Source organism: Lithobates pipiens, unplaced genomic scaffold (assembly GCF_037356315.1).
Source record: "Lithobates pipiens isolate NorthernLeopardFrog02 unplaced genomic scaffold, aLitPip1_a1.2 Scaffold_3, whole genome shotgun sequence".
In the NCBI taxonomy this organism is placed as follows: Eukaryota; Metazoa; Chordata; class Amphibia; order Anura; family Ranidae; genus Lithobates; species Lithobates pipiens.
Window position 1 is genome coordinate 38347315 of NW_027507790.1, and position 72089 is coordinate 38419403.

Sequence of the window (72089 nt, forward strand, 5' to 3'; positions counted from 1 at the left end):
AATCACCCTTGTGGCGCATCCCACCCACATTGCAAGGGTTAAATGCCAGATAATTCTAGAATTAGAGGAATAAGGTATAATGCTTGCCTTATATCTCGCTCCAGCAGGCTCTCTTCATCTGTGCAACTGACGTTAAACATCTTTTATAAGGTGCTCTGACTGGCAGTTGTACAATGATATCATCAAGTACAATGCAGGGCCAATAGCAGTGTAGTATACATGAGGACAACAAGGGGCAGCTCTGAGCTTCAGGGAGATGATGGGGGGGGGGGGGCGCACCAAAGCCTGCTAAAGTGAGATATAAGGTAAATATTTCTCCCTCTTACCCCTTAGACGTAACAAGGAATTAAACCTTGCAGTGTGGGGGGCCCTTTGCAAGGTTGGGTTTTGTGCAATTCCTCAAATTTGATAGGAGGAGAGAACTTTGCCCTCCATCACCACATTCTGAAAGCCCTCCATCCAATTTTGTGCAGAGCACCTGAGAGTAAGACAGCACCTTGTTTCTCCCCCTAGTGAGTGCAAGCATTTCAGCATCTTTAACAGCCACTAACAATATTTGCATGTAAAATCCGACAGGCTGATTTTACTCAAGTTGATCAATCAACTTGGGTACATTCAACCTGACAATACAGGATTTGAATCACAGATTGTAGGGTGCTAGGTACAGGTGGGGAAATAATTGATTGTAAGGTGCCAGGTACGGGGGAAATCACAGATTTCAGGGTGCAGGTGTGGGCGCACGATCAGATTGTAGGGGGGAGGCAGAATGTAGAGATGAAAGGTCCCAACAGCAGTATTGGTAGAAGGAAGACTCCGACTGCAGTTTCCAGAATAGGTGGATGAAGATAAGGTTTCAGATTGTCAGATGACTTCCTTGTCAGCCTTCCTTTCCTGAACTGGTAGATACAATGTGTTAGGTGTGACCTCAACAAGTCACCTATTTGTCAGGTTATGTTACCGTTTCCCAATTGTTAGTTAGAGTTCTTATCCAAGCAAAGAGACACGGAGGTATTATTCAGTATTTCTGCTCAGAAGTCCGTCGTTAACTCTGACTGTCTCTGACTGACTCTGGCTCTGAGGCTTCTTTATTACATCTTTTATAGACAGAAAAGAGCAAACATCAGCAAATGTAAAAAAACAACATTTTTGCAAAGGAAAGACAATTCTCCGGGTGTTATCAGCTGATAAGACAATCTTCTGGGCGTAGACTGCTTTTTAGGGCTGATGCGGCCTCTCCTTATGCGTACGTGACTAAAGATGATGAGTCCTTATTTTACTAAGAAGGATAGAAAAATACATGTATTTAGTAAGACATACGGTCAACCATTTTGTTTCAACATATACCTTAATCCTTACATTTCCCCCTTTGACATCACCCCTCCCTCTTGCCCTGGGTCCACCTGAACAAGTTCTAGTCGGCCTATATCCAGAGTACTCTCCCTGACCGCGAGTTGTCAGAGGGGTATACACCCATCCCCCTGGACAGTACCAACATCTAAAATTCAGGAAGAGTGGCTTTTCTGACAGATGGGTGATGTCAAGAAACTAAATCTACCTATCTTCACAAAAGTTCCATCTTTTCCGCATCATTTACCTTGGCTTTCTTGCAAAAGCACATGAGCAACTTAAAGCATGCATAAAAGAAAAATACGAATAAGAGCACCACTATAATCGTCATTGCTGCCTTCTTAACCCAAGAGAATAACCCTGAGAAACTTAAAGTTCCACCAAACGGATCCCAGTCGCGACCAATATTTCGGGCCTTCTCTTGTAAATTCTTTACTTCCGTACGGTGTTGTGCAATGATGTCATAATAGTCAGGTACCTCAATGCTGGTGTTATGTATCCAAGTACAGCACTCATAGTCCTCAGTAGTTTCACAGAGTCCTGTCAGTGCTGCACTCATACTTTCAATTGCTAATTCATGTAATTCTAATTGTTGTCTGATGGCTCTGGTCTCCAGATTTAACTTAGTAATGTCATCAGAGTTTTTCTCCAAAACATCATTAATAATTCCTGTATAGTTATTTAGTCTTTTCATTAAGTCTATACCCCATCCTGTCCAGGACGGGAACCAAGCCCATGCCATGTCCTTCTTCAGGAATATTTCTCTTTTACTACGATACCTGAGGGGATATCTAGGGTGCATGCTAGCTTCTAATAGGTGATCACCTCGTTCATCACCTACTACTCCCATTACTGGTACTAAACTTGCGAGGTAGCACCATCCCTGAGCTCTTCTAGGTATCCAAGTATAACATTTATCCTCACAACAGATGTATATATTGTTTCCTAGAGCTACTGATCTTGAACTGATATCATTTCTATAACGAGAGGTGTATCCATAGAGGGATAAGTTGGATACTAACCACCTAACATTATTATCCACAATGTTAATGAGGAAGTCAGATAATGTCTGGTGTGTGCTGGAATTACTGGGATAGAAGCTTCCATTTAATACGACAATGGACAAATTAAACTTGCTGTCTTGGCATTCTCCATTTCCTCCCGTTGTGTTCCCTAAGTTGAAACACCAATCAGGGAAAAAGGCGAGACCATTTGACTTAAACATTACTGTCTCATTGGTATTTGTTCTAATTATGTTAATGCTACTGTTAGCAAGATCAGTATAGTTTATAGGAACTGCCATCAGTGGTATACTTGCTGTGCTGGGGTGTAATTTGCTACAAATCCAACATTTCTCATATCCTGACTTCTGGGCATAAGCATATTTAAACTTCAGTAATAACATTTTTTAGAAAATCCTTCATCCTTGTGTATTTTATTCTGTGAGGTAACCAAACTATTAGCCAGAATTACTGAAACAATAAAAAGATACATGTTGTCATTTGCCAACTGGCTCCTTTTTACAATGAGAAGCGTGGATCCAGGTAGGTTTCCCTTCCAATTTCACTGAGGTTGCTGTAATCAATAGCACCTGGAAAGGACCTTCAAACCTTGGTTCCAGTGTCTTTCTGGTATGTTTCTTTACATACACATAGTCTCCTGGTTGTAGATCGTGTGTACCTGTGACAGAATTAGGGTCTGGAAGAGAAGAATACACACTCTTGTGGATTTTAGTCAGACGTTGTTGCAACTGTATTACATACGTAGTTAAACTATCACATTGTAATTGCATACTTTGAGGAAAATATAAACCTAATCTAGGTGCACTTCCAAACAGTATTTCATATGGGGATAACCCTGTTTTTCCTGTTGGGGTGTACCTAATAGAGAACAAAGCTAAAGCTAGGCACTCAGGCCATGGTTTGTTCAACTCCTGCATAGCTTTTTGTATTTTCAGCTTGATTGTACCATTTACTCTTTCTACTGATCCTGAACTCTGTGGGTGGTAAGGAGTATGAAAACTTTGTTGAACCCCTAACATTGCCATCACATTTTGCATTATTTCTCCCGTGAAATGTGTCCCCCTATCTGATTCTATTGTTTCTGGGAGACCAAACCTAGGTATCAGCTCAGTAATCAGTTTCTTGGCGGTGGCTTTTGCCGTAGCTGATTTCACAAGATAACTTTCGGACCAGCCTGAAAATAGGCAGATGCACACGAGAACAAATTCAAAGGGGCCGCTCTTAGGCATTTGTATGTAGTCAATCTGCAGTCTCTGAAAGGGATATTGGGCCCGGACCTGATGTTTACGTGGGGTTTTCACTCTCTGTCCTGGGTTATTAATCAGACAGATTTGGCATGCAGCACAGTAGTTCCTTGCAGTACTACTGAATCCAGGGGCTAGCCATCCTTGGCTTACAATCCTATACATAGAATTGGAGCTGACATGAGTGGGTAAGTGAACAGCCGCTGCCATTGCGGGGTATAGAGAAGCGGGTAGACATATTTTGTCTCTTTCTCTCCATACATTGTCAAGGCCTGGTGCAGCTCCCTCCTTAACCCAACGGTCCTTCTCAATAGCCCCTGCTTGTTCCTGTAGTTCGATTAGCTGCTGCCATGTGGTTTCGGGCATACTCACCTGTACCGTGGCTAAGGTCTCAGGGCTTACTTCCCCTAGAGCTGCCTTCTTTGCAGTTAAATCTGCAAATGCGTTTCCTTTTGCCTCAGTTGTTTTTGCGCTCGTGTGTGCCGCTATCTTCATGATGGCTACTCTTATAACCTTTTGAAGATTGTTCAGGACTCTTTTGATTCCTTCACCATGTTTAACAGGTGTGCCTGCTGCTGTAAGGTAACCTCTAGCTTTCCATATGTGGCCATAATCATGTGCAACACCGTAGGCGTATGCGGAATCAGTGTAAATGTTCCCTTCTTGTCCCTCCAAGTGTTCTAGGGCTTTCTCTAGAGCGGTTAGTTCCGCTTCTTGTGCCGACATGTGTGCTGGTAGTGACTTTGCCTCAATTACCTGTGTGTCCGTTACCACAGCATAACCTGTGTGATATTTACCTTTGTCATCGTGTTCATCAGATGTTATGTCATGAAATGAAAGTGTGTCAGAATCCTGAGTATCTTGTGCTGTGTCTACACCATTATCATCATTACTCCCCCCTGTCAAATCTGTCTGTAATGGTAAAAGCTGTGCTAAGTTAAAAGAAGTGCATCGCTGAAAGGTAACATTGGGGGGTAGGAGCAAAGTGCATTGTAGACGCAGCTGCCTTGCCATTGATATGTGTTTTGGTTGGACCTGTGACAAGATGGCGTGTATGTCATGTGTGGTATGTACCACTACAGGATTGTCTAAGACAATTTCTGAGGATTTGTCAATGATAATTGACACTGCTGCAACTGCTCGTACACAGGACGGTGATCCTCTAGAGACAGGATCGAGAGCCGCCGAGAAGTATGCTACCGGCCTTTGTTTGATGTGTTGTTGTGTCAACACCCCTGTTGCGTGTCCCGTGATTTCAGCAATGTACAAATGAAATGTTTTGGTATAATCAGGGATCCCGATCGCAGGTGCCGAAATTAGTAACCTTTTTAAGGTGCTAAAAGATTCATGACCTGCTTCTGTGAGTACATAGGGTACTATTTTCAAGCAATCATATAATGGCTGCATCAGAGAACTGGCATGTGGTATCCATTGTCTACAATATGACACCATTCCCAGAAACATACGAAGTTGCTTAAAATTGCGTGGGATATTCATTTGTCTTATGGCCTGGACTCGGTCTTCAGTGAGATGTCGAGTACCCTGGGATATACAGTGGCCCAAAAAGACAACCTTTTTCTGACATACCTGTAACTTAGTTCTATTCACCTTGCACCCTTTTTCAGCCAGGAATTGTAACAATGAGAGAGTGGCTTTTAAACAAGTATCGTTATCCGGACAACATAACAATAGGTCATCTACATATTGCAACAATACACAAGTGTCAGGCGGTTGCCATTCCCCCTATTTTTACTTTTTAAGGTTTAGTCAGTGGGGCATCGGACAAAAGACCGTCATAACCACTTATGGGTATGGTGTCACGGGACGTCATGTGTGGAGGGACTACTGAATCAGACAACAGACTGCGTGACGCTCCTGTGTCAACCAAACAAGGAATATGTTTACCTTCCACCTTCATCAACATGTGGAGCATTTTGTTCTCTGATTCAGCTAGGACTGGGGCAAGTCATGCGGTCGGATCGTCCCTATCATTGGTACGCCTCTGTCTGTAGTCCCTCGTGTCTCTGTCCGTGTTTCCTTCCTGTTCGTCTTTTATCCTTTTCCTACAGTCTCTTTTTATATGTCCCACCTTGTTGCAGTAATAACAGGTAAGAGGTTTACGGGAGGAATTCCCTCCTTCATTGACCCGGGCAACAGTGTTAACTCCCGGTGTCCTTCTGGGTTTAGTTTCTGCTAAATCAGCCTCTATGCCTTGTGCTTTCTGCAACAATGTTCCTCTGTCCCGTATGGCTCTCCATTCGGGAGTACATGCCTTCAGTTTGTCACCTATTTGGGGTACTAGTCCTTCCATAAACTGTCGATTGAAAGCCCTAATGGTGACGGGTAAGGCTAAATCTAGACCTTCGTCAGCCATCATGCTTTCCATGTTGAGGTAAAATTCTGTAACAGTCTGACCTGGGGCCTGTTTTATGGGCGCTGTCGAACCCCTTTCCTGCTGTTTCCCTTGGCAAAATTCTCGTAACTGAGCAATAAACAGGGGTCTAGAGTCTATATGACGAGGGTGTATTCCTGGTGGATCTGCCGCTGGATCCCCTTGTGGTCTAAGTGGGGTAAGTTTAGTCATGAATTGATTAAACATCGTTAGTGTCATTTTATGTCTACATATATCTTCCCCATCTTGCCAAGTTGCTTCATGTGTGTCTAGTAATTGTGTCACGAATCTACAGAATGCGGCAGGTTTTGCTACGGGATCAGGAGCATTCTGTATTAATGCCATAAGAGTGTCAGCCGACCAAGGTGTCCATGTCCTCAGAACGACTTGTCGGGTCACTGTAGGTGGCTGTCCTGCTTGACCCGCATTTGGATTATTTACTTGTATTACCCTAGTCCGACTATGGACTGGAGCTACGGGCTCTGGTCTTTGAGCTCCGCAATGCACACATTCCTGTGCCCAGTCTGGGTTCTGGATACCGCATACTCGGCATACCCATCCTCTTCCTCTTAAGGAAGGATAAAGTTTTGGTCTTTCATTACCTGGTGTGGTAGTGTTATAAGGAGGTGGAGTACCTCCCGTATTTACCCTATCGCCGGGAGCAGAAGGAAGACTTTTGTGTCGGACCTTCATATCCCATCCACCCTTTTCCTGACAATACTCCCATCCCTCCTCTTCAGCCCTGTTGGAAACCTTAATTAAACATTGTATTTGTGATACCCATCTGTTCTGCAATATCTCTCCCTGTCTGTCTTTCTTTATTTCTTCCCAACCTTCTACACTTAATCCATTTTCTCCATCCATCCCCAATTGCTTGAGAATCCTATTTGTGCCCTGTGCCTTATCCTTCCCATACAACATTGTAATTATGTCTTTAACAGCATAACATTTCTGAGATTCCTCCTGGGGTTTACCATGTGTCTGGCCCATTTTGACAGTCCTGCCTAGGTGGCGTTTGGATCACTTACTAAGTGTCTCGTTGCCTTCTCCTCCTAGGGTGCCAAAATACTAAAAACCCTCTCCTATATGAGATTTCTGAAATCGAATTACCTTATATGCTAGCCAACTGACAAATATTATGACCAGACTGACGGCTACAACATATACAAGCATTCCCTTTTGGTGGCCAAACACATATGACTAGGTCTCCGGGCTTTGTGGAGACCTTATTTCCGTCCCATTACCATGGAATCTCTCAGCATTCGTTTCTTATTCCTGCTTTATTGAGGCAGTCAGGACTTATACTTTCAACCCGTTTTTAGGCTCATGAATCAAAAAGCGTATATCAAACTTAAGTGTCGGACCCCCAAAGTACTCTTACGAGTTAAGGGCGCATTCCGTTACCCATTGGGATGATATATGTTTCAATTCACACCATACAAACAGGGCTTATCTCATTCACAACAGACAGATGACAAGTAGACAGACAAGAAACAACGGTAACATAAGCCAAAATATTAAGTTCAAGACCCGCTTACTACAGAGGTTGGTTTTTACCTGAAGAACAATTCAGACAGATCAGGTGGGCACAAATCTAAGAAGCACAGAGTTTATAAGAAAATAAAGCTTTTCTTACCTGCGCAGGATTTGTCTGTGGTTCTTGATGTGCCCGACCATTTTGTTCCGTCCTTATGTTCGTTCGCCTCTTGTAGTTTCTTCAGCGAGTCCCTGTTCGGGCGCCAGAAATGTTAGGTGTGACCTCAACAAGTCACCTATTTGTCAGGTTATGTTACCGTTTCCCAATTGTTAGTTAGAGTTCTTATCCAAGCAAAGAGACACGGAGGTATTATTCGAGGCAAACCCCTTTTTTTTCGGTCTGGATAGTGTGGAGAGGGATTAGAACACCTGTCAGTTTTTATTGCTGTCTGTAGACTGTTAGGGAGATTCACCCTCTCGATTTGTTCTGTTTTCCATTATCATTGAAAGTAAAAGAAAATCCCAAATTTTGGGTTATCCCCAAAAATAGAAGGGAAATCTTCCAATGCGGTCACTAATTATGATGACCTGGGGGTCCCCAATAAATTCCCTTAAAGGGGTTTAACATGTACACACATGTAAACTATGCCAGCCCCTCTACTAGAGGCTGGCATAGCACACTGTCACTAGTTTTACAAAATTAGTTTGGTAAATACCCAATATCAGACCGGCGATATGACTCGTGGCCGCCTTCCAGCTCTGATGAATGGCTTCTGACAGCCGGGGAGATCACGTGACCACTCGTCTCCTCCACAGAAGCCCTGTCTGAGCTGTATAGCGGCCGCGAGTCATGTGACCAGCCTGAAGACAGCTGATATTAGGTATTTACAGTGCTCATTTTGCAAAACAAATGAGCTAGTGTGCTATGCCAGCCTCTAAGAGGCTGGCAGTGAAAATTTTATGATTTGAATTTACAAGCAATAATGGTGAGGGTCTGGAGACAGACATTGAGGCAGAAGAAGGGGAGGAAAGAGGGGGGTGAGGGGGAGAGACGAGAGCAGGGGGGACAGTGTATGAAGAAGGAATGCTTAGACCACGGTGATCAGGGCTGAGCTACCCTTGATATTGTGGTCAATAGGGATGAGCTTCGTGTTCGAGTCGAACGTACGTTCGACTCGAACATTGGCTGTTCGTGCGTTCGGCGAATTCCGAACGTTTTGGCCGTTCCCGTCAAAATTCGAGTGACGCGCGCGCGGACCACAATGCACTGCGTTGGCGCAGTGCATTGCTGTCCGATGATTGGCCAAGCATGCACTGTGACCCCGCATGCTTGGCCAATCGCAGCGCCGGCAGCGAGGAGAGCCATGATTGGCCACAGGCATCCTGCCTGTGGCCAATCATAGCTCAGACTGTGTAGTGCACGCCCCACACTATAAAAGGCCGCCTTTAAGGCGGCCTCCTGTAGTGTGTTACTTTGCATCTGAAGCAGTGGGTGTTCTGTGTACCTTCAACACAGTACACACCAATCGTTTTTGGCTTATTTCCTATCTTGCTGCTGTGTAGTGGTTGTTGTCTGTGCCCTGACTGCAGTATACACCACTATATTCACCTCACCTATATAGCTAGTGATCTAGCTTTAACCACTTAACAACTGCCCATTGCCGATTAACGGCTTCAGGGCGGTTGTTTAACTCAGAGAGGCCGTTAATTAACGGCCTCCCAGAATTCTGCTCTCGCATGCCCCGAGGTGTGCGCACTCGAGAGCATCCGTGACCGCCGGGTCCATAGGACCCGGCGCATCACGGTAAACGGCCGCTCATAGCGGCCGTTTACCACGTGATTGCTCCGTCAAATGACGGAGTGATCACTTGGAAACAAACCGGCGTCATGTTATGACGCCTGTTCCTCCCTCCCCTTTCTGTACCGATCGGTACAGCGGAGGGGAAAGAGATCGGTGTCAGCAGCGATGTGGGCTGCATCTGCAGTGCCCACATCGCTGCTCACCGAATTTAACCCCTCAATTCCCTGCCAATACTCTGCAATACCAGTGCATACTCTGCAGTACCCTGCCATTACTCTGCAGTACCCCCCAATACTCTGCAGTACCCTGCTTTTACTCTGTAGTACCCCGCCAATACCCCGCCAATACTCTGTAATACCCTGCCATAAATTGCCATACCCAGCCATACTCAGAGATACCCAGCCATACTCGGTGATACCCTGAAGTACCCAGCCATAGACGCCCCCCACCCCTCACCGCCCTCTGGTGCTTCTACCAACTCGCCAGTACGATCAAAGCCAGAATCTTTTTTTTATTTTTGGGGATGTGAGATGTGGGGTCATATTGACCCCCCAGATTTCACTGTAAAGAGGACCTGTCATCCCATATTCCTATTACAAGGGATGTTTACATTTCTTGTAATAGGAATAAAAGTGATCAAAAATATATTTTTGGGAAAAAAAATGTCAAACTAAAATAAAGTAAAATGAACAATAAAAAAATAAAATAAAAATTAAAGCGCCCATGTCCCCATGTGCTCGCATGTGCCACACATGTGAGGTATCGCCGAGAATGTTAGAGCGAGAGCAATAATTCTAGTCCTAGACCTCCTCTGCAACTCAAAACATGTAACCAGTAAAAAAATATTTAAAGCGTCGCCTATGGGGATTTTTTAAGTAGCGACGTTTGGCGCCATTCCACGGGCATGTGCAATTTTGAAGAGTGACATGTTTGATATCTATTTACTCAGCATAACTTCATCTTTCACTTTATGCAAACATTGGGCTAACAAGTGGTTAATAATAGAGCTTGCAGTCAGTAGTGTTAGGAGATAGTGCGTGCTGTCTGCGTGCTCTGTACCCAGTACATACCGCTATAATATAGGGCAGGCCCCTACTTTCAAACATCCAACTTACAAACATCTCCTACTTGCAAACGCAAGGAGACAGCAGCAAGTGAGATGAAAAAAGATGGACGACAAAACAAAATTATACAGGGGTGATAACCCTTCCCTATGTTTTCCAAAAAGCTTAAAGATATTTTTTTTGACTGGAGCTACACTTTAAAAATGTACCGGTTGAAAATGACAAACAGATTCAACTTAACACAACAAACCTACACAGTCCCTGTCTTGTTTGCACCGCCTGTATACTGCTGTTCTGAGTATATAGGGCCTGGGGGCCACACGCATTTCCTTTTTTTAATATGGGTACGGGGTTCCCCTTAATATGTGTACAAGACCCAAATAGGCTGGTAATGGGCAGGGAGGGCTACCCATGCCATTTTTCTGAATGATTTTCAACCATATTGCAGGAACCAGATATAACATTAAAACCGCAAGCAGTTTTAAATGGTGTTATTTCCGTTTAATGTCATTTTGTGCAGGGACTGTTCTAAACACGGGAAACACGTGGCACTTCACAGGCATACTACAGACACCCCCCAGGCACCATATTTAAAGGAATATTTCACTTTTTTTTTTTTCACTTTAATCGTCATTAAAATCACTGCTCCCGCCAAAACGGTAGTTTTTAAAACTTTTTTTTGCAGTTACCCATGTCCCCTGAGGCAGGAGGCAGGAGGCAGGTCGCCAAACCCTTTTTAGCACACTATCTTGCATATTAGCCGTTAAAATTAGCACTTTCCAATTCGAACGTTCGAGTCCCATAGACTTCAATGGGGTTCTAACGTTCGTACCGAACGCGGGGGTCGTTCGCAAGTTCTGGTGCGAACCGAACCGGGGGGTGTTCGGCTCATCCCTAGTGGTCAATACAGGAAGTGCAATATTTAGTTTTTTTTTTTTTTTTTTTACAGTTTAGAGGGGGGCAGATTACACAGCACAAGCATGTAGCGTTGTGTAATCTGCTTTAAGGTACCAGAATCTAAATTTTTTTTTGGGGGGGGGGGGTTAACACTTTAATTTGCAGGGATTTCCTCTCACTTCCTGTTTGGCTATTGGACAGAAAGTAAAACGAAATCTCCACGATGGGACAAAGATGGCGAGAAAAAAATAATCTGACAGGGGTTATAACCCTCCCTTTCTCTGTCCAAAATGAAAACAAAAGTTTTGCCCTTAGTTCTAGTCTAGTTCAGTCTTTGTGTGAACTATTCCTGCTGACAGATGGTACAGGAACCTCAGGCACCCTTTTCATCCATCCCCAGTAGCTAGAAAGTGAATAGCAAGCAGTTCCAAAGCAGTCATACTATATGTAACTGTAGGGAACGGGGGGGGGGGGTAGGTAAAGTGGCAGAATGCTGCAATCCACTCCTTACAAAGTGCCCCTCATGATCCGCCTTCCACTCTACAGAGGCTACCTACCATGGCTGTGGGTGGCCATGGTGGATCCACTCGGCTTGTATCCACCTGTGCTCTGTCCTTTTCAGCCCAAGAAAAAGCAAACAGATGTTGAACTGCAGAGCAGTTTATAAGCTGCACCATAATTTTCAAATCCATACAGGTGACAATCTTGCCCTGAGGGGCTATCATATTAACCGCTTGCCGACCAGCTGTCGTCATTATACTGCGGCAGGTCGGCACATTCCTGCGAGCTATCATAGCTGTATGTCAGCGCTTTAAGTGGGAGCACGAGCCCGCTCCACTGCAGGGGACCTGATGCACATGGCCGCAATGACCACCGGCCACGAGTGTTCGCTGGCAAACTAGCCAGAACAGGGATGTGTGTGTGTAAACACATACATCCCTGTTCTGAGAGGAGAGACAGATCATGTGTCCCTACTAGCTAGGAACAACGATCTGTCATCTCTAGTCACTCCCATCCCCCTACAGTTAGAACACACACAAGAGAACACAGTTAATCCCTTGATTGCCCCCTAGTGTTAACCCCCTCCCTGCCAGTGACATTTACACAGTAATCAGTGCATTTTTATAGCATCGATCGCTGTATAGCTGTCAATGGTCCCAAAGATTTGTCAAAAGTGTCCGATCTGTCCTTCATAAATGTCGCAGCCCTGGAAAAAAAAAAAAAAAAAAAAATTGCAGATCCCTGCCACTACTAGTAAAAAAAAAAAAAAAAAATAATAAAAATGCCATAAATCTTTCCCATAGTTTGTAGACGCTATAAAATTTGCACAAACAAATGAATATACGCTTATTGTTATTTCTTACCAAAAATATGTAGAAGAATATGTATTGACCTAAACTGGGGAAAAAATTCTCTTTGGGGATATTTATTATAGAAAAAAGTACAAAATATTGTTTTTTTCAAAATTGTCGCTTTTTTTGTTTATAGTGCAAAAAACAAACAAACGCAGAAGTGATCAAATACCACCAAAAGAAAGCGCTATCAATTTTGTTTGGGTACAGCGTCGCATGACCACGCAATTGTCAGTTAAAGTGATGCAGTGCCGTAACGCAAAAAATGGCCCGGTCATTAAGCAGGCAAATCTTCCGGGGCTGAAGTGGTTAAAACAAATTCCTTGTATAGCCAGGAAAAAACAAACAAACCAATGTTAAAATGCTTTGTTAAAGTGGTTATAAACCCATGGGAAAATAAAACAAAAAAAAACCTGCAAGGCAAAGGCATAATGAGCTAGTATGCATAGCATACTAGCTCATTATGAATAACTTGCTTGAGAATGAAGCCCCCCGAAGCGGTCCTCCGTCTTCATGTCCGCCCCTGCCATGGATCCCAGAGTGACTTCCGGGTCTCGCTGCTCCGGCGCTGTGATTCGCCAGAGCAGCGATGACGTCACTCCCGCGCATGCACACGGGAGCCAAAACTCGTGGCATATTGCCGCGATCTGCGGCCTGCCCAGTGCGCCGTAGACAGCGGTGGCTGTCTTTTTGTAAACATCTCCTAAACCGTATGGTTTAGGGGATATTTCTTGGACCTACAGGTAAGCCTTAATCTAGGCTTACCTGTAGGTCAAAGTGGTTTGTAAGGGTTTACAACCACTTTAAAGTGTTTAAACAGGCAAAAAAAGTTTTCCATATAACATTGGAAAAAAAAAATTAAAAATTCCATAAGAAATATATGTATAAAAAAAAAGAAACATTTTATCATCCACCCATATATACCACAAAATTTGATTTATGTAAACACTGTGCTAATGCCTTTAAGATCTCATGCACATGGACATATTGAGGCATATAACAGTAAATATTTTTATTTCGGTGTCTGGAAGCCACAGGTGTCCAATCGACTGTAAAAAAAAAAATAGTAAAATGATTGTACGTGAATATATGCAGCTCCGAGAGTCAACCTGTATGGAAGTATACCCCTGGGCACAGCATATATCCAAGCACAACCATATCTTGCAATTCATTTGGACAGTCAGCTGTATGCAGCACCTGTGGCTCCAGGGTGGCAAAATCAAAAGGTATTATATGTCATTTGCTCCAATATTCTTGAGGCCTAAAATGTAAGTGTACGTACCTGTGTTGCAAACTGTCAAAATGAAAAAAAAAGAAAAGCACACGCCGGGAGGCTGCCCATATAATGCGTTTCACCCTCACAGACGCAGTCATAGCGCTACAACTAAGCCCATGAAGGGGTGAAACGCTTTAGTGACATGGCGTAAGAGGAGACAAGCTGAGGCCTATTTGATACACATTTGAATGGGCAGTCTCCCAATGTGTGCACTTTTTTTTTTTTACAAGCTTTCCTGTGGATTTTTGTACAAAGGGCGTTGGCTGTGAACTTGTATTGCATACACACGGCAGGACTTTTTTTTAGCCAACTTTTACCAAATCATGTGGTTTTTCTGCTCTTTACCGTCAACTTCTGTATTGTTCTCTGATCTTTTGCATTGGTTCTGAGCATGCCTGTTTGTACTTTGTACAAAAGTCCTATGGTTTTCTGTACACACAATCTGACTTTGCTCCATCGGACTTCTGTTGCCAGAAAGTTTGTCCGTTTGCACAGCCAACAAAAGTCGGATGAAAAACAAAAATGTTTGTCCGATTGAGTGTACATACGGTCAGATGTTGCCTTAAAACAGCTAATTTACATGTCTGTTGTCAAAAAGTCTGATCGTGTGTATGGGCCTTTTGACAGGTCAATGTTTATCGGGCATGATGGGGCCTTTGGAAGCCAACACCCCGGTAGTGGTCAGAATCACCAAGCTGAGAACTTTGGGGCTTGAAGCAGCGCTTTTCTGTCTATATGGGTTACCACTGATGCAATTAGTACAATTAACTGGTAGGTACCTCTCCCCTAGCCTCCCCCTCCCAGACTTTTATAACTGGATTAGGGACAGGCGAGTGGATCAATGACTATACTGCAGAGCTGCTTGTCAAATGTTCTCAGCAGGTCCTGTGCATAAGCTTTCCACACCCCACTTATTCCTGTGAATTCCTGAGGATGAACTTGTGATAGGAAGTAATGGTAATAGTAACAAATTGTCAGGGCCTGGATTTGAACCTGTAACCCCTGCTTTGTCAAGCAATGCTACAACCATGAACTTCCTGATTTAAGCTATGTCTCTGCACTTCCTGTTTGCCAGATTATTGTGCTCTCTCAGCCAGCATCTCTCTCCTGTCATCCATATTTTGCTACCACTCATTGTCTACCCTTGGTTTGTTCCTAGACTACGCTTCTGCCTGATCTCAACCTGCAACTACTTGTTACCAACCTTTGGCTTGTTTACTAACTACTCTTCTGCTTGATCCCTACTTACTATATCTGTTTCTGAACCCCGGCTTGCTCACCTCCTGGTGGGGCGATCCTGAGGGCCGCAACCTGGTACTAACACACAGTAAAAGCCACCTCCAACTTCAGGAGCTCTGGTGAACACCGGTTAGTACTTAGATTCAGCACCTCAGGTGAGCCAGCGTCATTTAATGGGGCGACTGCCTGTGTACCTATCTTTCTGGTTGTTGGTAGTTCTGCTACTGCTATAGCAACTGTTCTTTGAGCCTGACCCCTGATTGTGAAACAATAGGTGTGCAGAAAGCATGCACAGGCCTGGCTGAGAATATTTTAATGTGGTCCTGCAATCTAGCAAGCAATAGTTCTCTAAATTGGTGACAGATTAGGGTGTAAGATGTAGGGATCTTATCACATAAATGCACAAAAAGGTGTAGTTACACTTTAAGCGGTTCCAGAATGAATATATGTGCACTGGTTCAGGCATATTAGTTGCAGCTGCCCCGGCAGTGCGTTCCCTACACACCGCCGCTCCCCCCGCAGTGCCTTCCCTACACACCGCCGCTCCCCCCGCACCACCGCTCGCCCCGCAGTGCCTTCCCTACACACCGCCGCTCCCCCCCGCAGTGCATTCCCTACACACCGCCGCTCCCCCCGCACCACCGCAGTGCCTTCCCTACAAACCGCCGCTCCCCCCCGCAGTGCATTCCCTACACACCGCCGCTCCCCCGCACCACCGCTCGCCCCGCAGTGCCTTCCCTACACACCGCCGCTCCCCCCGCAGTGCATTCCCTACACACCGCCGCTCCCCCCGCAGTGCATTCCCTACACACCGCCGCTCCCCCCCGCAGTGCATTCCCTACACACCGCCGCTCCCCCCCGCAGTGCATTCCCTACACGCCGCCGCTCCCCCCCGCAGTGCATTCCCTACACACCGCCGCTCCCCCCCCCGCAGTGCATTCCCTACACACCGCCACTCCCCCCCTGCAGTGCATTCCCTACACACCGCCGCTCCCCCCTCCGCAGTGCATTCCCTACACACCACCGTTCCCCCCTGCAGTGCATTCCCTACACACCGCCACTGTGTAGGGAAGTGCATTCTGTACACACCGCTGCTCCTCCCGCAGTGTGTTCCTTGAAGCATTTTATGTAACTCTTCTGCATCACACACCGCATTCCGTGCGCTTCCCTGAACACCCCTCCTCCCATGCACTTATCTACCGACGCAGTGTATTCTATGTTCCCCATGTTTGGTCACACGCCGCCCTTCCCCTCTGTACTCCCCCGATCCTCCTTCTGACAAGGCAGACTGCGCCATCATGAAGTAGCTCCTCCCTCCCATGTAACATCTGACGCCCCGCCCCTCGGCTCCTGTGGCGGAGGTCAGTGTGTGGGTTGCACATAGAACATGGCGGCGCCCATGAGAGCAGTGAGCCGGTGTTTGCGGCCATGGTGGTGGTGGAGGGGGACAGGCGGCTGTCTGTTCTCTCAGGACGCACACAGCTCGGGGAGGGACACTCACTTCGGCTTCCAGACCGTGTCTGAGGAGGAGAAGGGGGAGAAAGGTAACCCCGTCCACACTTCTGTCCTCCATCTCTTCCCTCAGGCACTACACAAGTCCTGCGGGGCTCATTGTATGTCTGACTTTGTCCTAGTTTGGGAGATTTATTATGGATTGATTTATTACCAGTGCTTATATAGCGCTGTCCATTTACGCAACACTTTACATATATATCCACTTGTGCTCCACACTCCAGAAGGTTTTATCCCCCATGACCAGGCCATTTTTTTTTTGCTATGCGCCACTCTGCTACTTTAACTGATAATTGTGCAGTGCAACGCTGTACATAAATGGAAAATATTATATATATTGCACCGATACTAGTATGGGTATAGGTGCTGATGCTGAGTATTTGTGGTACTTGTATAAATGCACTGATACCTGGGACTGATACTTTCAGGCTCCGCTCTTTGAGCTGTCAATGAGTCTCCCCCATGTTAAAGAAGTCCAGTAAGCTGTCAAAAAAATGTTTTTTTTAAAAAAAAGCAGCTGGCAATGTTTATTACCAACATTGCTCAGCACTGAAACACTATAATAAAAAGAAAGGAGGTTTCTTTTTGTATCTTTCTGTTTCTTCATCTGCAGATCAAAAGGATGAACAAATGTTCCTCTGTTTAACCCCTTGTAAACCCATAATTTACTCTAATCAGCCTTAATTAACTCCCTATTCTCCATGTCATTTTTTTTTTTCATGTCTATTTTCTAAACGATAAAGATCACTCCGATCTGTGATCAGCCAAGTCTCATAGACTCACTGGTCACAGGCTGCTTGGGCACAGGAGGACGTCTGTTGACTTCCGCGCTGTAGCAGTCATTCGGCTATAGCGCGGATCTGAAGAAGTTAAAATGCAAATAAATTTATAACATTTTTGAAATGCGTTTTTCTGGATAATTTTGTTGTTATTCTGTCTCTGACTGTTAAAGAGGAAGTAAACCCTGATGAGTTTGCTTCCTGTTTCATTCCCTGAAAAGGTAAAGCATAATGGACTACTATGCGATGCATAGTAGTCCATTATGTGTCACTTACCTGACACAGGAGCCAGCGAAGTCACCACTGTCCCCTGTAGTCCGTCCATCTTCTCGGTGGGTCTCGCCGCTGTCATTCGGCGAAGCCGCGATGACGTCACTCCCGCGCATGCGCACAGGAGCCGCCACGCGCGGCATATCGCCATTGACGGCAGCGCGCTCTGCGCGCCGCTGTCTATTGATGTCGCACCTGAAATTGGCAAAAGAAGTGCCGATCGGTGTCGCACCAATTGGAACAGTGCCATTGCCTCAAATCGCATGGCAAATTGTTCCAATGTGGCTCAAAGTGTGACAGCGCTGAAAATTGTCCTGGGAGGGAAGGGGCAAAAGTGCCTGGTATTGAAGTGGTTAAAATGATCATATTCATGAAAAAAAAAATACATAATAGATTTATATCTCCCTCCCATATAGCTTCAAGTCTTACTCCTAGTTATAATGCCCATATATCCTACTTCTGTGTGTGTGTGTGTGTGTGTATGTATGTATGTATGTATGTATATATATATATATATATATATATATATATATATATATATATATATTATATTTATAATTTTTATTTTTTTAATGCACACATTATTTTCACAGTATAAATTAACCCCTTATAGTAGCGATTATACTAAAGGGATAATTTTTTTGAACCCCCATGATGACAGGTGATAATAAAAAATAAGGAAAAAAAAAAAGCATGCTGTTGCTACTAAATGTCTTAGGCCTGGTTCACACCTGATGTGTTTTTTGGTGCTTTTTGCAGAAACGCACTACAGTCCATTTAACATGTTTTCCTGTGGGACACGTTCACATCTATGCTTTTTTCTGCCTCTGCATATTTGGAAAGGGTCACTGATTTTATTCAATGCAAAAACCGTGCTTTTTTTTTGGTTCAATAGACTGCCATGGAGAAGCTGCAGAAAAGCATTTTTTTTTGCTGCGATTTGTTTTTTGATCTGCCCAACAACAAATTAGCCAAAAAAACATAAAAAATGCGATGCGCATATCGCAGCAAAATCGCGTGTGCAAAAAATGCAAAACAAACATCAAAAAGCACTGCAGAAATGGATCAACAGCAAACTGCATAGGTGTGAACCGAGCATTCATACGAAAAATATTTGAACATTATCAACCATTTTCACTGCTGATGATTGAATGGCGACAACAGCGTGTTGTATGCATCATGCCATGGATGGACATGGTGGGACGGAGCCCACTCATGTAGGTGTGGCAGGCTCTGGTGGGCATTTACCCATACGTGTGATTGTGGGTATATGACTCTATATGCTCTGAGGAAGAGGGTTCGCCCTTGTAACACGTATGCTGCTTGCGATGCTGTCTGGTTTCTCCAAGTATCTGGTCCAGGTTGTAGGCATCTGGAGATACTACTTGCAATTGCCGGAGTATTGATGAGCGGTTTTTAAAGCTTGTTTGTGAGTATATTTCTTGTTATATTCTATGAATTTTTTTTATCTTTGGTAATGCACAAGGTCGGTACGCTCTCCTGTTCTTTTTGTATGTTTCAGTTCTAAGGATACCCATTAGACCCCTTTCACACTGGGGCGCTTTGCAAGCGCTAAAGATAGCACCTGCAAAGTGCCCTAAAAGAGCCGCTGCTGTCTCTCCAATGTGAAAGCCCTGATGGCTTTCACACTGGAGTGGTGTGCTGGCAGGACGCTAAAAAAAGTCCTGCTAGTGGCATCTTTTGGAGCGGTGTATACACTGCTCCTGTCCATTGAAATCAGTGGGGCAGTGCTGCTATACCGCCGGCATAGTGCTGCTGCATCATCGCTTTGTGGTGGTTTTAACCCTTTCTCGGCCGCTAGCAGGGGTAAAAGCGCACCGCTAGCGGCTGAATAGCGCCATGAAGTTGGTGGTTAAGCGCCGTTTAAAAATAGCGGTGCTTTACCACCGACACACCCACCGCCTCAGTGTGAAAGGGGCCTTATTCTGAGGAGGGCATCAAGATCTGTGACATTCCAAAGACTTTGCTAAGAGGGTTAGCTGCACCACTTACTTAGTTGACCGGGCACCCGAGCGCAGGAGATTTTGTATTGTTTTTGTATGGTCGGCATATAATATATATTAGTTCTGTCCGAAAATCGACAAGAGTCTTGTGTTTTTTTTATTTTTATTTTATTTTTTGAGTCTTATATTTACCAGATTCAACCTCCTAATAGTATATACAGTATATCTCTTCTGTCTGTTTATTCTGCGTGGATTAGTGATTTTGTTCCCTAGCCGTATAGTTGGTTATTTATATTTACCACTGCATAGAGATAATTAAGAATAAATTGTGTGTTGTGTTTTTATTTTCTTCCCTTTGCATATTAACTAAATTATAAACCCCACTTTTTTATTTTTTTAAATTTTTTTTAAAGGTTATTATCAGAATTAATCGAAACAATAATTGGCCAACTAATCGATTATGAAAATAATCGTTAGTTGCAGCCCTAGCTTTAGAGTAAGGTGGAGGCAAAGGGCTGGGCACTTTTTATCTAAACTCTGCTGATTAAGGGGCCCTGTATGAGAAAACCTCAATGTATGACTCAAGATAATTTGCAAAATAATTTGTCTTAACCTCTTATCTTTTCAGTCTATCATGTATTTGAGAGTGTTGCTCAGAAATACGACATTATGAATGATTCAATGAGCCTGGGAATTCATCGATTGTGGAAAGACTGGCTGATACGTCATATGAATCCCACTCCTGGCACTCAGCTGCTAGATGTGGCAGGAGGGACAGGTAACAATTCAAATAAATAATGCATTAACTCAAAATGAGGAAGACGAGTTTATAAGCAGACCTATGCCAGAGCTAATTTTTGCACTTAGATTGGCTAGAGGCTGTAAATAAATTCTGGGTACACTTACATACTGGTTCAGTTTTGGGGTGGGGGTAAACCTGTGGCAAGTGTGTTTTTTTTTTTTTTTTATTTTATTTTTTTTTTATTTTTTTTTCAGTCCAAGCAACTTTCAGTGCTTTACTTCCTCTAATCCTGTTACCGCCAGGGTTTGTGTATGCAGCTTTGCCATATCAAATCGCTTGCGTCACTGCACACTAGTTTGGAGAGAGTGCAGACACAGCCAGGCAAATAGCAAACACAAATGACAGCTCTTGATCGTCTCACTAAAGTTAAAGGAGCTCCAGGAGACCCCCCCCCCACCACCAAAAAAATTAAAAGCCAGCAGCTACAAATACTGAAGATGCTGGCTTTTTTAATAGGACACTTACCTGTCCAGGGATCCCACAATGTCGGCACCCCAGCCGATTTTTCAATTGGCTCTTGGGTACTGCTGCCGCTGTTCCTTCCAGCTGCGCTTTGTGAATGGCCCAGCAGCAGGGGAAGGAAGGGGACATCGCCACATCAAAGTCACCCAGAAGTGGGGAGGGATACCCCCCGAATGGTGCCAAATGTGGCAGCAGGGAGGGGGGGAAGAAAATAAGTGGAGCTCCTTTTGAGTGAAGCTCCGCTTTAGACTTGGGTTATAGGGCCACTGATAGGTGATGGACACTGGCACACCCTAAGGCAAGAAGTGTACCCCCTATATAATCCCTCACACTACTGGGAGTCTTCAGTTTTTTCACCAGTGTCTAAGGTGTTGGTCACAAGTAAGGATGTGCTGTGCTGAGCTCCACTGGAAGCTTCCCTGCTGAGGCTAGCCATGCTGACCGGATCCATTCTGATGTCTTTTCATGGGCTAAATGAATGGTACCTGGGCCTCGTGTCCGAAGAAACAAGGTTTTGCTTGCGAACGCTTCTCTTTTAGAGAGCTGGACCCTGAGATCCAGTACTTTTTGGTAGTAAGGCCATAATGTTTTTTACTGGCAGGGTGCTGTTGCTGGTCCAGGATTGTGGGTAACCTGAGGTTCCCCTGTTCCTGAAGGTTTCTGAGCCCACCGTGAAGAGTAAAGATTGGGTTTATCTCAGATAACCCTGCTGCGAGGAAAGGTAAGGGAGCTTTTCTCAGGAATTTCTCCTTCTATGTATAATGCTGTCGTGCCTATGTGTCATCACTGGGGGCTGTATTGAGCACTCACCGACCTGATGCTGGAAACAGTGCAGAAGCCTTAATTTCTCCTCTCCTCCGGCCACAAGCAGATCCTCCGGTAAGAAAGGGGGGGTCTGGTTCGCCTCCTGCGCCCCCAATGTTTTTTTTGTTTTGTTTTTCTCCCCTTTGGGGGATTGATATGCCAAAACGGTTTCCTTTTTTAAAATAAATAAATTGTAAACAGACCGTGCCGGCCACTCAGATGAGAATTTACCCCCCCCCCCCCCGCCATGTCTGTTGTTTTACAGGACGCCGCTCACATGGGAAAAAATTTTCCTTTGAAACGCCACACGTGCAGGAAGTTGTTAAAGTAGTGTGTGTGAAGCTTCTGCCTGGCTGTGGAGGGACAGAGCAGGAGGATGGCTTGTTTCAGGTTGGTGACACAGGCATTTCCCTTTGACACATTGTACTTTACCAGGCTAGGATTAATAGCAGCTAATGGTGCTGGACTATAGCCTAGCAGTGTACATTCTTTTGCTGGTAGTGCCTCTGCTTTTATGCTTCAGGCTATGAGTGGTAATGGGACCATGAACTCCTCTAAGGGTTCTAAAGGGGTCAGTGGTTTCACAATAAACTATATCCATTTCCAAAAAAATGTCATCCTCCTCTGAGAGGGATGTGGCTGGTCAGATTGACCCGTCAGGGGGAACTGGTGTTGCAGCTGTGCTAGACACTTCAGTCCCTGTATATATCACACAAGAGACTTTTTTTTTTTCTTCTACCATTTGTAAATTGGAAAGAAGATTGATACTATGATATCTCTCCTTAGTGGGGCTAAACATGGCAGATTCCCATCTAGTGCTCAGGACACTCTTATTGAGGTGCAGGAGGCTGGGGATCAGGTAGATCTTCCCAAATATTTGGAAGATACTTATTTATCCTCTTCTGAGGATCCTAATATAGAAGGAGTAGCATCACAAGATAGGTTGCTTATGCACTCCCTTACTAAATTGGTTCGTTCAACCTCTTTGCTGCCTGCAGCGCAGGCTCTTGAGGAATCCACCTCTAATTTGGGTTCATTAGAACCTCCCCCATCTGGGGATGTTTTTTTCTTATTCATGATGGCTAAAAAGGCTTATGTATTCTGAATGGGAACATCCGGATAAACCATATTATCCTCCTAAGAAATTCTCCACACTTTATCCATTGGAAGAGGATTTCTATGGAAAAAAAAAAAATGGGGTTCCAGCAATTGATGCTGCAAGAATCTCACATGTGCTGATGTTAAAGGATCCAACAGATAAAAATCTGGAACTTTCTAAAAGCAATATGTCTTTAGCACGTTCAGTAGCGCAGCCGGTTCTTGCTGCAATTAGTATATCCCAGTCCATTAAGGAACAGTTTGTGGAGATACTTAAGAGTCTGCCTGATCAGCAGGCCCAATAATGGGCTGGCGTATCAGACGCACTATGTTTCAAAGTATATGCTATGAAAGATTTTATAATTTAAGCCTCACGGCTTATGCTTGGACTAGTGCATTCTCGCAGAGTTCTATGGCTGGAAAATTGGTCAGCCGAAGCACCCTGTAAAAAGCTCCTAGCCAGTTCCCCCTTTTTCATGGTGAACGGCTATTTGACGACTATCTGGATAAAATGCATCCAAAGGATCTCTAATGAGAAAAGCTCTCTTTTTACCAGTAAAGAAGTTAAAATATTTCTCTTTTTTTTTTTTTTTTTTTTAACCACTTCAGCTCCGGACCAATAAATACCTTAAGGACCAGAGGTCTTTTTGCAATTTCGCACTGCGCTGCTTTAACTGGTAATTGCGCGGTCATGCAATATTGCACCCAAACGAAATTTGCGTCCTTTTCTTCCCACAAATAGAGCTTTCTTTTGATGGTATTTGATTGCCTCTGCGATTTTTTTTTTTTTTTACGATATAAATGGAAAAAGAGCGAAAATTTTGAAAAAAAAAGATATTTTCTTCTTTTTGTTATAAGAAAAATCGAATAAACTAAATTTTAGTCATACATTGAGGGCAAAATTTATTCAGCCACATGACTTTAGTAAAAAAAATGTCAATAAGCATATATTTTTTGGTTTGCGCAAAAGTTATAGCGTCTACAAACTAGAGTACATTTTCTGGAATTTACACAGCTTTTAATTTATGACTGCCGATCTCATTTCTTGAGGTGCTAAAATGGCAGGGCAGTACAAATGACCCCATTTTGGAAAGTAGACACCCCAAGGAAATTGCTGATGGGTATGTTGAGCCCATTGAATATTTATTTTTTTTGTCCTAAGGGATTGAATAATGACAAAAAAAAAAATTTTTTTTTTACAAAAAGTTGTCACTAAATGATATATTGCTCACACATGCCATGGTTATATGTGGAATTGCACCCCAAAATATATTCCGCTACTTCTCCCGAGTATGGGGATACCACATGTGTGGGACTTTTTGGGAGTCTAGTCACCCCAAAATACATTCTGCTGCTTCTCCTGAGTACGGGGATACCACATGTGTGGGACTTTTTGGGAGTCTAGTCGCGCACGGCACCCCGAAAACCAATCACCACCTTCAAGATTTCTAAGGGTGCAAATTTTTGATTTAACTCCTCACTACCTATCACAGTTTCGAAGGCCATAAAATGCCAAAATAGCACAAAACCCCCCAAAATGACCCCATTTTGGAAAGTAGACACCCCAAGCTATTTACTGAGAGGCATGTTGAGTCCATGGAATATTTTATATTTTGCCACAAGTTGCGGGAATATTACAAACTTTTTTTTTTTTGCACCAAGTTGTCACTAAATGATATATTGCTCACACATGCTATGGGCATATGTGAAATGACACCCCAAAATACATTCTGCTGCTTCTCCTGAGTACGGGGATACCACATGTGTGGGACTTTTTGGGAGTCTAGTCGCGCACGGGACCCCGAAAACCAAGCACTGCCTTCCGGATTTGAATATAAAATGCTACCAAAAAACCTGTTAGCGATGGCAGGGATCAGGCCTGACTCTGCGATCGCTGCAGTTATGTGTTTAGTGTTTTGTAAGTGACAGTGATCGATCGATACTGCACTTGGGTGGGCTGGGCAGAGGGGCAAAACGCAGGTGCCAGCAGGTATTTGGGCTGATCCCGCTAACAATGCGTTTTTTTGGAACCCTAAACTGCTGGGGACGCTAGTATAGATCTGATCAGATCAGATATTGATCTGTTCAGATTCTATACCACTACGGGAGGTGTATGCTTTGCGTGTGGGTGTTAGCGGTACTGGCACTAACCTAGCGCTGCCTGGGGCGACGCAGACCCTGACCCTAAAACCTAATTGATATCACCCGCCGGGTGATCAGGGGGTTAAACCTTTATTGGGTAATAAATGGTGGGTGCCCTGATGCTATAAAAAACAAACTAACCAGAGTCACCCGTAACACTTATACGGTGATCAGTGGTGAAAGGGTTAACTAGGAGCAATCAGGGGGTTCAAATTTTTATTAGGTAGTATATGGGGGTCCCTGGCGCTATATAAAAACCTGACGGGGAACCTAAATAACTAACTGGCTAACCAGCGTCACCAGTGACACTTATACTGTGATCGCTGGTGAAAGGGGGTGAAAGGGTTAACTAGCAGCAATCAGGGGGTTAAAACCATTATTGGGTAGTATATCGGGGTACCTAGCGCTATAAAAACCTGGCGGTGAACCTAAAAAAATAACTAGCTACCTAGCGACACTAGCGACACTGATGCAGCGTTCAGAAAAATGATCGCTTAGTGACACTGGCAAAAGGGGGTGAAAGGGTTAACTAGCGGCAATCAGGGGGTTAAACCCATTATTGGGTAGTATATCGGGGTACCTAGCGATATAAAAACCTGGCGGTGAACCTAAAAAAATAACTAGCTACCTAGCGACACATGCAGCGATCAGAAAAATGATCGCTTAGTGACACTGGCAAAAGGGGGTGAAAGGGTTAACTCTAGGGGCAATCAGGGGGTTAAATCTTTATTGGGGGGTGATAGGGGGCTACCCTGGACCTAACACTAACTGTCCTGACAGTTTTTACTGTCACAACTGACACTGAATGCATTGATCAGTAAAGAAATGATCAATGCAATCAGTGACACTGTGACTGGGGGGGGGAGGGGGGGCGGGGGGGGGATCGGGGGGCGATCGGGGGGGGGTTTGTGTGCCTGTGTGTACCTACATGTCAGTGTAGTGTTGGTGCACACTTACTTTTACTCTTCTCCTCGTAGTCCGGTCAAAAAGACCGCCCCGAGGAGAATGACATCACTTCCTCCTTCCTGTGTAAACAATACACAGGGGAGGAAGCTTCTCATTGGCCAGGAGCGATCCAGAGGGGGTGGCCGAAAACCAACGGCCATCCCCTCATCACGGAGCGCTCCTGGACCGAATCGGACCGCCGTAACCAGCGGGAGGGGGTCCGATCGGACCCCCCACCCGCTGGAAGGCAATCACGTAGATGTACGTGATTGTGCCTGCCTGTGCCATTGTGCTGACGTACATTGGCAATACGGCGGTCCTCAAGTGGTTAAGCATGCTGCCTTTCCTGTGCCAGGGGCATCAGCCTCTAGGCAGTCTCTACGGCCTCAACCGTCAAATTCAAGGGGAAGACCCTAAGGGCAGCACCAGGGTCAGAAGAGATCTTGGGGCAGAAAGCAGACAAAGCAGGATACTAAAGCCTCCTTATAAAGGGGCACCCCGCTTGCTCGGGTGGGGGGGAGGCTCCTGCATTTCTCAAAGGGTTGTGTCCATCCTGCAAGGAGGGGAGTTTTTGGCTTCAATCGATAGCAAAGATACATATCTCCACGTGCCAATATTTCCCGCTACCCAGAAATTTCTGCTTTTTTAAATATTAAATCATAATTTTCAGTTGTGGCCCTGCCATTCGGTTTAGCCACAGCACCACGGGTGTTCTGAAAGATTCTGGCACCTTTAGCCAGATTAAGGGCTCAAGGCATAATGGTCCTAGCCTATTTAGACGATCTACCTTTAATTATCATTCAATCTCAGGTCTAACCAGAGTCTGATCACAGCTGTAACTACCTGGAATCTCTGGGTTGGATTCTAAACCAAGGAAAATCCTCCTTAAAACCATCAAGGAGATTACAGTACTAGGGACTGGTTATAGATGCCGTACAGAAGAATGTATTCTTACCCCAGACAAGAATCAGTTCCATTGTAGGACTAATTCAACTTATCAACACAAAGAAAAATCCTTGCGTTTTGGCTCTGCATGAGATTGTTAGGGGAAATGGTGGCCTCCTTCGAGGCTGTCCCTAAGGGCCGGTTCACACAGGGGGCGATGCGAGGCGACACCGACTTGCCTCGCCGCGACCTGCCACGACCTCAGCGGCGACTTGCAAATGACTTCTGTATAGAAGTCAATGCAAGTCGCCCCGAGGTCGCCCAAAAGTAGTACAGGAACCTTTTTTCTGAGTCGGAGCGACTCGAGTCGCTCCTCTCAGAACGGTTCCATTGTACAGAACGGGGGCAACTTGTCGGATCGCGGCGAGGCAAGTCGTGTCGCCTCGCATCGCCCGCAGTGTGAACCGGCCCTTATGTGCATTTTTCACTAAAAACTGCTTCAAAACACCATCCTGTCGGTCTGGAATAAAGATTCAGGCCTTGGTTTTTCCAATACGCTTGGCTCCGGACATGAGTCAGAGCCTAAGTTGGTGATTGTTATCCAGCCAAAGGGAAAATCTTTTCTACTTGTATCCTGGAAAGTGTTAACAACAGATGCCAGCCTTCTAGGCTGGGGAGCAGCCCTGGAAGAAGATTCTTTCCAGGCTAGAGGACCTTGCCTATCAACATTTTGGAAGATTCGGGCAGTACTTCTGGCCCTAGAATCTTGGACGGTCAGACTACGGGACTGTCCTGTCGGGATTCAGTCCGACAAGGCCATGGCGGTGGCTTACATCAATCACCAGGGGGGGCACAAGAAGTCGAGCAGCCCAAAAGAGGTGAATAATGTTCTAGCATGGGCAGAACACAACATTCCATGCCTATTGCCAATTTTCATTTCAGGAATAGAGAATTGGCAGGCGGACTACTTGAGTCGCCAACAATTATTTCCAGAAGAATGGTTTCTTCACCCCGACCTCTTCCTAGAGATATGTCAGAGATGGGATGTTCCGGACATGGACCTATTCGCGTCCAGATTCAACGATGTCGACAACTTTGTGTCAAACAAGGGATCTGCTAGCATGCGAAACAGATGTATTAGTCAAAACCAGTTCCCCCACAAACGGGGTTTTTAGGCAGATGTATTAGTCTTCCTATGGGATCAGTTTACACTGATCTATGCATTTCCTCCAGTTCTGCTACATCCGCACCTTCTCCACAGGATTAAGCAGGAATGAAAGGAGGTGATTCTGGTGGCCCCAGTGGGTCCCAGAAGATCTTGATTTACCAAGATCATAAAGATGGCAGTAGGAGTCCTTCGGACTCTGCCATTATAGCCAGACCTTCTCGCACAAGGTCCGGTATTTCATCCTACCTTACGGATGAAAAGTTTAACAGGTTTGACTGTTGAATCCCGCTTTATAAAAGATTGTGGGTGATCTCCTTTCCTAGTGTCTACTTTGATTTATCCCCGGAAGCCGGCTTCCAGAATCATTTACTGGAAGGTATGTGTTTCTAGGTGTGGATCCAGGGGTTGGCACCCCAGGAAGTATGTCATAGGCAGGATCCCTGATTTCCTGCAAATGGGATCCGAAATGAAGCTGGCCTTGACTTCTATCAAAGGCCAGAACCTGGCCTTGTCACTGTGTTTTCAATGGCCTCTTGCTTCCCACTCTTGGGGCATAGCTTATTAAGGGGGTAACACAGATTAATCCCCCTATCAAGGCACCTCTAAATCCTTGGGATTTATAAGTGGTCTTATTGGCTTTACAGAATCAGCTGTTTTAGCCTTTACGAGAAATTCCCTTGGTTCTTTTTGACAAGAAAGATAATCTTTCTGGTTGCCATTTCTTCCGCTAGAAGAGTAGCGGCTCTGTCTTGTAAAGAGCCATATTTGATCATGCATAAGGATGAGGTGGTTTTATGTCCTCATCCTGAATTTCTACCAAAAATGGTAACGGGGTTTTCATTTAAACAAAGATATTATTCTTCCTTCTTTCTCCCCAGTGCCTCAATCTGGGGAAGAGAAGGCAATACATTCCCTTGATGTAGTAAGCGCGATCAGAGTCTATTTAAAGGCGACCACTTAGGTTTGCAAGACACATGTTTTGTTTGTACTGCCAGAGGGTCCAAAATGTGGACAGGCAGCATCAAAATCCACTATTTTCCAAAATGAATTTGTCAAGTGATTGTTCAAGCTTCAGCTTAAAGAAGAAAATTCTTCCTTATGTTAGAGCACACTCATCCAGGGCGATTAGTGCCTCTGCCACATAGTGGGTCTCCCAGAGGGCTCGGAAGGTAACGACTCGGCCTCCTTCGTTTTGACGAGGGCACACATAATGCCTGCTGCCCGAGGGCCCTTGGGAGCTCCTCCACGAACCTTCATTCTCCACCTCCTAAACTCTAGGGACTGGGACCTGGTTCTCCGTGAGGCAAGAAGAATTGATGTACTGCGCCATGAAAGAGCAAAACTGATGATTTTTCCAGACTACTCGGTTGAAACACAGAAGCTTTGCAGATCGTTTGACCATGTTAAACTTAACTTACGCAATAAGAAGATCAAGTACAGCATGCTGTTTCCAGTGGGGAGGCAGTTTTTCTTCAACTCCCCTGAGGATGCGTCACAGTGGCTGGAGACCTTGCTCAGGGGACAGGTCTGACCGTAACCTCATCTATTATATAAAATATCTCCCCTCTGCAGGCCTGGCTGGGCCCTAGTCCTTCTCATTCTGTCCTCGATAGGGTGTGTGTGTGTGTGTGTGTGTGTGTGTGTGTGTGTGTGTTCTTTTTCTTGTTTGGGCTGGTAGGATTAAATACCGCTGGCTTAGTATGCCCTGATTAGGCCCCAGCACTAACCATGGCAGTATATCTGCCTTCAGGCGGGCAGCTGATGACCTGGGGTCCTAACTGGCCAGGGTTGGTAACCCAGTTTTGATTTCTGTCCCCAGAGGGCTTCCGGAGAACTATGGATCTGGACTGTGACTTTTTGGTGCTCCACCATTCATAAACCCAATTGACAACAGCCATGAACTGTTTTGGGAGGCAAGCACACCGAAGTGTAGAGGGGCTGGGGACATTGTTGTTGTTGTCAGTTATTCCACACTGTTTTAGTGGAGGTTTTTGTTTTTGTGATTTCTCTTTTACTCTTTTTGCTTAGACCTAAGGCATGTAGCTTTTCTCTCCTGCCACTAGGTGGTGTCGGAGCCCACCTCAGATATACTACAATAATGATGGTTATGGTGCTCGCTCCCTCTCCCCCTCCCATATTTCCTTTTCCAGAGTCAACCTGATCTTTGCCGGTGACTCTCTGCTTTCCTGTATTGGGAGGCTAAAATCATACCCCGTGGTATTTAAGACCATGCCCGATGCCGCTTAAGCTACAAACAGACCTACCAGCTGGCTCTAGCTTATGGAGACTATCTGGCGTTTGGGTCACAGATGGACGGGTGGCTCCTGAGGTTGCAGGGGAGCTGGGTGTCTATTGGACTCAAAACAAAGATTCAGCTGGACCATTGATGCTTTGGGATGCCTTCAAGGCATATGCTCGGGGCCAGTACCAACTGGTCATTGGGAGGGTCAATAAAGAAGCAAGACTCAAGTTAGAAGAGGTGGAATAGAAAGTTCAGGCTCTGGAAACTAGATATACTTCTAATAAAGAGGCAGGGATGTATTTAGCTATGCAGTCATTGTACAAGGAAATTTCACTCTTGAGAGCTGCCACCTGTAGAAAACTTATTTGAACTCAAACTCAGAGGATTTTTGAGCAGGGGGGAAATAACAGGTAGATGGTTGGCTAAAGAACGCTCCACAACATCGCACATAGCTAATCTTAGGGATTACAATGGAGATTTGCAATCTGACCCCCTCTTGATTAATGCCCAATTTTCAAACTACTATGCCAGACTGTATACCTCCAGAGCGGACTACATGCCTGAAAACTTGAAGCTGTTCCAATGTTACCGGACTCGGCGCGCAGTAGACTGGAAGGCCTTCAACTCGGAGTGGGAGTTCCTCTGACAAGTACTTGGGATATTTTGACTAGGCCCTAAATTTATCTCATGGATAAAATTGTTATACAAAAATTAATCAGCTAGAATTGGAACTATAGGTCTCCTATCCCCTAACTATATCTCTAAGGCGGGGTACTAGGCAAGGTTGCCCTTTTGTCCCAGTGGCTATTCGCCCTAGCTATAGGGCCCTTGGCTATCCTTATAAGAACTTCGGAGGTGAGTAAGGGAATGACTTGGACCATTAACTGAAAAACTCTCATTGTATGCGAACGACTCCTTGCTACCTCTCTCTAATGCTTCTGCTTCCCTGAAAGCAGTTCTGGAGATTATAAACAGTTATGGATCCTTTTCAGGCATCCATGTTAATGGGACTAAATCAATCCTCTTCCCCTTATCCCAATCGCTCCCTCCTCCAGCAGCACATGGTACTCTGGCCATGGTAACTACGCTTAGATACCTGGGTGTTGAGGTTCAAAGGGATCACTCGCTGTAGCTGACTGATAATCTATACCCAATCCTTCAGAAATTTATGAGTAGGTGCCAGACTTGGAGGTCCTTGCCCCTGTGACTGGTTGGGAGACTTACTCTCTTTAAAATTATGTTCCTTCCAAAGTTCTTTATATATCTTTTGTAACACCCCAGTTCCCATTCCTAATGCCTTCTTTCAGAAACTAGATCAAGAGGGGACTGCATTTATTTGGGCGGGGTCCATCCCCAGAGTGTCTAGAGCTAAGCTGCAGATTTCCCTCTCCCTTGGTGGACTGGCACTCCCCTGATTTAAACAGTATTACTGGACTGCAGTTGTGGTGACCGTGCGCTGGTGGTTTACTCAATCACATACCGACCCAACAGTTAACTGTTGGTATCAGGCTGCTCTCCTAGGGTCCTACTCTGCATTGAGCAACTTGGTATTTCGTGGCCCGAAAGCACACCCAGACATGATGATTTTGATGCACAAGACAGTTTGGGTGGGGCAACCCTAAACTGTGACGCCTACAGTCTATACCAGATCCGGCCCTCTGGGCAGGGTTTGAGATAAAGGTTATCCAACAGATTATGCCTGCAGGTAGACTGCTCTCCTATGACCTCCACCTTCCAACTCCCTTCACAAAAGTTTTTTAGGTACTTGCAATTACGCAAGGCCATACAAGCACAGTTCCCCGATGGGGTTGAGGTACAGTCCCATGGGATGGAGAGTCTTCTCATTTCCAACAGGGTAGACAAGATTCTATCTTTCAATATATCTTCGGATATTATTATTATTATTATTATTATACAGAATTTATATAGCGCCGACAGTTTACGCAGCGCTTTACAACATCCTGTGAGAATTCCAGCAAGGAGACTGGACTTTTCAATAAATGGAAAACAGACTTGCCAACCCTCTCTGATGAGGACTGGGAAGAGAGACTTCAACAATATATACCACTGATGATATATACAGTAGGGATGCACCGAAATTTTGGACGGCGAAACATATCGGCCGAAAATGCCCTTTTCGGCAATTTGCCGAAAAGGAAAAACGTCCGATAATGAAAATTGAAAATGGGGCGGTGCCGCCCATCATGGGATATCTATAACGCAGGAGAGCCACCACCGCCGCCTGGTTCAGTAGAGCGCCGGGAACATCACAGCTTTAATTTCAATAGCTGTGTGTTCCCCGTCGTGCGCCGTCGCATACAGACCCTCCCCCTTGTCCGGGGAACTGTGATAGACAGATTACCCGTCCAATCTCTCTCTCTCTCTCTCTCTCTCTCTCTCTCTCTCTCTCTCTCTCTCTCTCTCTCTCTCTCTCTCTCTCTCTCTCTCTCTCTCTCTCTCTCTCTCTCTCTCTCTCTCTCTCTCTCTCTCTCTCTCTCTCTCTCTCTCTCTCTCTCTCTCTCTCTCTCTCTCTCTCTCTCTCTCTCTCTCTCTCTCTCTCTCTCTCTCTCTCTCTCTCTCTCTTCTCTCTCTCTCTCTCTCTCTCTCTCTCTCTCTCTCTCTCTCTTCTCTTCTCTCTCTCTCTCTCTCTCTCTCTCTCTCTCTCTCTCTCTCTCTCTCTCTCTCTCTCTCTCTCTCTCTCTCTCTCTCTCTCTCTCTCTCTCTCTCTTTCCCCCCCCCCCCCCCACACACACGGGGACAACACACTGATCTCTTTTATCATGTCGCCAGTCTCTGACCACCTCCTGTACCATGCCGCCAGTCCCAGTCTCTGACCACCTCCTGTATAAAAATATATATTTTTTTTTTTAAAAATTGTTTTCGGCCTAGTGTATTTTTCGGTTTCGGCACCAAAAAACCCATTCGGTGCATCCCTAATATACAGCTCAAATTTTGTATACAACAGTTCTGGGCAGACGTGATCAACTCTGTAGGAGGTCTACATACAATTATGAACCCAATTGTCGTCTTTTGGGTATATGTGATAATATTACACTCAGTACATATAAACTCTTGTTCATATTCTATATCGCCTTTTATGCTAGGAAGGCCATACTAAGTAAGTGCAAACAACCTGAGCCTCCCAATGCAAAGCAATGATTGATGCTGTGCTGGCACTATATAAACTCACACGAGTCGAAAATGCCTGAAATAATTTGACAAAATATGGGGTTGCTGGGTTAAGAGTTAAATGATCTTGCACCAGGTAGGTCGGCTCACTGGACTGCCAGCAATGATTGAAACGAGGATAGCATCCCCGACTCTGTGCTCCCTGACTTTCTCCCCCCCCCCCCCGTCCCTTCCCTTCTCCCCCTCTTTTCTATTTTCCTTCCCTTCTTCATGATTTTATGCCCAACCTTCACCTGGACAATAGGCTGAATTGTAGCACCGGGGAAATTTTATTGAAGCCTATAAAATTTCGTAACGGACTTTGCTACTCACTGCAAATGTAACATTCAAGGTATCATTCTGTTCTGAATACATTATGTGCCTTATGAAATACTACTGTAATAATTACATACTGTGAATCATTGACTATTAACTGTACTTCTATGCAAAATATCTTTCCTTTTGGAAATAAAAAAAATATACACTCCAGTGAAGCAACCTTTAGCATTAATTCTTTCTGTAGGTCAGGGGTGCCCAACCAGTGGCCCGCGGAGCCCTCTGATGTGGCCCACGACCTCTTACTGTGGGATGGCAGATTGGCAAGCCAAGATCATGGGTTGCAGGCCGCCATCCCAGAGCATCTGTGGTGTTAATGAAGCCAGCAAAGCAAGCAGCTGTGGAGCAGAGCTGTATAAGCAGATGCTTCCTGTATAGCGCCGTCTCTTGTCACAGGCGTAGTGATACCAAATGCACTCTGCCGCGGACAGCAACAGCAGGTGATACCTGAATGGAAGACTGTTATTAAAGGTCAGTTTATTGCTAAAATTGCACTGTATATATGGGCATATCTGCGCAGTGGTTACTGGGCTGCTTTCAAACTGATCCGCACTGAGGCATAGATTTCTGTTATTACCTATGGGTTTGGTGAGCTTTCAGAAAGTGCACCACACCTGCAGGATATAATGGAAGTCTATGTCAAAGTGTAGCTAACCCAGAGGAAAGACACAGGTGCACTGCACTGCATTCGTTTGAAAGTCCCCTTTCACACAATCGGTCCAACTCAATCAAATCCTCCATTCACCTCTATGAAACAGCAGATGTAAACAGATTTGTTTCCTTTTACACCTGCCTACCCCCAATCTGATTGGCAAAAAATAAATAAAAAATTATCGGATCGGAGGACCCATAGAGTAGAGTGGGCTGTGTCTGTGTCCGCTCTGCATGAACCTGTCATCCGCCTGCTCTTCTCATTGTGGCCCGCGACCGGTTACCAAGTCGCTAAAGTGGCCCTTGCTCTTCAAAATGTTGGGCACCCCTGCTGTAGATGATGAATGGCTCTATCATCATATTGGTGTTGTCTTACGTGGCCTGACTACCCTTGCAAGCCCGACCACTATATTTAAATGTTCATCTGAGCTTTTGGATATTTACTGGTTCAAACACCTGCATCTCTCTGAACCTACTGCAGAGAAGAGCAGTCATGATGATTGTGTGCAATTCTCTTCAGGAGCAGTGCAAGAAGCCTCATTAATTGGGCTATTTTATTTTACACTTAATTTTGTAAAGTTCAATTCAAAGCTCAACACCATATTAGAAATAAAAAAAAAAAACTATATGAAACTATATTTTAAATGTAGCTAGTGTAAATACCTGAATGTTATGATAGTAGCTTTTTGCAATACCCTATACAACACCATCATAACTGGGACAGGGATGAGCAGCATTTGGGGGGGGGTGTCAGTCTGGTGTCCTGTATGTATGGTTGCTTAAGGCAAGTGGAAAGATGACCTCATCAATCTGTTGCTGCGCTGTCACTGTCCAGTCACAAGCTGTGGTTAAGTTGGGTGGAATTTATGAATTCTGCAGAGCTGCTGTGTTTATTGAATAGTGTTCACAATTCTTCAATCTATGTTTTGTCTTATCTGACCAATTTCATATTGTCTTTAACCACTTAACAACCGCCCATTGCCGATTAACGGCATCAGGGCGGTTGTTTAACTCTAAGAGGCCGTTAATTAACGGCCTCCTAGAATTCTGCTCTCGCGCGCCCCCTGGGGCGCGCACACGAGAGCATCCGTGACCGCTGGGTCCAGTGGACCCGGCGCATCACGAATCACGGTAAACGGCCGCTCATCGCGGCCGTTTACCACGTGATCGCTCCGTCAAATGACGGAGTGATCACTTGTAAACAAGCCGGCGTCATGTTATGACGCCGGTTCCTCCCTCCCCCTCTCTGTACCGATCGGTACAGCGGAGGGGGAAGAGATCGGTGTCAGCAGCGATGTGGGCTGCATCTGCAGTGCCCACATCGCTGCTCACCGAAAATTAACCCCTCAAATCCCTGCAAATACTCTGCATTACTCTGCAATTCCCTGCAAATACTCTGCATTACTCTGCAATTCCCTGCAAATACTCTGCATTACTCTGCAATTCCCTGCAAATACTCTGCATTACTCTGCAATTCCCTGCAATTCCCTGCAAATACTCTGCATTACTCTGCAATTCCCTGCAAATACTCTGCATTACTCTGCAATTCCCTGCAAATACTCTGCATTGCCCTGCAACACTCCGCAATGCCCTGCAACACTCCGCAATGCCCTGCAACACTCCGCAATGCCCTGCAACACTCCACAACGCTCTGCAATACCCTGCAACACTCTGCAACACCCGCCAATACCCTGCAACACTCTGCAATGCTCTGCAACCCCCGCCGATACCCTGCAACACTCTGCAATGCTCTGCAACCCCCGCCGATACCCTGCAACACTCTGCAATGCTCTGCAACCCCCGCCGATACCCTGCAACACTCTGCAATGCTCTGCAACACCCGCCAATACCCTGCAACACTCTGCAATGCTCTGCAACACCCGCCAATACCCTGCAATGCTCTGCAACGCAGTACTCTGCAACACCATGCTCTGAGATACCCAGCCATAGTCGGTGATACCCTGCAATACCCAGCCATAGACATCTCCCGCCGCCCTCCGCCCTCCGGTGCTTCTACCGAATCGCTAATACGATCAAAGCCAGAATCTTTTTTTTTTTCAGGCTTCCCAGCTTAGAGGTGAGATGTGGGTCTTATTGACCCCACATCTCACTGTAAAGAGGACCTGTCATGCCATATTCCTATTACAAGGGATGTTTACATTCCTTGTAATAGGAATAAAAGTGATCAAAAAAATTATTTTTGGGGAAAAAAATGTCAAACTAAAATAAATAAAGTAAAATGAACAATAAAAAAAAAATGTTTTTTTTAAAGCGCCCCTGTCCCCATGTGCTCGCATGCAGAAGCGAACGCATGCCTAAGTCCCGCCCACATATGAAAACGGTGTTCAAACCACACATGTGAGGTATCGCTGCGAACGTTAGAGCGAGAGAAATAATTCTAGCCCTAGACCTCCTCTGTAACTCAAAACATATAACCAGTAAAAAAAATGTAAATCGTCGCCTATGGGGATTTTTAAGTAGCGACGCTTGCCGCCATTCCACGAGCGTGTGCAATTTTGAAGAGTGACATATTAGGTATCTATTTACTCAGCGTAACTTCATCTTTCACATTATGCAAAAATTGGGCTAACTTTACTGTGTTTTTTTTTTTTTTTAAGCACAAAACAGTTTTTTTTCCAAAAAAAAGCATTCGAAAAATTACTGCGCAAATACCGTGCGAGATAAAAAGTTGCAAAGACCACCATTGTATTCTCCAGGGTGTTTGCTAAAAAAACATATATAATGTTTTGGAGTTCTATGTAATTTTCTAGCAAATAAATGATGATTTTTACATGTAGGAGAGAAATGTCAGAATTGTCCTGGGTGCTCCAGAACGCCTGATGGCGCTCCCTGCATGTTGGGCCTCTGTATGTGGCCACGCTGTGTAAAAGTCTCACACATGTGGTATCACCATACTCGGGAGTAATAGCAGAATGTGTTTTGGGGTGTAATTTGTGGTATGCATATGCTGTGTGTGAGAAATAACCTGATAATATGACAATTTTGTGAAAAAAAAAAAAAAAGTAAAAAGAATCTTGATTTTGCAAAGAATTGTGGGAAAAAATGACAACTTCAAAAAACTCATCATGCCTCTTACTAAATACCTTGGAATGTCTTCTTTCCAAAAAGGGGTCATTTGGGGGGTATTTGTACTTTTCTGGCATGTTAGGGTCTCAAGAATTGAAATAGGCCGTCAGTCCTTCAGGTGTGATCAATTTTCAGATATTGGCACCATAGCTTGTGGACTCTATAACTTTCACAAAGACCAAATAATATCCACCAATTTGTACTTATTTTTACCAAAGATATGTAGTAGTATAAATTTTGGCCAAAATTTATGAAGAAAAAATTTCTAATCTGCTAAATTTTCTAACAGAAACAAAGAAAAATTCGTTTTTTTACAGAATTTTCGGTATTTTTTCTTTTATAGCACAAAAAAAAAAAAACCCAGCGGTGATTAAATACCACCAAAAGAAAGCTCTATTTGTGTGAAAAAAAGGACAAAAATTTCATATAGGTCCAGTGTTGCATGACTGAGTAATTGTCATTCAAAATGCGAGAGCACCGAAAGCTGAAAATTGGTCTGGTTATTAAGGGTGTTTAAGTGCCCAGTGGTCAAGTGGTTAAATGGAGGTGGCCGTTAACAGAATATATAGAAAATAATATTGTGCTCTTTACCTTGCAGGAGATATCGCATTTCGCTTTATCAATTACATACGTGCACAAAGGGAGAAGCTTATACGCAACCAGTTAAAATCTCAGCAGAATCTGTCCTGGTCAGAAATCTCAAAATCGTACAGACATGATCGGCAAGGGTCACTAATGGGATCCCAGGCTGTGATCTGTGATATAAATAAGGAGATGTTAAAAGTTGGAAAAGAGAAGTTACTGCAAATGGGTTACTCTGAAGGTAAGCTTGAGTTAACGTACCAAGAAAACAACCTTTAAAGGGAAACTGTAGCAATTGTAATGCATTCTTGTGTGTGTGCATATATATATATATATATATATATATATATATATATATATATATATATATATATAATTGCACACTCTTTATAGAGAGGGGTGTAAAAAATTTTACAAATGGATCTTTCAAATTGAAGGGGGCTACCGCCACTCTGCAAAAACCTAAATCATAAGAGGGATGTGTTCTCCATATACTGATATACTGCAAGATTATTTTTTTTCGTCAAAATTCCATCACACTGTAGCTTAATGGATAACCTCTGTAAAAAGAAAAAAATAATAATAAATGCACTTCTTTATGCAGATTAAAAGATGTGCATTTATTATTTTTTTCCTAGGAGCCTGCAAAGCATGGACCCACAGTCAGCAGATCATGGGTGCAATACAAGGCTTCTACAGACTGTCAGTGTAAGCTGTCTGCTCATACCTTATACAGGCAGGCAGTTACACAATGGCAGGAATCATCAATGGATTACTGCTCATCAGTGCCCTGGTAGTTCCTTGAGAACTACAAGCCAACAGCTGCAAAGGCTATTGCTTGTCCTCTCATTCACAGAATGATGTGGCCAGGTGAGTGGAGTCCGTGTGTGTGGTTTGGTGTTTGGTTTTTTTCATTGTGACAGTGGGTGCAGGGAGAAGATCCCCCATCCTTGCTGTCATAACGGGTGCGGGGGCTGCTCTAACAGTAACCTATTACATGTTACACCATGAATACGGGTGTAATGTGTTACAAAAGGTGAACTTATTTTTTTAATGCCATTAACCATGGGTTATCTAGGTTGACAGCACACAACTGATACTTCCCTATTACGCATGATGTCTGTTATTAGACTGTAAAGGAAACATGCAATAAAGGATAAGTCACTGCTATGAACTGTTGCATGTATAAATTGCAGCTGAACATAATAAATCACAGGGCTTTTACAACCAATAAGCTATAATTAAAGCTAAAACATTTTTTGGGGGGACTCTGTCCGTGGCAAAACGCTGCTCTCGCACAGGTGTATGCTTAAGTAAGCCCATGTGAACGAGGCCTTGGGCTGACTTGCTGGATCCAATACTTAGCCTCCTTTTTTATAAGACCCCTTTCACACTGGGGTGTTTTTCAGGCGCTTTAGCATGTAAAACGCCTAAAAGAAGCCTCATCTGCAATCCCAATGTGAAAGCCTGAGTGCTTTCACACTGAGACCCCTTTCACACTATGACGTTTTTCAGGCGCTTTAGTGTTAAAATAAGCGCCTATAAAGCTCCTGAAGGAAGCCTCAACTGCAATTCCAATGTGAAAGCCTGAGTGCTTTCACACTGAGGCGTTGCGCTGGTAGGGCATCAAAAAAAGTCCTGCAAGCAGCTTCTTTGCAGCACTTTTGGAGCTGTGAATACACCGCTCCTAAAGCGCCCCTTCACATTGAAATCAATGGGAAACGCCTGCAAAGCGTTTTTGGCAGCATCGCTTTGTGGCCGCTTTTAACCCTTTATTTGGCCACTAGCAGGGGTTAATAGCGCCCCACTAGCGCTCAAAAAATGCTGGTAAAGCGCCGATAGTTTAAGTGGTGCTTTACGAGAGTTTTTCGGGCACTGGCAGTGTGAAAGGGCTCTTAAAGCACTTGGGCTTTCACATTGTGATTGCAGATGAGGCTTCTTTCAAGCACTTTACGGGCGCTTTTTTTTTTTTTTTTTAACGCTAAAGCACCTGAAAAATGCCCCAGTGTGAAAGGGGTCTAAGTGTTTTTTCTTTTTATTTTTTTTAAAATCACACTTCCCTAGATGGATGCAGCATCAGCTCTAAGACTGAGAACCGAGCAATCAAATACCTCTGATCGCTTAGTCCCGCAGAGAGCTGGTGACTGTAAGTAATCGGCTCTCTGCTCTGCACCTCCCCTACCCCCCCCAACTGGAGCACTTGGCTGTGGAGGGGGAGGGAGCAGCTGGCTGCGGCTCACAGAGAGGCTGAGCCAGGTGACGGTCCAGGCTCCTGGGTGGATCTTAACCATATGGTCACAATCTCTCTCCAGCCAGCACCAGCTCTGTGACTTCAGCCTGCTGTTGGCTGAAAATGGGTCACAGGAGTGCAGAATGCACTGCACACCTGTTATCCACAGGAGAAGTACAGTCAAACGAGCTTTAGCTGTACTTCTGTTTTTTAGACCCCTTTCACACCACACCGCACCATGCGTCGGCGGTAAAACGCCGCTATTTTTAGCGGCGTTTTACCGCCGGATTTGCGGCGCATTTCGGCCGCTAGCGGGGCGCTTTTACCCCCCGCTAGCGGCCGCGAAAGGGTTAAAACCGCCGGCAATACGCCGCAATAGTGGCGTTTTGCCGGCGGCATTACAGCGCTGCCCCATTGATTTCAATGGGCAGCAGCGGTGGAGGAGCGGTAGTGTGAAAGCCCTTTCACACTACACACAACGGGGCAGCTTCTTTAGGGCGTTTTGCAGGCGCTATTTCTAACGCTATAGTGCCTGCAAAACGCCCTGGTGTGAAAGGGGTCTAAGTGTTTCCTAAGCATTTCTAGTCGATTATAATAATGCCCCTAATAGTTTAGGTCATCTACACAAGAGAATACATTTCCCAGTTCTCCCCTTCTCTCCACTTTTAGTCTTTTGCATGCAGCAGTTGGGGAGTTTAATGTATGCTTCATAAAATAAATGCAAAAACATTAACAAAGAGGAAAGGGAAATTCATGATCTAGTTTTCAATATGTCATCTACTGCTTACCTGTAAATGTATTTTTGTAGAGAAGTTCAGATAAATATGATGACATTGTGGTAATCTGTTAGGATACTAAAAGATAGATGGATATCCTTTTCTTTTTCATGCTAGTCCTTTTTTATTGTATGGGTGGTCCTATATATTTTTTTTTGTCCCCCAATGCTTTCATTGCTGGCATGACCCCAATAGCATACTACTTTGAATGGTGTGGATCCCATCTGTTGTATGTGAAGACGTAGACATTCACGTATAACAATTATTAGTACTTTCTTTGAGCAGGCCTGTGCTGTCATGGAAACCAAGGCTGTAGAATTAAATATAACCAGAGCTGTCCTAGATTGTGAAGAAATGGCATGCTGCAGTTGTACATATTGATGAAATCTAGGATAAAATAAAATAAAAAGCTCCCTTTGGTGCAAAAAGAGGCAGAATAGTCTTGAAACTCTTCAGTTTCTGGATATCAGGCAAGTTGACAAATAATTATGCCTTTAAGGCTGATTGAATCCTTTGTAACATATGTTCTATAAGTCTTTATTTTGTGGAGACTAAAAAGGGGGATTTATATATATCCCTTGCTACTTGTACTCAAAGGAGGCAGCTGTTATATAGGTATATCCAGCAGTTGCGTTATTTTGGACTCTGTTCTGCTCAGTTTTCAAACACTTTCCTAGCAAAAGGTAGTGCGTTAGACCTATATATATGTAAACCGTCTGATTGTGATGCTCACTCCTGTATAGATGGTCAGAAAATATGGCTTTTGTAGCTTCACCTGCAGCCCCTGTTCCTTTAAGGCAAGCAGTACCTGGTTGCTGTCAGGACCTATTACACAATTTTATATTCTCTGGCCAAGCTAGGAGAGGCAGAGCAGAAAACTAAGAAGGTACCTATGATACTGTAGGAGGTACAGGTGTCCGCTGAGGGTGGAGATGACTGGGTGCCTCGACGGGTACATAGTCAAAGCAATGTGGCAGTAGGTAGACCAGAAGACTGGGCTGATAGGAACATAGCTTACTGAGATTGGTTGGCATCGGGCATTAAGCCAGGGTAGGGACAGTCAACTGGTATGGTGTAGTTGGCATAATGTGCACAGGGGTCAGTCCAGGCAGCAGACAATTGGTAATCCTGTCAGTCCAGGCGGCAGGCAAAGACCTGGTCAGGAAACAGGCGAGGGTGGGCTAAAAGGCAGATGAGGATGTAGTGGCAGGTAGTGAGGAATGTTGAAGTACATTGAATCGGGCCGGACAGCTAAGGTCCTTACCCATGGAAGTAAGCCAGATCACCTAAAGGAAATGGTATTTACATACAGAAAAGCCAAACCAAAACCATAATTAACACCTACAAAGAAAAAAGCAAGGTTACAGTGGGCTAAAGAAAAGCATTCATGGACTGTGGATGACTGGATGAAAGTGATATTCAGTGATGAATCACAAATTGGCATTGGGCAGGGTGATGATGCTGGAATTTGTTTGGTGCCATTACAATAAAATGTATAAAGACTGCCTGAGCAAAAAAAAAATGCAAATTTCCACAATCATTTATGGGGTTGCGTGACCAGTAAAGGTACAGGGGAGATGATCGTCAATAAATGCATGTTTTATATTGAGATTTTGGACACTTTTCTTTCAAACACTGTAGCTGCTGACTTTTAATAAGGACACTTACCTGTCTAGCGAGCCCGCGATGTCGGGTTCTCCCGAGGCAGATCTGTCCATTGGAATGGCTGTTTGCGCTGCCATCTTAACAAAGGGAAACGGGCAGTGGAGCCTTGCGGCTTCACTGCCCGTATCCTACTGCGCATGCTTGATTCACGCAGTGCTTTGTGAATGGCCCTGTTTTTTTGGACACACACATGTCCCAGAAGGCAACGGGGGCCGCTCGCCGAAAAGGAGGAAGAGGCAGATTAGGAAGACTGCCTAGCAACAGGGGTTTCTAGCAAGTTAAAAAAAAAAAAGTTTCAAATGTGTGTGTTTGGTTTTTTTTTTTTTTTTTTTTTTTGTTTTGTTTTGTTTTGTTTTTTGTTTTTTTAAAGAATATGAATGCTATTTTTTATTTTAGGATGGCCCTACACTTTAAACAATTGAATTGAATTCCAAGAGTCCATACTTTTTTGTCAGGGGTTGTAGCATTTTCGGAAACTAGTTCAGGAAACCCAGTCGTCTGATTCTGGATCCGATTTTAGACAGTTGCCAATTTTTGTTTTATTGATTTTATAATGTTGATAAAAAAAGTAGCTTGCTTTTTGAAATACTGGCAATTATAGATCTGACACAGTTATGTCAATCACAGAAGGAAATGTGAAACCTTCAGAACACTGTAGTCATATTTAAAACCAACAAGTGCTGTGTTTTCATTTTCCAGGTTTGTCTTGGGTAGCTGGTGATGCAGAGGAACTGCCCTTTGCTGATGACAAGTTTGATGTTTATACCATTGCCTTTGGGATTCGAAACGTGACCCATATAGAGAAAGTGAGTGAAAACCAGCAAAAATTACCCAGCATAACTATTTGAAAAGTTCACTTATAGTATAACCCTTTTGATTTTAAAGACTAGGCAGGTTTCCCCACCCAGGCATAACCCCTTGCAGCTCATCAAGTCTTTTGCCTCGTACACAGGATCGGACTTTCCGACAACAAAACTGTGAAATTCTGTCCGAAGGGTGTTGGCTCAAACTTGTCTTGCATACACACGGTCACACAAATTTTGGCCAAGAATTACGAATGTAGTGACGTACTAGACGTACTACGTTGTATTCTCAGCTCTTTAGCGCCACCCTTTGGGCTCCTTCTGCTAATTTAGATTTAGTAGAAGTTTCAGTGTTGATTCAGGCTTTTCTTTACGCGTTTTTTATTTAGAGCTTTTCAGTTAGTTTCTGAGCGGCCGTTCATCAACCAGACATGTTGCGGAATCGGAGAAGATAACGTGTTATTTATTACTGGCCTTGGAGTTATTGCTTTGACATTATTTTTTGATTTGGTATATTTTCTATATTTTTGGTTAAGTTCTATTGGCAGATAGCATGTCTAAATGTATTTATTTTTAATGCACAATAAAACAGTTATGTAGAATAATACTTTGCTATGGATTTTACTTCAAATGACAGTTTGGGAGTAGACCGTTACATTTTAAAAAATACAATGTAAAATTGACAAGGGACACCATCATAGTTGTATCTTTGATCTTAAAAACTACGGCATAAAGGTGTTGTGGTAACTTGCCCAAAAAAAAAGCATAATAATAATAATCTTGATATCACTAGGAAAAAAAAAACCTTTGAAAATGAGTTTGCAATAACTCCATCAGTATCACCAGCAAAGCAGCTTTATTATCCCATTAAAGAAGAAAATTGTGTGCTGCATTTGGAGATTTCATAATTTGCCACGTCACCAATGTCAATTCTCCATTACAAACTCTAGTTTACAAGACTGACTGCTTCTGCTTCCGAGCATGCGTGTTTGTACTTTGGACTTTTGTCTGATGGACTTGTGTACACATGATTGGAAAATCCGACACACATTTGTTGGCAGAAAATTTGAAGATATGCTAACCAACATTTGTTGGCGGAAAGTCTGTCAACAGTTGTTCAATGGAGCATACACACACGGTCGGATTTTCCACCAACAGCCTGACATCCAATATTTCCCATTGGAAAATCCGATCGTGTGTGGGGGGCTTAAGTTTTGAGCTAGTGTCAGGTGATGGCTGCATCTGCGAAATTTATCTCTTAAGATTTCTTTCCAAAGCTATTTTTGCCTGTGACCTTTTATGGGAAGGACATTATCCGGACTGTTAAGCCCTGGAATTTAGAAGGATGATACTCGTATGTATGTAAGATTGGAAAAATTCAGTAAGGTTGTCTTTTGGCACTGCACCCTGCAGACAACCATTAACGGGGGGGGAAATGCATATGTATTAATCTCACTAGCAGTGTACTGTACAGGTCCAAGGCAATGATTTCCTGTGGGGGGAGTCCTTTCCCTGGAGGCATGGGTGAAGTTGTGGCCTTTTATGGCCCTGCAGTTAGATGGCAGGTGTCCTTATTGTTGGTGTAAATATGGTGATCCCCGTGTGTGCCCCTAGTGTGCTGGCTAATGTGTGCTATACTATTGGTTGCTGCTATATTGAGCTAGTCATTTTTGACAAAGGCAGGACCGCACCACATGTGCACAACACTGATGTCTTTGAACCATGTTGGGGCATGCGAAGGGGCCATCTTGAGTCCAGCAGATTGGAACACACATGTATCCAGCATGTCTTACCACATCTTCTCCTGCAGTGGTGTCATGGTTACTCCCAACATGCAGGCACATTAATAAGAAATTCTTTTAGGTATGCCTGGGACACCTACTGGGGAGGAGGAGTTTTATTTTTATTAATTCCCAACAGAGGTCTTGGTTCTTCCCAGACACTCTTCTCAGTTGGGGGCTGATAACATATTGGGGTATTATACATATACAGGTCTATTTCCGCAGCAAGCTGTGTCACTCTGCAGGCAGAGAGGTGAGTGGAAGGCCGATGAGATGGGCTCCCAAATCCCTTTATCAGGTAGGGAAGATTATCTGCATAGTCCACCTAGCAATTGTTCCCCTAAGTGTCAGCATAGTTTTTAAAACCTTGCCCTTAACTGATACTTTCACTGTTTCAGGGGCACAGTAATCGAATTAATTTGTATGTAGAGGAATTTTTAGTGGCCATTTCTGGTTTGCATGAATAGTTGTCACATTTTCACCATTTTCTAAAGCCTGGAATGCAAGTGTAGGCACTCTCTCTCCCCAATCCTCCCTCTCTTGTGGATGGAAGAAAATCTTTTGTTTGAATATGAGGAGGTGGTGGAAGCCAGTGAGTATTGGGTCTCCTCTTTTGAGTATCAAGAGTCTGAGTTCAGGGCTGTTCAAGTTTAGTCACAAAGGATCACAGTAGACTCCCTGGCTGACACAGTATGCACAAATTTTAAAATTGTGGCTTCTGGATTCCTCTTCTAAAGTCAGCGGATTTGCGTTCTGGCAGCCTCTTAAGAATCTCAAATCTTTTCCTGCGCATCCCCATTTACAGGAAGTGGTCTAATCCAATTGGGCTCAGTCAGAGAAAACTATCTTGCCACCCAAGTAACCAATAGAGGGAGGAATAAGGCAAAAAATTTGTGTTCTCGGACTGTTCATCTGGCAATTTCCTACTTGAATAAGACCCTAGAAAGTCCCATTGGATGAGGTTCCAGTCTCCAAAGACACTACAAATAAAAGTTTGGAGGCCCTATTTAAAGTGGAACTTGAGTAATTTTTTCAACATTCCATTTATTAAATCTTCTGCCCTTGTTTTAACTGATGAAATGCCTTATACAGCCGCTTCCTGTTTCTTGTCTTGTAAAATGGCGGGCATGTGCTAAGCACTTAAAGTTTAGGCCAAGTGTTTGCTTCTCTCCAATGAGGCTGATCCAGGGGAGCCTGCCATTTGGCAGTAGCTGGAGGATTTCCCCAGGGCATTAAGTCTCTAGTTTTCATGCCGTGGGGGGCTCCATATGGCAACTGTGTAAGCTGGACACCATGTCCATCCATGTGAGGAGGATCCTATGCTGCAAGTACTGGCTAGTGGAAGAAGCAACTTGGGAGGCTGCGCTTTTGAGGGTGACCATTTATTTGGGCTGTCCTTGGATGCTTTAATTCAGAAGATGACAGTGGGTAAATGCACAATCTTACCCCTAAAAAAGAAGGCAAAAACTAGGTAAAAAATTGGTGCATTCTTTCAGTAAGCAGCAACCCTTTAAGCTCAAGCAGAAGCCTACCACCCAGTTTTATAAAAACTGGACTCCTAAATCCAAGTCTATAAACAGGTCTTCTTCCCAGTCATGGGGTTGCCCCACTAACAAATCGTGTGCATTCCTCCCCTCCCCCCTCCACAAATGGTGCTTCACTTTGACCTTACATTCTCATGTGGGTAAAATCTATTGGTGAGAGCACATCTGGTGGAGCACTATTTGTGAAGGAGGGGAGGAATGCACACAGTTTGGTGGAATTATTAGTATATGGTTTTAAGAGATATACATTAAGGTACATGAGAGGCTTTATGCGACCGGGACATTATGTATGTTTCATATGTTTGGGGTGGAAAATTTGTATTTTTTTTTTTTTTTTTTTTATAGGTTTGACTTTTTGTTCTATAAGTGCTACACCGTTATTTATTTAAAATTGTCTATGTGGTTGCCATTACTTTTAGCTGGTAGTGTTTTGGAGTTTTTCCTGATTCTTTGCCAGGATAAAGTGACGTTGAAGCCTCTATTCTTTGTGCCTAAGGTTGTTTCCTTGTAGCACATAATTCAGGTCATTTTCTTTTGCTATGATTTATTTATTTATTTTTTGTCCCGATCCTAAACATCTTAAAGAAAAGTAGCTTCATTACATTATTCAAAATGTTCGGCATTAATTGAAGTCTCTTGACAGTCTGAGTCTGTTTTTTCTACCTGAGGGTCTACGCAAGGGTCAGACTGCTTCTTGATCCACAGTTTCTAGGTGGATTTGTCTTCTCATTTCTTGGCCCTATGGTACCAAGGGAAAAGTTTCTGGGTCAAGGCCCATTCCACCAGGAGTGTCGGTGCTTCCTGTTCAGCAATGTTTTAGTAAGTTTTTGGACAAAGGGTTTTGCTATTAGCTTTGTAGTGGGGTTTTCCCCTATTGTGTTTCAGGCATGTAGGCTTGTTGCAATGTTTCCCACCCCTTCAGATTTAGTGCTTTGGGATGTACCAAGTAGTCATGACTGAAGAAGCCCTGTGTCCTGTGATGCAAGATTAAGAGATTCAGATTTTTGGTTTAACTGCAAAATGATCTCCTTTGTCTGTGTTCCTGATTGCTTGCTACAGAACTGTCTCTGGCTTGGTGAGCTGCTAGAAGTTATGCCTGGGGAAAGGGGGAAACCTGACTTTTATTGGCCAGTGTCCTTTTAAGGTGGTAGCATAGCCTAAACCATTATACATATGAAGAAGTCCTCTGATCTAAACTAAGAAAAGTGTTTTACAGGTAAACCAAAAATCCTAATTTCTTTTTCAAAGGCTCTTGAAGAAGCATATCGTGTGTTAAAGCCAGGAGGAAGGTTCTTATGTCTGGAATTCAGCCAAGTCAATAATCCATTACTAGCAAGGTAACTTAACTTTACAATACATTGCAGTGTTGCTCAGTTTAAATGGAAGGTGAACACCTTTTGAACTTTGAATTTATTTATCTTTTATGTTTTGATGCAACATTCAAATTTTTTTTTGTGCCTGCAATATCATATTTCATTATTGTTTTGTGTATATACTCCATCTAGTGGCTATCTGCATTTCACTGAAATCAGTCTCCCTCACCAATAGATAAAATCTCAGCCACATGGAAGTATTGGTTTGATTGAGATTGATTGGATTGAGGTAAATTGAGCAAGATCAATATGATGCATTTCTAAGCAAAACTTGCATGTATAATGGGCAAATAGGACTGCCCTATGCACATTTGTAATTTTTATACTAATGTGATACAAATTTTGTTGATTCATTTCAATCATGTAGTACATGTCATTTATTTTTGCAATTGATGATCTACAGTAGATGTATGGGGTATATAGCTTACGATTTGAAGCCCTTGATAGGATTGATTATATGCATTTAGTGCAGCATAATTTACAAATACAATACAAAGTGTAAATCACTAATAAACTTTATTTTTTATTTTTTTTCAGTAGACTGGCATGCTAAAGTGGAGTTTCAGGCTTTTTATGTTTGTTAAAAGTCAGCAGCTACAAAAAGTGTAGTTGATGACTTTTAATAAACAGACACTTACCTGTTCCACGGTCCAGCGATGCGGCTGCATGGAGCGTCGCTCCTCTCCCCCTCCTCTCCGCCGGTGCCTCCATTGCCACTCTGGTCACCCGGCCATGACAGCTTTTGGCTTCACGGCTGGGCACGTGCGGTGCATGCGTGAGTCGCGCTGCACTCCTGGAGTGGACAAGCGATCTCCTAGGACCTGTCACTAGGAGATCGCCAAGAGGGAGGGGTTGCCTAAGGCGAAAGGAGGAGTCGCCTTGGCGGTCCCTGGGAGGAAGGAGGAAGTGAGACAGGCAATCCCCCTCCTAACGAAGCCCCCCCCCCCCCAAAAAAATGACTGATTTTATTATTTATTATTATTTGATCAAATGATTATTATTTGATTATTTGAAAGCGAATAGCCGCATTGGTGTTGTAAAAGTTTACAAAAGAAACAGACAGTAAAAAATAAAAAAAATGGTGTAAAGTTCTTTAGTGTGTATTTCTGCACGAAAACGGCTTTACAAAAATGTAAAATCTCAATAAAACATTACCTATTAATTTCTCCTTGGCAGGATTTATGATCTATATAGTTTCCAGGTTATACCGGTGCTGGGAGAAGTCATAGCCGGAGACTGGAAATCTTATCAATATTTAGTAGAGAGTATCCGACGCTTCCCTCCGCAGGTAATATTCATAACTGGTGTCACACATGCCTTATGTCTGTTCACATTTCTTGTGATCTTGCATTAAAATCACCATATGTTTGTAGGTAATGGAATTTGGGCTTCATCTTACCCTTAGTGTAAGGTTTGTAAAATACCAGAGCTATATAGTCTTAGAACAAATCTTCCACACTAAGCGAAAACCAGTATGCTTTAAGGTAGATGAAATGAGTGAGCATTAACTGAGATTATACTGAAATATGGAATTGTTGGGTCATTTTAAAGCATAACAACCCATTCAGTTTAAAATAGAAATGTAAGGCAAAACATTTGTGTATAGATATAAAAAAGTGTGTGTGTGTGTGTGTATATGTATATATATATATGTATGTATATATATATATATATATATATTATAGATTCTCCTTCTTTTTTTTTTTTTTTTTTTTTATTATTTTTTTTTTTTTTTTTAAGCAGAGGGTATGTGATCACTTCTATCAGTTGCATAAGATATGGGGGAGGAAAAACAGCAGCACACTGATCTTCAGAGTGAACGGCTGTGCAGGGTGGATGTGTCGGGACAAGTCTGATCATTGGAGGAGAAGCAGGCTGAGTTCCCCAATATAGCTAGAAAACTTACCACAGGACAGTTGAGCAAGGAGTCAATCTGTTAAAATGTTTGTGGATTATGGGAGAAGATTTACCTAATTTACCTAGACATGGATGCCCAATTCTGAATGCTGTCTCTTCAGAAAAAGGTGTTGGCAATGTCTGGCTGGGATTTGTAAAGGATGCATGTGAAACATGTGGGTAATGTGAAGTTTGTGGCCATGTGCCAAGGTTGGGATGGTTAAACATCCCATTAAAAGCTAAAATAAAAAACAGCTTTAGATGCAACCCTTACATGCAGTCCAAAACTGGCCCCTGCAGTAATACCTTTTTGCCACCAGATATCCTCAATGTTCTTGGCTAAATGGCAATAAAGTCATTAAGCCCACTGTCTTGGGGTGGCATCATTACACCACCCAGGCTCAGCAAAATTGCACTGAAATTGCTGAATTTTCTTTATTTTAATGTTTTAAAAAACTATAGACAGAAAATGCAGAGTTTTCATTGGTGTCCAGTGATCGATATGTAATTGTATTTTTATTTTAGGAGGAATTTAAAGAAATGATTGAAGATGCTGGCTTTTTCAAGGTGAATTATCACAACCTAACATCAGGTGTTGTTGCTGTTCACTCAGGTTTTAAATTATGATCCAAAATGCAGGAAAAAAAGGAACAGAACCACAACGCTGTGCAAACACAAATACTGCTTTTGTAATTTATGCAGATACATTTGCTGAATATAACCTGTAACTTATTTTTGTATTAAATATTGTTTACTGTAAAAATTTGTACTTTTAATAAAATATATGGTCACATGTATGATATTCCTATGAGTAGTATAATGGCAAATGAAAAACGGCTGTGGTCATGGTGTGCGGACCAGTTATGTGTGCTAGCAAGCTGTACTCTACGTTTACTTGCTTGAAAATTTTGATTGGTTGAATGTAGGGGTTGCAGACCCTCATGGTTTTTAGAATGCATTAAGGCGAAAAACTTTCTGTAGTGCTGCAGCCCCACAGCCTCCCCATTTTTACTTACCTGAACGCTGTAATCCTCCATCCTAGAACGAGCACACCATCTCTAGCTGGTGTCTCGTGTCAAGATTGGATAGATTGATAGCAGTGCAGCCATTGGCTCCCTCTGCTTTCAAATCCAATGACACAGCGCTGGGGGGGCGGGGCCAAGTCCTGTATTCTGTGTGAATTGACGCAGATGCAGGACTCTGGAGTGTGCCCGCACTAGTGTCTACCAAGGAGAGCGCTTTTCCAACGTGGACACTCTGTGGTGCTGAGGAACCCCAGAAGAGGAGGACCGGGGCCACTCTGTCCAAAACAAACTGCACGGTGGAGGTAAGTATGCCATGTTTGTTATTTAAAAAAAAAATGAGGGTTTACATCCCCTTTTTGAAGCGGGAGTAAACCCAGTTTCAAAAAACACTTACATTCCCGGCATGCCGGAAATGCTAACTTTCACATTAACTTTCACATTGGTTATGCTCTCAAACAAACTTTCAAACCATCCAATGGCTGGTTTCATAACTGATCACATGTGCAGCATTATGGCAGTTGAAGAATCATTAGAGGCCAAGATGGCAGCTTCCTTGACTGAAAACGATAGAAGGGTTTACTTCCACTTTAAACTATTGTAAACCTCTAACATGAAATATGAACAAAGCAATACCTCTTTGTACTTGTCTCAATCAAGAGCACTAAGTTTTCATTCTGTCTGCTGCTTCCTTTCTCTGCTATCTGCATGAGTCACTTCTGACAAGTTTTCTTGACACCAAGAGAAAAAAAGTGACCGGAAAGGAGCTTCAGCACACAGCTTGATTGACAGCCTCAGCTCTGTGCTTATGTGCTGCGTGAAGGGGGGGGTTGTGCCTTCCCTTCAATCTGCTGTTCTCACTGAGCTCTGCCGTGTGTAAATTCAGTTCCCTGCCCCTGTATTCTGAAGCTCAGACAAGCTGTATGAGGCTGGATTGCACACTTGTGAATTGGATGTGAATTTCCTCCACATCCAATTCGCATGACATGCGAGTGTGCCTGGCTCGCAATGGAGCCGGTTCACACATGTCCAGGGCGGCCGCGGTTCACATTCCAAAAGGGTCCTGTGCGTCCTTGGGTCCAGTTAAGGTGTGAACAACCACTTTAGCTACTTGCTGACCAGCCGCCATTGTTATACGGAAGACAAAGACATTGAGGCACGTGCAGGACACCGCCGTGACCTGCTGCGAGACAGGTAAGTGCGGGGTGATGCACACTGACAGCATTTGATGGGGCGCACTGGCGGCGCTTGATGGGCACACTGGCTGCGCTTGAGTTTTAATTTTTTTTTTCTTATATTCACCGACACAGCTTCTCTCTGTAACAAAATGTGTTGCTAGCCCTATCACTGGAGATTACTAGCCAAAGTTGTAACACAACACTTCAGAACTTTTAGTTCCGCCCAGGTGGCGGTCCCTAGGCTACAACCCCAACAGCCCTAGCAGACTGTTTGTTTTATTTTGCCTAGTGAAGGAGATGCACCTAGGACCCCTGCGGGCCCATAGGTCCGTGTTTTTTTTATGCAGAAGCTTGGCTTTTTGCGCAAGATGAATGATCCTGTGATCTTCTATCAACAGCCGGCTGGCTGACAGGCTGGTTCACTTATCCTTGTAGTCTCCCCAGTCCGGCCATTGAGCATGTGCAGGTCGCAGCTACGGCTCGGCAGGCCACGACATACCTCAGCTCCAGAGGTGGTCGGTGAGCTTTATGCTCCGGGGCATACATATGACCAGGCTACTGATGTCTGCGTCACAGTATGCCGGGCCAGTAGTCTTCCCTGTACTGATCAGGAGTTGACTACCATGGAATATCCCCCAGCTCTTCAGGACTGGTAAGTACAGCTCTCCCTGTCTCGGCAGGGTGGAGCAGCTGGGCATTCCCTGAAAAGTCAATTCGGGGGCCCCCCTCTCTTCTCTCCCCTGTCCCTAACTCCCCTCCTTTCCCCCCCTCACGGGGGGGGGGCTGTACATGTACTGAGGGGGGTGTGTGTGCCCTGGGCTCTCACCTAGGGGTTTAGCTGTACTGGGTGCCTGGGTCCTGCAGCTTAGTCCCGCTGGATACCTGTGTTGGTGCAGCGCTGTGTCTGCCACATGGTTTCTCTAGCCTTTCATAGCGCTGATCGGCGGCCATTTTAAGTATGGACAAGGGTCAGACATACTTCTGTCTTGAAGCGGCCATTTTCCTAGTGATTCTCTATTAGAACACTGGCGGCCATTTTCTTGTAGCCGGACCACATTTTTTTGTGCTCTAGCAGCAGCCCCTGTGCCCTCAACTTCCTGTTAGGTAATCACAGAGCGCTGGGAGGTTTATCCTGTGATTCTGGACATGTGTGTCAGATCGCTCACCAATCGTGCTACCGGCCGGCCACCGATACAGTTTTGCTATCTCTGCATCTGGGAGCGCTGGGGATCGACAGGCACTGCTGTAATACAGCGCGGAACTGCTGTGGTGAGTCCAGCGGGTTAGAGCCCCTCAGTCAGTAGCAGCAGGAGGGTGGGACTGTCACTGTCCTAAGTCCCCTTCAGGTGGCAGACAGGGTAGGGTCAGCATGGCTTCAGAAACTGGTGTTTCTTCCCCCGAAATACAGGCAATTGCAACCGGGTCACCTGCAAACTGTGCGGGCCCTATGGACACCCTTACGGCGGTACTCAATTCGTTCGTTGCCAAGATAGATGCGGTACGTGGGAATAAAGGTGCTAAAAAGCGGCCCCTGCCCTCCCCCCGTCCTCTAGGGAGAGCTCTGACGCAGACTCGGGTCCTGCTGAGGCCGGTGACCCCTGCTCTGTCTTGTCAGATGATGCTGACCAGGACCGTTCAGACAGTGAGGATGAGTCCCCTTCCGGGTCCGTGCGTGACAAAGCACTAGTTGGAGCACTTATCACAACTGTGCGTGATGCCCTGAAGATTTAGGAGCCAGCGGATCCCTCTGCTGATGTACCGGTCCCTTTTGGGTCCCGCAAGCCAGCACGTTCACCTAAGGTGTTCCTGTATCTGACTTGTTTTGATAAGTTCATTTACAAGGAATGGGGTCGTCTGCAACGGACCTTTGCGGTCCCCAAATACATGGCGGTGCTTTACCCCTTTGAGGAAAGCCTTCTCAAAAAGTGGTCGGCTCCTCCGGTCGTGGACCCCCCAATATCCAGGTTAAATAAAGTAACCATGATCCCGGTAGAGGGGACTCCTGCATTCAAGGATCCCACGGACAGGAAGGCCGAGGCGGTGGCTCGTTCCTTGTTTACGGTTGTGGGGGTCAGCCGTGCGACCTGTACTGGCATCCGCACTGGTGTCGCAGACACTGAGTGGGCAAAACTTTTGCACCACGAATTGGGAGCGCAACAGGCCTCCCCTGTCTGTGTGGAACTAACAGACCAACTAGTGCATGGCTTAAGTACGTCTGTGACGTGGCCCTGGATACTCTTCCCTCTGTTATCCAGGGCTTCAGTGTCAGCTGTGGTGCTGAGGCGCCTGATTTGGCTGACCAGGCATCGTTGGATGACATTATTAAAAAATGCAACTGGTGGTAAGAGTACTCTACTCTCACAGGCCAGGGAGGCTAAGGAGCCACGCCGCAGGCAAGGGCCCTCTTTTTCCGCTCACAATCGCCTTTTTCATCTGCCCGGTGCTTCGACAAAACGTCCCCAGCCCGACAGGACGCCCACGGACGGTCAAAAACGTCCCTGGAACCGCAAGCCTGTGAACAAAAGTGCTGCCGCATGAAGGTTTGCCCCCACCCATGTCTCGGGTGGGGGGTGGCCTTCGGGAGTTTGCAGCCCTGTGGTCCTCCCGGTTTTCCGACCAATGGGTATGCGATCTGATTTCCGCAGGCTGTTTGGATGTACCCCTTCCTTCTTGGGAACCACAATCTTGGACTTGAAAGCCCTCAATCACTTTGTAAAAGTGCAGAGGTTCAGGGTGAAATCAGTTCGCTCAGTAGTCGCTGCACTCCATCAAGGGGAACTCCCTGGCATCCTTAGACATCCAGGATGCGTACCTGCACATAACCATATGGCTTCGGCATCAAAAGTTTCTGCGTTTTTGCAGTCGGGGAAGCCCATTACCAATTTGTGGCTCTTCCTTTTGGTCTGGGATCAGCCCCCTGAGTCTTTACCAAGGTATTGGCTCCAATATTAGCGTTGCTGAGACAACGTGGGATCGTGGGCTACGTGGACGATCTTCTCCTGAGAGCATCTTCCGCCTCAGAATTAGAGGAGGATGTGGCGATCACCATGCAGACCCTGCAAGAATTTGGTTGGCTGTTGAACCTAAAGAAGTCTATGATAGTGCCGACCCAGTGTCTGGAGTACCTAGGTTTGCTGTTGGACTCCAGGGAAGCGAGAGGTTTTCTCCCTTCAAATTGCAGACTCTCAGGTCCACTCCGGTTTTGCATGTGAGTACTGGGGCTCATGGTAGCCTCCTTCGAGGCAGTACCTTACGCCCAGTTCCACACCAGAGTACTGCAGAAGGAGATCTTGTTAAAATGGGACAAGTCTCAGTTGTCCCTAGATTGACACTCTGATCTGGTGGTTGAGGTCCCCGGTGATTAAGTCCGGAAAATCATTCCTTCCTCTGAAGTGGACGGTGGTCACTATGGACGCCAGTCTATCTGGCTGGGGTGGAGTGATGGGGGTTCAGTCGACTCAGGGCCTCTGGTCGATGGTAGAATCCGAGTTGTCGATCAATCTGCTCGAATTGAGAGCGATCAGGCTGTCTCCGCACGTGGTCGTTGAGTCTTCATGGGCGTCCGATCAGGATTCAGAGCGACGCGTTCCGGCCCTGTCGGCCATTTACATCCCGGGTTTGGAAAACTGGCAGGCGGACTGAGTCGGCAGATGCTGGACCCAGGAGAATGGGCATTGCATCCAGAGACATTCAGGCTGCTGTGCCTGAAGTGGGGAACACCAGATGTGGATCTATTGGCCTCCCGTCTCAATCGGAAGGTGCCAAGATTTGTGTCCAGGACAAGAGATCCGTGGGCAGACGCGTCAGACACTCTGGTGGCTCCGTGGGATCAGTACCAGCTGATCTACGTCTTTCCTCCACTGAAATTGTTGCCATGTCTGCTTCGCAGGGTGGAAGTCGAGGGGATCCCAGTGATACTGGTTGCCCCAGATTGGCCTCAGATCTGGTGGCAGACGCTCCCTGGCAACTGCCGTTGCGAGAGGACCTTCTGTCTCAAGGTCCGATTTTTCATCCTGCTTTACCATCGCTGGTTTTAACGGGATGGCTGTTGAGAGCTAGGTGTTGAGGAACCGGGGTCTGTCGGACTCGGTGATTCCAACCATGTTGAGGGCACGGAAATCTTCTAGGAAGATATACCATCGTATCTGGAAAGCTTACATCTCCATGTGTGAGGAGAATGGTTGGCATCCGCGTTCCTTTTCCATAGCAAGGATACTGCTGTTTCTCCAGAGAGGAGTAGACCAGAGATTGGCATTAAGCACCATCAAGGGGCAGATCTCAGCCCTGGCTTTTTTTTTTTTTTTTTTCCAACGACCCCTGGCATCGCACTCCTTAGTGGGTACCTTCGTTCGGGGGGTACGACATGTAGTCCCTCCGGTGTGCCCACCATTAGCCCCATGGGATTTGAACCTGGTGTTGTCGGCGCTTCAAAAACCGCCATTTGAAAATATCAGGGAGATTCCCCTGTTGACTCTTTCCCAAAAAGTGGTCTTTCTAGTGGCCATTACCTCGGCCAGGAGGGTTTCGGAATTGGCGGCCTTGTCTTGCAAGTCGCCCTATCTGGTCAACCACAGGGATAAGGTGGTGTTGCGTCCGCAACCATCTTTTCTACCAAAGGTGGTCTCGGCTTTTCAAATTAATGAGGACAATGTATTACCATCGCTGTGTCCTAAGCCGAAGCACCCCGTGGTTAGGGCTCTGAAGGTGTATTTGTCTGTCACGGCTCCCTTTCGGAAGTCAGACTCACTGTTTGTTTCGGTGGCTGGTCCAAAGAAGGGTATGGCGGTCTTGTCAGCCACCATTTCCAGGTGGATCAGATAGATTGTAGGACAAGCCTGCGCCTTGAAGGGGCAGGTGCCCCCCTTTCCGGTCACGGCCCACTCTACAAGGGCAATCGGAACGTCTTGGGCCTTCCGACACCAAGCGTCGGTTGCTCAGGTGTGTAAGGCGGCGACCTGGTCTTCTGTCTATACGTTTACCAAGGTCTACAAGGTAGACGTCAGTGCATCGGCTGATGCCTGTTTTGGCCGCAAAGTTTTGCAGGCGGCCGTGTAGTTGCAATTGGATATGCAAATTTTGTTTTTCCTGGTTTTTCGATAAAAACGCAGTACTGTTGTGTTTATGCACTGTTGCATTACTTCCGCAATGTTGCAGTCTTGGGGATCACTCCTGTTGAGGATACCAGGTTATATGGTGGTGTTTTCCACATACTGCTGTTTTTATGTGGGTTTAGTTTCACTAGTTCCCACTTGCCATGGTGGATGAAGTTTTTATGCTGTTTTTCCCACCCCTCGTTTGGCACTGCTTGGGGCTGTCCCATTTTGTTACAGAGAGGAGCTGTGTCAGTTGGTGAATATAAGAGAAAATAGTATTTTTTGTACTCGCCGTAAAATCCTTTTCTCTGTAATTCACCGACCGACACAGCACCCGCCCCTCCTTTTTCTCTTTACGTTATACTGCTTGTTGATGTACTGAGTCTGCTAGGGCAGGCTAGGGGGTTGTAGCCTAGGGACCGCCCCCTGGGTGGAACTAAAAGTTCTGAAGGGTTGTGTTACAACTTTGCCTAGTAATCTCCAGTGATAGGGCTAACAATCCATTTTGTTACAGAGAGGAGCTGTGTCGGTCGGTGAATTACAGAGAAAGGGATTTTACGGCGAGTACAAAAAAATCCTATTTTTCCGTTTGTGCAACGCAGGATCCAGGAAGCGAGAAAGCAGGAAATACTAGTAGCTCCGGCCTAGCCCAGAAGGACTTCTTCCACTCCGTATGGATCTGCTCTCACAGGGTCCAATATTCCACCCTGCTTTACGGTCTCTAAGTTTAACGGTTTGGCTGTTGAAACCAGGATCTTAAAGGAACGGGAAATTTCTGGGTCAGTATTGTCTACCATGTTGAATGCTAGAAAGCCAGTTTCCAGAAGTATCTACTATCGAGTCTGGAGATTCTATATTACCTGGTGTGAGACCAGGAAGTTGCACCCCCATAGATATGTCATTGGGGTCGTCTGTATGTGACTGTGCATGGCGGGGAATACACAGCTATTGAAATGAAAGCTGTTATGTTCCCCACGCTCTGATCCTCTGTGTGGCGACTCTCCTCTCTCTTCTCCTGCACAGGTAGGCTGCATTGGTGGACACAGGCTACATTGTTGGACATGGACAAAGTTGTTGTTAATATTTATTTTTATAGCTTATATCTGCATAAAACATTTAAGTGCCATTTCATGAGCGATTTTATGAGTGCATGTTTAGGGGCAGGCTAGGGGGTTGGGTGGGGCAACGGGTGGCGTGTAACTGTTGAGGCCTGGCTAGTAGTTCAGGACATGAAATTTTGAGTTGTGTGTGCGTGTATATAATCTCTCTCTTAGGCTGCTTTCACACTGGGGCGGTATTCAGGCGTTACAGCGCTATAAATAGCGCCTGTGTAACGCCTGAAAAAATCCGGCCCCTTTAACTCCAGTGTGAAAGCCGGAGGGCTTTCACACTGGAGCGATGCGCTGGCAGGACGGTGAAAAAAGTCCTGCCAGCCGCATCTTTGCAGCGGTGAAGGAGCGGTGTATTCACCGCTCCTATACCGCTGCTACCCATTGAAATCAATGGGACACCGCGGCAATACCGCCGGCAAAGCGCCGCTGCAGCGGCGCTTTGCGGGCGGGTTTAACCCCTTTTCGGCCGCTAGCGGGGGTTAAAACCACCCCGCTAGCGCCCGCACACCGCCGCTAAAACGACGGTAAAGCGCCGCTAAAAATAGCGGCGCTTTACCGCCGACGCTGCTCTCGCCCCAGTGTGAAAGCAGCCTTAAAGGCAAACGTTTTTTTTTCTTTTTACCTTCATGCATTCTCTGAATTAAGGTTAAAAACCTTACAATAGCAGCACCCCCTATAAACACTTACCTGGGTCTTGTAACAATCCAGCGATGTGCCCGACTTCGGTTCTTTCACAAGCTTCACTGAGAGCAGTGTGTGCAAGTATATCTATGGACAGCCCCAAAAGCACCAGTGAAAAATTACCTTACCTTATTAAAAATTTTACAACAGAAACTAAAACTTTTTATTCATTTTTTTTTTTTTTTTTCATTTGTTTAGCAACAAATAAAAAACAGTAGTGATTAAATACCACCAAAAGAAAGCTCTATTTCTGCATAAAAATGTTGTCATATGGGTAGTGTTGTATGATTGTCCAATTGTTCAAAGTGCAACAGCGCAGGCAAGTGGTTAAACCCAGACTATGAAAAACTTTCAATGCATGTTTATATAACAGAATGTTCATACAAAGCACTAAAGTTTTCTGTAGAGTGAAATATACCTGGTTGATCCTGCCTCCATGTTTCTCTATTGCAGCCTGAGATTGTGTAGACCAGCTGTTGTCCCCTACTGAGCATGTTCTTGTATTCCACTGGATACAGTATTGATATGGTGAATCTCTATTTGTGTAATAAGAAAGGTAGTATATTTCTGGAGACAGATTACTGGTTCATACTAAATGTGGCTTTGAAATTGTGCAACTTCACTTGAAATTGAATCATGGCAATTAACAATTCTCTAAAAATGGGGATATAATATCACTTTAAAGTAGAACTATAGCCAAAATGTATTTTTTTAAATTTTGGATAGAGTAAGGGAGGGTTATAACCCCCGTCAGATTTTTTTTTTTTTTGCCATCTGTGTCCCATTGCAGAGATTTTCCTTCACTTCCTGTCCCATAGCCAAACAGGAAGTGAGAGGTCCCTGTAAATTAAGGGAATTCCTTGGGGACCCCCATTGGAAGAGTTCCTCCCTATTATAATAGGGCACAGACAGCACTAAAAACCTGACTGGTTCTAATCCCTCTCCAAAACACATATAAAAAAAAAGTTTTACCTTTTTATTTATACTATATACTTTAAGTCTTAATCAATAAAGAAAGCCTTATTTAACTGCATTCTGTCCAGCCGCCACAGTTGCACTGCGTCAGCATGGCTCGGCTGCGCGAATCGCCGTTATGTTACGTCAGTAGCATAAACAGCCAATAGGGCCCCCAAACCAATGCGAGTGCCCGGCGGTCTCGATCGCCACCGGGCTCCCGCGATCCCTCTGGGCACACGGAGAACTGGCAGCTGTGTGTGTAAACAGTTTACGGTTCTCTGAGCAGGGAAACTGACAGATCGTCTGCCCATACAGCATTCCCTGCACAGTCTCATCCCCCCCCCCCCTTCAGTTAGAACACAAAATAGGATATATATTAACCCCTCCCCTGCCCCCTAGTGTTAACCCCTTCACTGCCAGTGACATTTTTACAGTAATCAATGCAATTTTAATCGCACTGATCGCTGTATTAATGCCAATGGTCCCAAAAATGTGTCAAAATTGTCCGATGTGTCTGCCATGTCACAGTCACGATAAAAATCGCTGACCACCGCCATTACTAGTATACAAAAAAAAATATTAATGCCATAAATCTATCCCCTATTTTGTAGACGCTATAACTTTTGCAGAAACCAATCAATATATGCTTATTGCTGTTTTTTTTAAACTAAAAATATGTAAAAGATTATGTATCAGCCTGAGGAAACACATTTTTTTTTATATATATATTTTTGGGGGATATTTTTCTTTTTTTTTCAAAATTGACGCTTTTTTTTGTTTATAACGCAAAAAATAAAAACTGCAGAGGTGATCAAATACCACCAAAAGAAAGTTCTATTTGTGGGAAAAAAAGGACATCAATTTTGTTTGGGAGCCAGGTCGCATGACCGCGCAATTGTCAGTTAAATTGACGCAGTGCCGAATCGCAAAAAGTGGTCTGGTCTTTGGCCAGCCAAATGGTCGGGGGCTTGAATTGCCATATTTTTAATAAACGAATTCTTGAAACAATTACCATATTTGATGGGAAACCTTGCTATTTCCTCTGAGGTGAGCTTGTGATCAGGCTGTACTGCCTTTCTTTTGTGACTAGTCAACCAAAATTACTGACTTTTCAGGAGCTATTTTCCTAGAGGGTCGCATACATTTCCTATCACTGACCTTGGGTGTTTTAAATGTTTGTTCAGATGTGTAAAATTCTGTATGTATTCCTTGCTAACCTGCAGGTTCACAGACTTTTTTGCAAAATCCCACGTAGGGTGGCTAAATGAATAAAAATGATGCGTAGCTGATCTTGTACACCTACATATCAAGAGAACTGCAGTCGTTTGTCAAGAACACAAAATTTGTTTTTTTTCCCACAGCCGCAGCCAAATAGCAGTATTGCTTTTGGAGTATTTGTCAGAATTCATATCAGGATTTTGGCATTAAAGAACTGTTATTGGGAATTAAATGTCTTATCTCTGATTTTAAAATGCCATAATGCTCTCATTTTAATCAGTTATTTTATTTTTATTTTATAACACAAGGCCCTTCTAAGCAAACGATTTATCACTTTAGCTTTAAACGTTTTTTTTTGTAATTTTGGTCTTAGCAAGTGATTATCAAATATGTCACATGCAGTGTGTGCATACTGTATAGTCCAAAGTGATAATCAGAAAGATCCAGTTATTTGTATTAAATCATGTTCCTTTGACCACCTGCTGTGTGGGAACATTGGACACTGACCAAGGCAGAATTGGCCAACATGTACTGTTAACTGGCAGACAAGCAACAAATAACCCAAATCATTTTCCTATGATAAAATGTTTCCCTGCTCTTAATCATTTTAGCTTTATAAAACTAGGCCATGTGCTTGTAGGTATTCCTACAGTATTTATTTTTTTATAGACGTGTAATGCCTCATACACACGATCAAACAATCTGGTGGAAAAGTCCGGTGGACTCAAGTCCGCCGGACAATCCGCCTGTGTGGGCTCCGGCGGACTTTTTTTACCCAAAAATCCGGCGGACTAAAAGTATTTTTGTGGTGAATCCGCCACAGAGAACACTATTATCGGAAACCGGACCACCCGCTGAAGAAGATGATACTGGGGTTATGGCAGCTAGCATACGTAAGTCCCGCCCACGTATGAAAACGGTGTTCAAACCACACATGTGAGGTATCGCCGCGAACGTTAGAGCGAGAGCAATAATTCTAGCCCTAGACCTCCTCTGTAACCCAAAATATGTAACCAGTAAAAAAATTTAAAGCGTCGCCTATGGGGATTTTTAAATACCAAAGTTTGGCGCCATTCCACAAGCGCGTGCAATTTTGAAGCGTGACATGTTGGGTATCTATTTACTCGGCGTATCCTCCTCTTTCACATTATGCAAAAAAAATTGGGCTAACTTTACTGTTTTTTTTTTTTTTTTAAGCATGAAAGTTTTTTTCTGAAAAAAACGCGTTCGAAAAATTGCTGCGCAAATACCGTGCGAGATAAAAAGTTGCAATGACCGCCATTGTATTCTATAGGGTCTTTGCTAAAAAAACATATATAATGTTTGAGGGTTCTATGTAATTTTCTAGCAAAAAAATTAGGAATTTTACATGTAGGAGAGAAATGTCAGAATTGGCCTGGGTCCGAAGTGGTTAATGTGTGGGTAGTGCAGGTCACCAGGGGGAAGAGGTTCCAGGCAAATAGGAAAAGAGCAAGGGCATGCCCTCCTTCCTGGAAGCCTCCTCGTTTGGGTACGGACCAGCCAGGCCCTGACTGTGCACCTGAAACCTACTGCTACACTCTTCACAGCAACATTATGTGAGAGCGCCCGGTTGGTTGTCTTCCCAATGGGTAGTTGTGCTTTATTGAACTTTAACTACAATAAAGTTCTGTTTCTGCAACTGAAAAAAATGTAACATGCAGTAAGCCCATCTAGACTTACCTCTTCACTGTTCTCCAGCTGCTACAGGTATTCATTCCTTCAGGGTGGGTAAAATACCTGCTCTCTGCAGTGCAGCAATAGTTCATTCCACCAGCTCCTACATCCTGTAGCAGTGTACAAGCTGGCGAGACCTTGTACACCACAAACATCAAGGATGTTATTCAAACACCCAAAGTGTGAAGCAGTGGCACTTGAAAACACAGATCGCCAGAAATGTAAGAGTAGATATTTCTTATTTATAGAGCTGCCTATTTTTTCTTGTAAGTGACATTGTGGTGGAAGGGTCTATTTAACCACTTCAGCCCCGGAATGTTTTACCCTATTAATGACCAGGCCATTTATTGAGACACGGCACTGTTACTTTAACTGACAATTGTGCGGTCATGCGACACTGTACCCAAATATAATTGATGCCCTTTTTTCCCCCCATAAATAGGTTTTTTTCCTGTGGTTTTTATTTTCTGTGCTATAAACGACAAAAATGTCAATTTTGAAAAAAAAATATTTTTTACTTTCTGCCATATCCAATAAAAAAAAAAATTATTTCTACATCAATTTAGTCCAATATGTATTCTGCTACATATTTTTGGTAAAAAAAAAATCCCAATGAACATCTATTGATTAGTTTGCGCAAAAGTTTTATAGTGTCTACAAAATAGGGGATATTTTTATGGCTTTTTATTTTTTTACTTGTGATGGTGATTAGCGGGATTGCGGCAGACAGATCAGACATCTAGCCGACACTTTTTTTGGGAACCAGTGACATTATTACAGTAATCAGTGCTAAAAAAAAAAAAATAGGATTTTTTGTACTCACCTTAAAATCCTTTTCTCTGTAATTCACCGACCGACACAGCTCCTCTCTGTAACTAAATGGGTTGTATAGCCTGCCATTAGGAGAACTAGGCAAAATTGTTACACAATACACAGAACTTTAATCCTGCCCCTAGGGGGCGGTCCCCATGCTATACACCCTCCTCACTGCTCCCAGCAGCTTCAGTACGTCAACAAGCAGTAGAAAGTAGAAAGAAGGAGGGGTGGGTGCTGTGTCGGTCGGTGAATTATAGAGAAAAGGATTTTACGGCGAGATAAAAAAAAATCCCATTTTCTTATATTTACCGACCGACACAGCTCCTCTCTGTAACTAAATGGGACGTCCCCAAGCAGTGCCAAACGAGCGGTGGGAAAAAACAGCATTAAAACTTCATCCACCATGGCAAGTGGGAACTAGTGAAACTAAACCCACAAAAAAATAGCAGTGTACGGAAAAAACACACTGCCATAACCGGGCATTCTCAACAGGAGAGATCCCCCAACACCGCAACCTTTTTGCAGAAGTAATGCAACAGTGAATTAAAACAGTACTGCGTTTTTATCGAAAAAACCAGTAAAAAATCTCAATTGCAACTACACGGCCGCCTGCAAAACTTTTTGCGGCCAAAATGGGCATCAGCCGATGCACTGACGTCTACCTTGTAGAATTTGGTAAACGTATGGACAGATGATTAGGTCGCCGCCTTACACACCTGAGCGACAGATGCTTGGTGTCGGAAAGGCACAAGACTTTCTGATTGCTCTTGTAGAGTGGGCCTTGACTGGAAAGGGGGGCACCTGCCCCTTCAAGGCGTAGGCTTGGACTACAATCTGTCTGATCCACCTGGAAATGGTGGCCGACGAGACCGCCATGCCTTTCTTAGGACCAGCCACCGAAACAAACAGTGAGTCTGACTTCCGAAAGGGAGCTGTTGCAGACAAGTACACCTTCAGAGCCCTAACCACAGGGGGGGGGGGGGGTGAAGGGCCACCTCCTTGGGGGTGCTTCGGCTTAGGACACAACGATGGCAATACAATGTCCTCATTGATATGAAAAGCCGAAACCACCTTCGGTAAAAAGGACGGTTGCGGACGCAACACCACCTTTTCCCTGTGGATGGCCAGATAAGGCGACTTGCATGACAAGGCAACCAATTCCAAAACCCTCCTGGCCGATGTGATGGCCACTAGAAAGACCACTTTCTCTGAAAGGGTCAACAAGGGAATCTCCCTGATATTCTCAAACGGCGGCTTCTGAAGCGCCGACAACACCAGGTTCAAATCCCACGGAGGGACTACATGTCGCACCCCCTGAACAAAGGTACTCACTAATGAGTGAGACGCCAGGGGCCGCTGGGAAAAAAACAGCCAAAGCTGAAATTTGCCCCTTGATGGTGCTCAATGCCAACTTCTGGTCTACACCTTGCTGAAGAAACGGCAGGATCCTGGATATAGAGAAAGGGTGGCATCCGCACTCTTTCTCCTCACACATGGAGTTATAGGCCTTCCAAGTACGATGGTATATCTTCCTGGAAGAAGATTTCCACGCCCTCAAAATAGTTGGCATCACCGAGTCCGACAGCCCCCGGCTCCTCAATACCTGGCTTTCAACAGCCATGCCGTTAAAGCCAGCGATGGTAAAGCAGGGTGAAAGACTGGACCTTGAGATAGGAGGTCCTCCCGCAACGACAGGCGCCAGGGAGCGTCTGCCACCAGACGCACCATGTCTAAGTACCAGGCCTGCTGAGGCCAATCGGAGGCAACCAGGATCACTGGGAAGATCAGCCGGTACTGATCCCACGGAGCCACCATTGCATCTGACGCGTCTGCCCACGGATCTCTGGTCCTGGACACAAATCTCGGTACCTTCCGATTGAGACACAAGGCCAATAGATCCACATCTGGTGTGCCCCACCTCAGTCACAGCAGCCTGAACATCTCCGGATGCAATGCCCATTCTCCTGGGTCCAGCATCTGTTGACTCAGTCCGCCTACCAATTTTCCACCCCTGGGATGTTAATGGCCAACAGGGCTGGTACGTCTCTCTCTGCCCACCGAAGTATGTACGCAATCTCCCGAGCAGCGGCTGAGCTTCTTGTTCCTCAGTGATTTATGTATACCACAGCTGTGGCGTTGTCTGACTGTATTCTGATCGGACGCCCTTGAAGACTCATTGACCATGTGTGGAGGCACAGCCTGATCGCTCTAAATTCGAGCAGATTGATCGGCAACTTGGATTCCTCCGCCAACCAGAGGCCCTGAGCCGACTGAATCCCCATCACTCCACCCCAGCCGGACAGACTGGCGTCCATAGTGATCACCGTCCATGTCAGAGGAAGGAACGATTTCCCGGACTGAATCGCCGGGGACCTCAACCACCAGATCAGGGAGTCCCTGACTGGTTGACTCACCTGGATCTGTCGATTTGTCCCATTTTGTCAATATCTCCTTCTGCAGGACTCTGGTGTGGAACTGGACATGCGGTACCACCTCGAAGGAGGCCATGAGCCCCAGTACTCGCATGCAAAAGTGGAGCGACGAGCACTTGCGGCTCATCAGCAGATTGACCGCGGATCTGAGAGTCCTCAATTTGTCTGAAGGAAGAAAAACCCTCGCTTCCCAGGAGTCCAACAGTAACCCCAGGTACTCCAGACGCTGAGTCGGTACAACCACCGACTTCTTTAGGTTCAACAGCCACCCAAACTCTTGCAGGGTCTGCAAGGTGATCGCCACATCCTCCTCTAATTCTAAGGCAGAAGAAGCTCTCAGGAGGAGATCGTCTAGGTAACCCACGATCGCGATCCTGCGTTGTCTCAGCAACACCAATACTGGAGCCAGTACTTTGGTAAAGACACGGGGGGCTGATGCCAGGCCAAAAGGAAGAGCCACAAACTGGTAGTGGGCTTCCCCGACTGCTAAACGCAGAAATTTTTGATGCCGATGGCATATGGGTATGTGCAGGTAAGCATCCTGAATGTCCAAGGACGCCAGGAAGTCCCCTTGATGGAGTGCAGCGACTACTGAGCGAACTGATTCCATTCTGAACCTCTGCTCTTTTACAAAGTGATTGAGGGCCTTGAAATCCAAGATTGGACATACCCCTTCCTTCTTGGGAACCACAAACAGATTTGAGTAGAACCCCTGGAAGCTTTCCGATTCCGGAACCGGTACAATCACCCCCTGATTCAGCAAGTCCCTTACTGCTCCCAACAGGGCCTCCCGGTGAACCGGGGACACGGGTATGCTGGAGGGGAAGAATCTGTTTGGCGGCTAAGAGAGAAACTCTATCTTGTAGCCTGTGGAAATCCGATCGCAGACCCATTGGTTGGATAACCAGGAGGTCCACTGGGCTGCAAACTCCAGAACACGACCCCCCCACCCGATACGTGGGTGGGGGCAAACATTCAAGCGGTAGCACTTTTGGACGCAGGCTTGCGGTTCCACGGACGCTTCTGACCGTCCGTGTGCATCCTGTTGGGCTGGGGGCATTTTGACGAAGCACCGGACGGACGAAAAAGCCACTTGTGAGCGGAAAAAGAGGGCCCTTGCCTGTGGCGTGGCTCCTTAGCCTTCCTGGCCTGTGGGAGTAGTGTACTCTTGCCACCCCTGGCATTCTTAATAATGTCATCCAACGAGGCTCCAAAGAGCCGGTCGCCAAGGAAGGGAAGATCTGTCAGGGCTTTCTTGGATGCCTGGTCAGCAGACCAGCATTTCAGCCAAATGAGGCGCCTCAGCACCACAGCTGACACTGAAGCCTTGGATAACAGGGGGAGAGTATCCAGGGCTTAAGGCCATGCACTAGTTGGTCTGCTAGTTCCACGCAGACAGGGGAGGCGTTCTGCTCACCCAATTCGTGGTGCAAAAGTTTTGCCCACTCAGTCAGTGTCTGCGACACCAATGCGGATGCCAGTGCAAGTCGCACGGCTGACCCCCACAACCGTAAACAAGGAACTAGCCACTGCCTCTGCCTTTCTGTCCGTGGGATCCTTGAATGCAGGAGTCCCCTCAACCGGGACTCAAAAAAGCACTCAGGCTTCAAGAAAATGGCCACCAATGAAACTAATAGGTAATCCTAAAGAAAACGGCTGCTGAAGCTCACCAGGGGAATATCGGCATGAAGGGCCACCTCCTTAGGATGTGTCAGCCAAGGACACAGAGACGGTAGCACAATGTCTTCATTGATGTGGAATGCCGAAACCACCTTCGGCAGAAAAGGTTTGCGGATGCAACACCACCTTATCCCTGTGGATAACCAGATAGGGCAACTTGCAAGACAAGGCCGCCAGTTCCGAAACCCTCCTGGCCGATGTGATGGCCCCTAGAAAGACCACTTTCTGGGAAAGAGTCAACAGGGGAATCTCTCTAATGTTTTCAAATGGGGGTTTCTGAAGCACCGACACCACCAGATTCAGATCCTACGGAGGTAACAGGCGCACCGGAAGGAACTACACGGCAGACCCCTTGAACAAAAGTTCTCACTAGAGAGTGAGACGCCAGGGGTCGCTGAAAAAAGACAGCCAAAGCTGAAATTTGTCCCTTAATGGTGCTTAAAGCCAATTTCTGGTCTACTCCTTGCTGTAGAAACAGCAGGATCCTGGATATAGAAAAGGAGCGTGGACGCCATTCTTTCTCCTTACATATGGAGATGTAGGCCTTCCAGGTATGATGATTTCCATGCTCTCAGCATAATTGGGATCACTGAGTCCGAAAGACCCCGGTTCCTCAACACCTGGCTCTCAATAGCCATGTCGTTAAAACCAGCGATGGTAAAGCAGGATGGAGAATCGGACCTTGAGACAGAAGGTCTTCTTGTAACGGCAGTTGCCAAGGGGCGTCTGCCACAAGGCGCACTAGGTCTGCGTACCAAGGACGCTGAGGCCGATCTGGGACAATCAGTATTACTGGAATGCCCTCGGCCTCCACTCTGCGGAGCAAACGTGGCAACAGTTTCACCGGAGGAAAGGCATAGATCAGCTGGTACTGATCCCACGGAGCCACCAGCACGTCTGCCCAAGGACCTGTACACAGATCTCTGTACCTTCCGATTGAGACGGGAGGCCAGATTCACATCTGGTGTGCCCCATCGCAAGCACAGTAGCCTAAACACCTCCGGATGCAACGCCCATTCTCCTGGGTCCAGCATCTGGCGACTTGGGTAATCCGCCTGCCAGTTCTCCACTCCCGGGATGTAAATGGCCGACAAGGCCAGTATATGTCGCTCTGCCCACTGAAGGATGTGAGCGACCTCCCGTGCGGTGGCCGAGCTTCTTGTTCCTCCTTGGTGATTGATGTACGCCACCGCCATGGCGTCTGAGTGGATCCTGATCGGATACCCTCGACCATGTGGAGAGGCATAGCCTGATCGCTCTCAGTTCGAGCAGATTGATCGGCAACTTGGATTCCTCCACCGACCAGAGGCCCTGGGTCGACTGAACTCCCATTACTCCACCCCAGCCGGATAGGCTGGCGTCTGTTGTGATCACTGTCCACTTCAGAGGTAGGAACGTCTTCCCGGACCGAAATGCCAGGGACCTCAGCCACCAGATCAGGGAATCCCTGACTAACTGGCTCACCTGAATCTGCCAATCCAGGGACAATGGAGATTTGTCCCATTTTGTCCATCTCCTTCTGCAGGACTCTGGTGTGAAACTGGGCATATCGTACTGCCTCAAAGGAGGCCGCCATGAGTCCCAGGACTCGCATGCAGAACGACCACCTGTGGTTCATAAACAGTTTTACCACGGCTCTGAGAGTCTGCAGCTTGTCTGAAGGGAGAAACACTCTCGCTTCCATGGAGTCCAGCAGCAAGCCTAGGTACTCCAAACGCTGAGTCGGTACGATCACTGACTTTTGGGTTCAACAGCCATCCAAATTCCTGCAGGGTCTGCATGGTGATTGCCACATCCTCCTCTAACTCTAAGGCGGAAGATGCTCTCAGGAGGAGATCGTCTAGGTATCCCACGATCGCGATCCCGCAGCAACACCAAAACAGGAGCCAATACCTTGGTAAAGACTCAGGGGCCTGATGCCAAACCAAAAGGGAGAGCCACAAACTGGTAGTGGGCTTCCCCGACTGCAAAATGCAGAAACTTCTTACGTGCAGGTACGCATCCTGCATGTCTAAGGATGCCAGGGAGTCCCCTTGCTGGAGTGCAAAGAATACTGAGTGAACTGATTCCGTTCTGAACCTCTGTACTTTCACAAAGTAATTGAGGGCTTTCAGGTCCAAGATTGGACATACCCCTTCCTTTTTGGGGACTACAAACAGGTTTGAGTAGAACCCCTGGAAACGTTCCAAGTCCGGAACAGGTACTATCACCCCGCCTTACCGCCCCCAAAAGGGTCTCCAGCCGAGCCGGGAGTACAGGTATGCTGGAGGGGGGAAAATCTGTTTTGCGGCCAAGAGAGGAACTCTATCTTGTAGCCTGAGGAAATTAGATCGCAGACCCATTGGTCAGACAGCCGAGAGGCCCACCGGGCTGCAAACTCCCAAAGGCGACTCCCGCCCCACCCGTGTTGCGGGCGGGGGCAAACCTTCATGCGGTAGCACTTTTGCTTGCAGGCTTGCGGTTCCAGGGATGCTTAGGTCCTTCAGAGGTCGCCCTTTTGGGCTGGGGATGCTTGGTCGAAGCCCTGGGCGGACGAAAAAGCAGTTTGTGAGCGGAAAAAGAGGGCCCTTGCCTACAGCATGGCTCCTTTAGCCTTCCTGGCCTGTGGGAGTAGTGTACTCTTACCACCTGTGGCATTTTTAATGTCATCCAATGAGGCTCCAAAGAACGGGTCACCAAGGAAGGGAAGATCCGTGAGGGCTTTCTTGGATGCCTGGGCAGCAGACCAGCATTTTAGCCAAATCGGGTGCCTCAGCACCACTGCTGACACTGAAGCCCTGGATAACAGAGGAAGGGTATCCAGGCCTGTGTCACAAATGTACTTCAGGCCTTGCACCAGTTGGTCTGCTAGTTCCATGCAGACAGGAGAAGCCTGTTGCTCACCCAATTCACGGTGCAAAAGTTTTGCCCACTCGATTAGTGTCTGAGGCACAAGTGTGGATGCCAGTACTGGTCGCATGGTTGACCCCACAACCGTAAACAAGGAACGAGCCACTGCCTCAGCCTTCCTGTCCGTGGGGTCCTCAAAGGCAGGAGTCCCCTCTACCGCAATCGTGGTTACTTTGTTTAACCTGGATACTGGGGGGTCCACGACCGTAGGAGCCGACCACTTTTTGAGAAGGCTCTCCTAAAAGGGGTAACGTACAGCCATGTATTTGGGGACCGAAAAGGTCTGTTGCGGTCGACCCCATTCCTTGTAAATGAACTTATCAAAATAACTCGGATACGGGAACACCTTAGGTGAACGGGCTGGCTTACGGGACCGCTACATCAGCAGATGTATCTGCTGGCTCCTAAATTTTCAGGGTATCGCGCACAGCTGTGATAAGTGCTTTGTCATGCACGGAGACTCATCCTCGTTGTCCTGGTCAGCGTCATCTGAAATGACAGAGCAGGGGTCACCACCCTCAGCAGGGCCTAAGTCTGCGTCAGAGCTCAGCCCAGAGGGGGGTGTTCCAGGGCCGCTTTTTACCACCTTTGTGCCCACACACACAGCCTCCATCTTGGCAACGAACAAATTGTGGACCGCCGACAAATCGTCCGGAGGCACTGCACAGTCTGCAGGCGAACCGGTTACCATTGCCTGGATTTCGGGGTAGAAAAAGCAGTTTCTGAAGCCATGCTGACCCTACTCTGCCACCTGATGGGGACTTAGGACAGTGATGATCCCACCCTCCAAACTGCTGCTGGCTGAGAGGCTCTTTCCCACAGGACTCACCACCCTGACTGGTTCTGCGCTGTCCAGCTAGTAGTGCCTGTGTCCCTTGTCAGCTCCCAGGTGCATAGGAGATCACAGTGCGGTGTCCAGAGCTGCTGTAAATGGCGCTGAAACTGACCAAAAATGTGTTCAGGCTTCAAGAAAATGGCCACTGAGCATCCAGTATAAAAGACATAAACACAGGGAAGATGGACGCCAAGCTACAGGAAAGCATGCTGCTCCTTGCCCCACGAAAGATGGCCGCCAAACACTGTATACCATGAGGGACAGTGAAACAGGCAAGAATGGCGGTGAACAGCGCTACAGCAATCGACAGGTACAGCCTCCGGACACCCCCAGGTAGAGGTCCACACACATCCAGCCAGTGCAGTCCTCCCAGGTGAGAGCCCCTGCATGAGACACACACACACCG

General features: G+C 45.4%; 1 protein-coding gene across 2 annotated transcripts; it reads left to right on the forward strand.

Moving 5' to 3' along the window:
- Positions 1-16432: 16432 nt before the first annotated feature.
- On the forward strand, positions 16433-50872 carry COQ5 (coenzyme Q5, methyltransferase). 2 transcript variants are annotated; one of them, XM_077461466.1, is made up of 7 exons: positions 16438-16654; positions 20264-20413; positions 38024-38248; positions 43378-43484; positions 48055-48143; positions 49356-49467; positions 50601-50872. In XM_077461466.1, exons 1-7 carry the CDS (start codon positions 16498-16500, stop codon positions 50700-50702), a joined length of 942 nt encoding a protein of 313 aa, XP_077317592.1. In that variant the 5' UTR covers positions 16438-16497; the 3' UTR covers positions 50703-50872. The 2 variants fall into 2 exon arrangements, with proteins under 2 accessions (XP_077317593.1, XP_077317592.1); XM_077461467.1 differs by lacking the exon at positions 20264-20413 and having other exon boundaries at positions 16433-16654.
- The last annotated feature ends 21217 nt before the right edge of the window (positions 50873-72089 follow it).

Bases quoted from the DNA above. Each gene is read 5' to 3' on its own strand.
- COQ5 (XM_077461466.1), top strand. From the start codon at position 16,498: ATGGCGGCGCCCATGAGAGCAGTGAGCCGGTGTTTGCGGCCATGGTGG. The intron at 16,655-20,263 runs GTAACCCCGTCC...TTATCTTTTCAG, and splicing joins GGAGGAGAAGGGGGAGAAAG to TCTATCATGTATTTGAGAGT. The intron at 43,485-48,054 runs GTGAGTGAAAAC...TCTTTTTCAAAG, and splicing joins ACGTGACCCATATAGAGAAA to GCTCTTGAAGAAGCATATCG.